Genomic DNA, 72,089 nt, shown 5'->3' with positions numbered 1-72,089 from the left:
GTAGTCCATAAAGAATGTATGTCGAGATGTTGGGTTTTGTAAATACACGCTCTAACCAGTTCTAACCAGTCAACAAACACTGAGATGGTGAAGTACTGTTTTGCCTGGAAACTGTCGTTCTTCCAAGTGCAAAGCAGAACTTGAAACTGACAATCTGAGTTTGTAACGGTTTCTGTCCGGTCCAGTCATCCGGGAAAAAATGGATGCAGTTTTTTTTCGCAAACCACAGACATTCTAACATGTCATGTGTACAAATATCACACCTGCCAGTCTGAGTAATTACATAATGTAACAGAGACAACGTGCACGAGCCATAAGTCGATGCATTCTGTTTATGTCAATGGTGTCAATGGTTTAGGTGTCAATGAAACAGACACTGAGTTTTATCAGTGACAGAGACAGCTTGTCACAATCAACATATTTTTCCATAGACTTGTATGAAAACATTTCAGTTTTCAAGCTAAGCAACCTTTAGCAATGAAATTAGTATTTCTGATGCTACACGTTCTTAAAAACTTGGTTTGCAAATCTGCATGTATGGGGCCACTGTATTTATTACTGCAGACTCAACTTCGACCGTAGCGATAATTCTTGCACGCATCATTTGCTGTGTTTGTACGAGTCGCCTTCCCGGTTCAAGCCGCGTGACTCAACTCACTGCGCATGCGCGATGGGCGCATGGCAGCACAGTTGATGAAACCACTTCTTAATAAGTGAATATTTTGAACTGCGATTCCGGGGACTTTTTCTCTTCCCGTTGATTTTCAACTTTATAAGTTGAATTTACTTTTTTGATAATTTGTTTCTGTAAGTCCATACCGAAAGGTATCAACATCTTCAAAGTTACTATACGCCAAAATGTTATGGATGTCAACTTCTTCTTTATTGTTTTCACGACTTTTCTGGTCTATTCCTTGCCCCTTCGTCAGGCGGATGCTAACTAACATTTAAACAGGATATATATACTAGTAATCTACATGAAATCAGAGTGATGATTTTAAGCATGTATATACCATTAAACATAGCAGATGAAAAGAGAAATTCAATTAAAATATACAAAAGCTGGTATGGTTTTGTTTCAATGGATTAAGCAATAGAAGCCAATGTATTTAATTGGTGTACAATAGTTGGGGGATGAAAGTCTACTAATATACACAGCTAGGATAAGATACTAAGGGTGAGATGATGCAGTAACAGTTGATTAGCAGATGACTGGTGAAGCCTTGCGTCTGAGTGATTACCCAGGCATTGGGTAGGTAAACCCCTTGAACTCTGTTCATCTGTGGGGCCAATCTCTTGATGTTGATAGCTTCTGAAATTTTGTGTCGGCGCCAATCATTGATGTTCGATGCTATGATGGTTGTTGTTTGCCAGTCAATGGAGTGTGACGGATTGTTCACAATATGTTCTGAAAGGGCTGCTGACTTTAGATCTAATTTCTCTACTGAAGATTTGTGTTCTTTCAGCTTAATGTCAATGGGGCGAGATGAGGCAGACTTTGGTTGCGTTTTCGCAAACATCTGTTACCATGGCTACTTCACAGCTCGTGTATCAGCAAAACGTTAGTTGACATATATATATACATACACACACTATTCCAAAAAAGAAACACAAAAGCGATTTATACTTTTAAAAATCTATTAATTACCTGTTGTATATATAGATATATATAGATATATAGTATTCCCAGAAATTATTGAGAATCATGTTGCGTCATGTAACTCATTACGTTTATTAACTTCTGGCGTTTTACTTACATAAACATGTTAAAACATCATCCTTTTACAGTCTCAGTCTTGTTTTAGTACTTTGTTAGACCTCCTCGCTCAGCAATGCATGCCTGAATACGCCTAGGCACACTACCCATCAAAGTTTGTAGGTAATCGTGTGACAGGGTATCCCAACATTGGACCACCTCGGCCTTCATATCTTCAATATTTCTCAGTCCCTTTTGGTTTATTCTGTCCTTCATGACTCCCCACACATTCTCAATTGGGTTTAGGTCTGGGCTGTAACTGGGCCAGTCTAAAACTTGAACATTTTCGCCCGACAACCACTGTTTTGTGTAGCGCGCAGTGTGTTTTGGGTCATTATCATGCTGGAAAATCCAATCATCTTCATACAATGTTTGTGCTGTCGGAAGAAGGTGACCATTTAGAATGTCAACGTATCTTTCTTTTGTCAAGTGTCCCCTGAAAACACACAATGGCGTCACTCCGCGAGCCGATATGCCACCCCACATGTGAAACTTCGGGCTAAGTTTTGGTCGCTGGTAGATAGGTTTGACAGCATCTTTGGTCCAAATTTTCACACAACTAGGGAAAAGCCAAACAGAACTTTCATCCGAAAAGAAAACATTATCCCAATCTTGATTTTCATGAGCCCGACACCAGTTTAAACGTTTTTCCTTTTGTGCATCTTTCATCAACGGCGAGGGAATTCCACTTTTTTTCACCCAATTAAGTTACTGTAATTCCTGCCTAACTGTTTCATTGCATACCTGAGGACTTCCTCTGCTAATCATTTCATTTCTGATGTTCTCAACACTTTTCAATTTGCCCCTACTCACAATCTGCCCAAGTCTTCGGCGATCCACAACACTGAATTTCCTAGGCCGACCTGCCCCTGCTTTGTGCTCTATCCCGGTTCCTGTTTGAATATTCTTCAAAGTTCTGTATACTGTAGACAGAGGAATACCATGTCTACAAGCTAACACTTTAGCATCAGCCTCACCCCTTTCAAAAACATCTAGAATGAGCTTTCTTTTCTCTTTTGCTGTAAATTCTGCCATGTCAACACAGGAAGCTGTCTGCTCAGACAAGGGAGATAACTCTTGACGTAATGAGCTGCCTTCTAAGCCTTCAAGAGTTGTCTCCCTTATTTAGTATGCTTAGTGCATATTGAAAGCCCTTTTTCCAATCTTAGCATCATTAGAAAAAAAACAAAGATTTTCTCAATAATTTCTGGGAACACTGTATATATATAGATATATAGATATAGATATAGATATAGATATAGATATAGATATAGATAGATAGATAGATAGATAGATAGATAGATAGATAGATAGGTAGATACACACATACACACACTATCCCAAAAAGAAACACAAAGGCGATTTATAGTTTTAAAAATCTATTAATTACCTATTGTGTTGAAACAATCTTCAAGATATTTAACAAACCTGTGGATAACATGATTTTACACAACAGCACAAGTTGAACATTCTACATGAAAACGTTGATTTTAATGAGATTTCTTACCAGGATTCGAAAGGCATCGCAACAACGCAACAGAAATCACCTTCCGGTTGAAATTGTGCAGCAAAGAGCATTCCCTGTCTGGCAATAAAAATCCACATTACTTTCAGAAATTGGCATTCGTTTTGAAGGACTGTCAAGGTCAGATCACTACGTCACGCCTTTGATCTTTTGAACATAATCTTTAGTTGCCAAGCGTCTGAATGTTAGTTTGAGCAAGATCTCCTGGCTTGCAGCTCGCAACAGGTATAACAGGTATATCAAATGACCGTCCCCGTAAAGGCTGACCTCGAGTTGCTAGTGCAGATATGTACCAAATCAACGATACATCCGGGTACTACAGTTGCGTGATCGTACTGTGAGAGCACAGCAGCCAGGATGCCTGGACTTCATAAGATACCCGATCAAACTGAACGGAACAGGTTGAAAGAGATTGGTCTGAGGGCCAGGAAAACCGACGTCGGCTACGTCGTCACCATCGGGCAAAGCGCCTCCGTTATCTAAAAGAGTGTCACGACGTAAAAGACAGCGACGGACGCCAGTCTATCTGATGAACGAGACGTCATGGTATGGGATGGCGTTTGTCCAGAGAACAACCAGACTGGTTGTCGTCCGAATAAAACCTAATGCGATAAAGGGATGAAGTGTACAGCCATTTGTAGTGCCCTTTATTCAACAACAGCCAAGAGGAGTAATTTTGCAACACGACAACGCAAGGACTCACATCGCCAGAAATGTTCGAGATTACCTGCGCAACGTTAACGAATTTCCTTGGACAAGACATGAACCCTATGGAATATCTCCAGGGTCATCTTGACCGTCAACGGAGACATCTTCCTCCAGCAAGCCGACAGGAACTCGAACAATTTCTCTTGGACTTATGGAACAGGACTCCTTCTGACGTCGTCAATGAGGAGACGTGTGTTTGCGTGTGTGGATGCCCATATGAGCCACACTCGCTAATGATGACGTGTCCCTTGATTCCCGTCTCATTATGTGACACTTTTTGTGTTTTTTTATTTCATTTTAACCCGTTACAATTTTTTTCTTTTTTTTTTTTTTGATAAATTGCAGTAAAGCCATCCTTACAATGAATTTTCAATGACCCTATTGGAACATTCTTTCTCAATGCAAAATAATTTATAAATCTCACATATGTGTTTGTGTCTATTCTTGGTCAAGTGTAGTCGATGATGACTTTTTTTGTGCCCGTTTTGCCCGGTAGTTTATCATATGGCTGTGAAATATGAGGTTTTGATAACTGTAGGAGTAAGAGAATTATTTATTATATGTTCACTCAGATTGGATAAGAGATATTATCACACGAAGACCTTAAAAGATTAAGCAAAGTTAACTGTACGATGGGGTGTGACATCCCTTTGGGCTAAACTCTTTTCCGCCAGTGAACAGAAGCTGTAGCATTATAAAGTGGATAAATATGAAGGAGGAATTTCACTGGCTAATGTCTTTGCTGTCTCTCCCAGCATACCTATACATATTCTTTCCTTACGATTACATGATATAACAACCCAAACATGGCGTCCAGAGATTTCAAGATCTTCTGAAGGTACCAATGACCTATACTAGTATTCAAAACTGAACTTGTCATTTTAACATATTTTCACTTTGGCTGCTAAATTCATAGACTGTGATAGGTGGCACAAATTCCATAAAGCGCAAAAAATGTTAACTCTGCGACATGTGAGATGTTGGTGATGAATGTCATCACATGCTATGTATTTTATCTGTGTCAGATTAACATGATTAACTGTCTTGAGTTAAAGGGTCTCGAGATCACTAAGGCATATTAATGAGTTACTCTTGTCCAAACTGACGGAAACGATGGCATCTTAAAGATGCTCATTGGGATCTGAACACAGTGTATTAATCCCCAGAGACCTGCAATTAAACTGTTTGTGGTGATTTGGATTTCCCCAAATGTCAACGTGATCGACGTGATTCTTTTTGATTTGTGCTATCTGCAGAATATCAGTAATGAGATGGCTTATTAGCTGATGTCTACATTAACCTTTGTTTGTATAACCCCTGCAAATGTGGATTGTGATTGCTAGTAATCTCCTACCAAGCCTGTGCTTGATGATTGTGTTTAAACTTGTCTAAAAATGTAAAAGTAAAATCTCAATTTTTAATATTTATTTGGTTTTTTTAATGAGCTGTTGTGTAATAACTTTCCTCCCATGAAGTGCAATACCTGAACACCTGTGTATTACCTCCCACCAGGCGAAATCACCGAAAACATCGTTCGCTTTATGCGGCCTTATGCTTTGAGCTTCCAGAACTTAGTCCCACAACGAAACACATGTAAAACCTATGCTCTCACCTCATCCTACAGTGAATGTGTACTATGTGGGATAGGATGGTCGTATGACTGTTAACTGACTTGTGCCTCACAGACAGCTCGGGTTAACAGGGGTGATGTTATGTCTGTGCTTTCAGCATTATTTGTCCATAGCGTCACGGGGCATCCTTGAGGCGGATATTAGACGCCACACAAATGGATTATATCTCATTATGTTATGTGATGCAGTATGGGAACATTTGTGATTTTCCTCTCATGTGATGCAATGCCAAAATTTTCTTGAATTTCCTCAAAAGGTTTTCAATATCGGAACATTTGTTATTTTCCTCTCATGTGATGTAATGCCAAAATTTTCTTGAATTTCCTCTAAAGGTTTTCAATATCGGAACATTTGTGATTTTACTCTCATGTGATGCAATGCCAAAATTTTCTTGAATTTCCTCAAAAGGTTTTCAATATCGGAACATTTGTGATTTTCCTCTCATGTGATGTAATGCCAAAACTTTCTTGAATTTCCTCAAAAGGTTTTCAATATCGGAACATTTGTGATTTTCCTTTCATGTGATGTATTCCAACGTTGTCGTGAATTTACGCAAAGGGTTTACAATACCTGCAAGACTTTCCTCACATGTCCAATTGTCTGTTGCACTGTATGAATCCTCTTCTCAGAAATCACCCGGTGAAGATCCGGGTTAGACGTGATCTTCAGCAGTGGTCAGTCTCAATAATCACTTTGAACTGGTGAAGGATAGATGGTCTGTAATATTTACAATTTCCAGTTACACATATACATAAATATGACAACATTATAAACAGAAACCGTTCGTGTCCATCCAAACCCTTCGTCCAAAAATGCAACAAATGTATTAATTTTTATAATGTCCAAACACATAATGAGTGCAATTATTAAATATTGTTCTCCGTGACCGAAAGCTGGATAATCGTCCAAATTAATTGGCTGATTGTTGTGGAATATGTTGCAAACGTTTGATCTGAACATAAATGTATAATCTGTATATGCTGTGATAGATGGCATACACCATAGGTATGCGTTGCGTGGCAAAGATTTGATTCTTATATTTGAATACGGAAATGTAATATTCCTCATTATAGTAATATTGGTAAAGTTCAAAATACTTAGTCATGTCCTGAACAAGACAACTACTTCGTTGAGAAAGGTTATGAAATCATTTTTTTTATTGTGTATTATTGTCATAATGTTCTGTTCCATTCAAACTTACCAGAGCGAGACATTCTCGACATTTTCCCAATGAAATCATTATGAATGACTAGGTGCTATAGTTGGGATATAACAACTTGTAGTTCCAGAATATACGGGAGATAATTTTGACTTTGATGTATTACTCCCGAAAATACTGACCTCCTGACTTTGTTGGATGTCGCGAACAAAATGTGTGAATCAAAACACCTCGCCATTAGTATTCTCAGTTCTCTGATCACAAATACAGTCACATATTGATACCATGCTCGAAAACAGCACATTGTCACAGTGTAGCCAGGACCACTGATTACAGCAGGACAAATAATCATTATAACTGTTAATTCATCACACACATAAAGTGTTTAACGACTTAGGTAAAATGCAGAACTGACCATGGACTATATTTCTTCTTGAAATGAAAACACCCTAATATTCCGATTATCAAATATGAAACATATCAAGCCAATATGATTATCAATCATCATTAAATGTCTCTAATAGTGAAATCCTTGAGGGGAGTGACTGAACGATGGACCAGTGTAACAAGTGATGGATTAATTTAAAGTAGATCCTGTAACCAAAGTGTGCGTGAACAGATCAGACAACTGGAACAATATTTTTTGGCACCAATCTCACATCTGTCTTAGGATTGCATGTGTGCTGCTCATATACATCGTGTTCACTGGTTGACGTTTGTTGGTGACAGCCTGACTTTGTTTCAGTGTAAATCTACCATGATGCTGAATTCTGGTATAATACCTATACTGCACACACTATGTACACGTGCGTATGAATGCAGTATGTGAGATATTGTTTGGATTCGAATATTAAACACATTCTGAACGTGTGCATCAAACATGGTTGGGATTGTTAATGCTCAAGATTTGCTTTTGCGAATCATTTCAAGAATACATATCGGGAACGTCAGAATCCGCTGGCATCTTTCATCAGCCTCATGGTTTGTACAAACCTTTTAATCTCATACTCACCTTGTACGCAATCCCATATATGGATGCTTATTATAACAGTAAATATGCATAATCAATAAACGGAATTATCACGGTCTTCATACAGCCACATATGATACTTCATGATAATTATCCCCACCTGTCAACCCTTGGGTGGACTTTAAATATATCCTACTATTGACAGATCCCAAGTTCAATGTAGACGCCTGTGATTTACCACGAATACCCATGGGCACAATATCTCAAGCGTATTAGGTGAGCTACAGTTTTTATAACAGTAATAATAGGAAAGACAATTTAAAAACTGGGCTCTTCACAGAGCCCTTCTCCAAAATCATCACTGTCTATACTACAATAGATGTGCATGCAAAATTTGGTTAAAATCGACCGAATAGCTTTCGAGATATGGACTTCGAGATGAGCATGGGAAAGGCTAAAATGTCCAACGTTTTGTCCGAAAGATTTTCCGCAGGTGTTCGTTGGAACAATCCGCATCTTCGGCCAAATGGCCACCTATGTGTTCTGTTACTTCTACGGATTCGAAATTGGAAACTACCTTGTTGTAGATTTTGTCCACATGGTATATCAATTCCAGGTTTCAACCCAAGTACAGACGTGGTTGCCTACACTCCTCATATTGTCCAGGATTGGTATGGGTCCCTCTCATTCCATGGCGCGTGCAAGATCTCTATGGTTTCGAAAGTCGAAAGTGGCTGTTTTGGAGGTATTGCACGAGACCCTTTTCAACTCGAGTGCCGGAGAAAGTCCTCGTGTAGTCGATGGAATACAGTCCCTAGCCACGTGCAAACGACAGACATTGTTTGAATTATTGGCTTGTATTTGCTCCATATGTATTTCCGAGACATCCAGAGGATGATTCACTTTTGCTGCTAATATTCCTAATATCGGGTCGTCCACGTGTAGAGATTTCCATTGTGTCTTTGTCGCAGAATTTTTTTTTCTCGATTCTTCGCACAGTGCTCCGCATTGGAGATCTACGGTGTATTGTAACGTACGCACGATTTTGGTTTGCACGTGGCCCTGTTCTTAGAGACAGCAGAATACCTAGATATCGTCCACGAATAATTGTGGAGACTTTGGTAGACTTTCCAGGGGTTGGAGATTCGATTTGCCGAGACTGCCGTCGAGATAGTCTACACAGGTTATATCCAGTAGAAGATTGCTTCCCACGGTATTTTCCAGTAGGAGGTGGTGAGCCAGCTCAGCTCAGTTTTCGCAAGCCAATGTGTTCATACGTTGCTGCACTGCCATTTTTTCCTGAATTACAGATAGGTTGCCGTATACATACTTGGACATCAATTGTCTAATTGGAAAGTCTTGAAACGTTGGGCTTTTGGGTTCCATGACATTGGGCTTTGCCGAACCTCATGGCGCCCGCCAGCCTTTAGCCTTTCCCAACCGACCCCATGCTTACTTCGAAGTCCGTATCTCAAACACTATTGGGCCGATTTTAACCAAATTTTGCGTGCATATCTGTGGTAGCATAGACAGTTATGGTTTCGGAGAGGGGCCGTTCTCAAGCGCGCAGCTTTTGAATTGGAGCCTTGAGAAGGACGTGATCCGAACCATCACTGTCTATCACTGTCTCTAATAATAGGAGAATTTTGGAAAAGAATGGCAGACAAAGCACTGGTTTTCGTGAAACACAAAACATGGATTAAGAATACCATCAGCTTCGTAGTAAAACAGATATTTACAACATATCTTTCATGTTGCGCAAAACAACGTATAGACATAGATACGCGTGGCTTAAATATATTCAGGGTTGTTTCAAGGAAAGAACGTACGGATACTGTGACACGATTCCCGATTTCATGATTTAGCATTATGTAATCATGCATCTGTAAACATTGCATTGCGTCTAACAGTCATAATACGTTCAACCTAAGAGTAATGAGGCACAGTAATTTCACGTGCTGCCACAGAAAGGTAAGGGGAAAAACAATGAATATCAATATGAGCACACAGTTACCGCTTGTTCTTGTCAATATTTTCAGATACTGCCTGAAGGATAAGATGATACCTACACTGATCAAACGAGCATTTGGGGGATGTGTCATCTTCGTGGTTTTATCCTCAGGTTTGCTGTTTTCACACACATACACGTCAAGGAAATACGTAAACACGACGGTCACTTCTTCCCCTATTTCGTTAAGACCAGTTTCCGGAAAGAACATTAAATGTCCAAATGTTTCCCTCTCCCAGAAGCCTTTACCCCTAACTGTCCTTGTCAGTTTCCCGGGGTCAGGTAACACGTGGACAAGACACCTGCTGGAACAGATGACAGGTATGACTAATACTTTCTGTATTTCCTCTGTCGTCATGTTATATTTAAATGATATTGTCTCTCGCAGATTCTGTGGTATATTCAACTTTTCAACATTTCCATCAATTCATCAGTCTAATATGGCAATATCTGACTTATTGGAAAAGCTGGTCTACTGGGCCTAGATTTTCGAAGCTCTCTTAGCGCTAAGATAGTCGTATGTTAATGTATGGCACTTACGACTATCTTAGCACTAAGAGAGCTTCGAAAATCTTATGGCGTAACATGTTAAGAAGCACATTTATGTTTAGTTTAAACAAAATTTATTCTTATACTTCTGGCATGTACAGAGGGATCAACAAACAGGGTTTTTCCTATTTTAATGTCTCTTACATAACACATTTTCAACAGGGTATTTACATCAGAAATTATTAGACGTTCATGTAGAAAAAACAACAAAACATTTTGGCATACTTTATTAGGTAAAACGTTTGCTTAGTGATATATCTATAAACTTATGAACGGATTGAATTATGTTATTGTATTGACAGCATTTGATACATTCTCATTGCCAAATAGCACAGTGTTCAAGTTGTGACCATTAACATAGAAGTAACTTACATGGCGAATATCTGCATAATTTGGGCACACAATTTTGCATTTGATTGTTTCTCAGTCCATAATTCTTCACAATTTCGTGTTCATCACTATTGTCACTATACTACGTGTTGAAAACGATTCGGAATCCTTTATAGATTCATCGTGATTTTTCCATTCGACAATTGCGGAAGGCAAGCAAGATAATTCCGAAAAAGATAATTAATATAATTCCGTAAGGAAATTGCACGGATATGGATTCATGAAATATCATCAAAGTTTCTTGTTTCGTAGGGTGATAAGCGATGGCTCGTACGAGGTATGAGCTCCGGTAAATATTTGGGTGACTGTCAATTTGAATTCTTTTTATCAAACAAGTTCATTTTATGGCTAATATGATTTACAAGATTTTTAGACTTTAACGTGTTAATCAATATTTAAGATTGCATACCTTAGACAGTTGATCATTGGACTAACTTTAATGTGTAACAGGTATAGCAACTGGTTCAGATTTCTTCGATAAGAAACTAGAAGCAGGGGGCTTCATCGGGGAGAAAAAAATGGATACCTCAACAATAGCAGTGAAAACCCATGATTTGTACAAGCCCCTGTCGGGAAAACCACTACGTGGAATCAAGCGAGCGATCCTCATCATCAGGAATCCCTACAAGGCAATGGTGGCTGACTTCAATCGAGAGCAATCAAGAAATCACGTTGGAACCGTGTCTCTTCCATATTTTATTAAGGGTACGCAAACATTCATTTGAGCCACATTTGTAGAAATAACTAATCAGTTGATTTGGAGATTTCATATCGGTTACATATGGAACATGGTATATCAATGGATCTCTGTCATCCTACGGCCATATATTTTGGGCAGACAGTAATGCCGTTTCTTCTCTTTCTTAAGGGTGGAAGAGATATCTGGCTGGCTGGACTAACAGATGGCTGCAGTTGAACCATAACTGGATCACACTGATGGACAATCGTCATGTAATATTTTACGAAAATTTGGTCAGTCATCTTGAACGAGAACTTACCAGGCTATATTCATTTCTTGATGATGGCAGTATCCATGGCAACGTACAATGTGCTTTGCGCAATACAGAAGGAAACTTTCATCGTAATAGAAGTAAAGAATTGCCAATATCGTTTTTCTACAACGAAGATGATGTGCGCCTCGTGAACTCACATATTGATAAAGTTAGCATTTTGCTGAAGAAATACAATCACAGTTTCTTTGACATTTCTTCCTACAAACTTTGAAATATTTGAGACATAAGTTTGATCTTCCCTGGCGTTAAAGATAACAGGCATAGTTAAGCGCTAAAGTATTTCAGTTAAACCGTGAGGACACTTCATTGCTCATTATTTCAAATAATCTAGAAAAGCCCGCAGGCATTTGTATTGAAGTTCAAAGATTAAGAAAGGTATGCTGTTTTTGAACTGCCAAGAAAGTCAAGTGATTCATGTTTTGTGAACACGAATGTTATGTATAGAGGACCATATGACGTGGGACATAGTTATATATGAACAACAATTTATATAGGCATGAGAAGATTTTCCAGGAAAGAAACTATTTTCACGACTAGAAATGGATGTGGAAGATCTGAACGATAGCGATCAGTGTGGGTCGATCACGCAGTCGACACCGCTTTTGGAAGTGTATGTTGAGTTCTAAATTTACAACTTTTGTTAACACAAAAACGTGTTACATATTTGGGGTATTTCTTTTTGGCTTGTTTGTTGTTTAACATTTGAAATAATAATTACCACAGGCAGTGGTCGGAAAGGTTCACTGGTCCAGTGCTGGGACTGTCTTTGGTTTGCTTTGGTAGCTGCCTATGATAGTTTCAGGTGTTCATGTGTCCATTGCTATTGTTCGTGTCCCTTCGTCCATAGATTAATATTTGAGCTCCGGCTTCCAACTGTCCGTAGCCATCAGCTAATTAACTGATTTTAATGGTTAAGTGTTGGTTTCATTTGTCCTTTGTCGGTCACCTATAAACGCAAGTTAAATTTTGCCACTTTTTTAAGACTCAACCTTTGTTGTTGTTGTGAAGGAGTAATGATATACTCCGAAAGATTATGTTCCTCATAATAAAAAAGTTGACTCCATAAAAACATCTTCTCTAGTTGTTTCACTTCTTATTGCCATATAAAGATTTGAGAAGATGAGTGAGTTACCATTTTGACAGACATTAACAATAATTCAATGGTATTGTTGTCATATTGACAAAGGTTAGCAACAATTCAATGGTGTTGCTGCCACATTGACAGACGTTAACAATAATTAAATTGATTTGTTACCATGTTGAAAGGCATTAACAATAAGTCAATGCTTGTGTTACCCTACTGACAGACATTAACACTAAGTCAATGCTTGTGTTACCCTACTGACAGACATTAACACGAAGTCAGTACTTTGGTAATATAACTGCTTCATGTTACCATGAATGACTTGATAGCATGCATATGCAGCGTTACCGTCTGTGACGAAAATAGAGTACAATGTAATTTGTGATATGGTGTTGAGATACACATTTACCATATACGTTTCACGTTTTCGGCGTTGGGGGACTATCAACAAACAATGACGCCATGGCAAGACACAGGTTTACCTACACTTGAAAGAGAGTGTGACCAGATTTAGATTTGTCATAATATCGAGCAACTAGTAAACGAGACTGTCCTCCACATCCACTAGTCGTGTTGTCTTTGGGTGTTTTAATGAAAGATCTTGCTGGTGAGTTTCAGCACCTTTGTTTTTTGCTGTTTTTGACAACAGTTCATTTTACTCAAACTCAATGAATATTGAATCAGTTGTTTCACTAAATATGTTCTAACATATACCTGTTGCATATACCTTAGAGTATAAATGTTTTGTACTGTATATTCTCGATGTCCAGTGTTTGAAAAGCTTCCTGTCTATTTTGAAGAATTATAAGCAAAGCCATCTCACATATGTGGATAATGTGGTTAACGAAATATTACTCATCACAACACATTGGCCGGGATGTAATATTTCTTTATGAAATTGCAGAAAATGAAAAATGATCTGTCATTTGCTACCTCTTAGACAGTTATGCCCTCAGATAATATCGCATAAAATAGTTCAGTGTAGAATTGGATGACTACCGTCCTTATCAACATTCAAAGATTTGGATTGCTTGATTTGAAACTTTGCTGTTATAAGCTGTATGGCTATGGGCTGTAAGAACTTTGAGATGTTACCTTTCGTGCCATCAGCATGACGACCGAAAACCACTGCAACGGCGGGGCCACACAAACATGCCACGCAAACGTGCCAAGAGATCACGTTGAGCATCTATCCATCTTGGTTTTGAAACATCACCGAACTTTGCATAATGATACTATAGATAATGCAAATACAGCTATACCTTCTCTTTCAACTATTCTTGCTTGACAATGTTTTGTGCAATCTAAACCACCGGACAATAGAAAGTTAACGCTTTTAAAGTTTTACTTAAAAAACAAAACGACAAAAAGCATTCGCGAAAACTCAACCTGATGCCGACTGTCTGCAAACTTCGTACGAATCCTGCATTTTTCAAAATGAGACGAGGCAGGGCACCCAGTATGCCACGCCGCCATCAGAAAATTGATAGACGGATCAAACCTAAGACGGCACAAGATGATCCACCTCTGGAACAGATTCGTGCCGGTGACGAAGGGGACAGCACTTGGGCATCCCATTTGGAAACGAACGGTCCTGCGGTCATTTCACCCCAAACACGTTTACCCTAGCACAGTTTCACCCCATACAGTTAAACCCCATTTAGAGGTTGTCACACCCCAGAACAATATGACCATATTCAACAATAAGATTGTTTCAATATTTAACTCATCATGTAGGGTGAGAAAACAGCACATTCCGATTCTTTGAATAATTATATCGGTTCATATTGTCTGTGTACTGTGTCCAGAGTTGAAGAATCGTCTAGTGGATCTTCTTGAATTTCTGTCTATTATCCCGCAATAGAAGACCGTTCTGTACCAGGCGCAAGTAGTTTTCCATTGGTTAGCCTCTCTTCACAAGAGTCACACAAGAACATTGATGAGATATAAGCTTAAGTACGGAAGCGCTGAAGGGACATGAGTATGAGAATTTTTGTTAATATATATCGTGCGCACGAGATACTATAGCGTGCGCATGATATAATATAGCGTGCACACGATTTACGAAAGCGTTCGCACGTTATACGAAAACGTGCGCACGATATAATATAGCGTGCGCACGATATACCAAAGCGTGCGCACGATATGATAAAGCGTGCGCACGATATAATAAAGCGTGCGCACTATATAACATAGCGTGCGCACAAAATGAAAGGAGACACGTATTTTTAAATGTTAAATCGTGCGCACGAGATACTATAGCGTCCGCACGGTATAGTACAGTGTGCGCACGATTTAACAAAACGTGCGCACGATTCAACAAAGCGTGCGCACGATTTTACATAGCGTGCGCACGATATGATATAGTGTGCGCACGGTTTAACAAAGCGTGCGCACGATTTAACAAAGCGTGCGCACACTATATCATATCGTGCGCACGCTACGTAAAATCGTGCGCACGCTTTGTTAAATCGTGCGCACGCTTTGTTAAATCGTGTGCACACTATATCATATCGTGCGCACGCTATGTAAAATCGTGCGCACGCTTTGTTAAATCGTGCGCACGCTTTGTTAAATCGTGTGCACACTATATCATATCGTGCGCACGCTATGTAAAATCGTGCGCACGCTTTGTTAAATCGTGCGCACACTATACTATACCGTGCGCACGCTATAGTATCTCGTGCGCACGATTTAACATTTAAAAATACGTGTCTCCTTTCATTTTGTGCGCACGCTATGTTATATAGTGCGCACGCTTTATTATATCGTGCGCACGCTTTATCATATCGTGCGCACGCTTTGGTATATCGTGCGCACGCTATATTATATCGTGCGCACGTTTTCGTATATCGTGCGCACGCTATATTATATCGTGCGCACGCTTTCGTATATCGTGCACACGCTATATTATATCGTGCGCACATTTTAGTATCTCGTGCGCACGAAATATATATTAAAAAAATTCTCATACTCATGTCCCTTCAGCGCTTCCGTACTTAAGTCTGATTTGCCATCTCAACTTAACTGAACTATATTTGCACTACAGCCGCGTTCTGCGGTGTTACGGGATACAAGTTTACACCATTATGTACAACTGAAACACATATTTGAAACACATAGTAGTCATATATACATATCGCTTGGTTTGCAAGAATACATTTGAACAGTTAAATGAACAATGTTACACTCATGCGTTATTAGTTGTGTTTTGTAGGGGCGTTGCCTACAATGAGACATTATAATTTGCAAAATCTTGCTAATTTCCTAATTGTTCCTAGTTTGTTAGAGTGGAAGAGCTGGTTCATGTTTGCATTTTCGCGTTTCTACAGAAATACTTCTTGATATGTGTTTTTTTTTCCTTTCTTGGGCCAAGGTATGGCAAATAAAAAAGTGAAAATCATTTCCAGTATCGTTTGCATAACAGACACTACATAATTTTTCATTTGAGGGAATTCTAATCCACGGTCCTGTTTCAACTGGTAGATAATGGTTGAAGTTCTGAAATTAGGTAACGCCGACCGATAATTATAATGTAATAAATTTGGGCAGGTTTCATATTTCAATCCAAGAATTTTTAAAAGCACAGTATTGTAAGTAGATACTCTTGAGGATTTTGTTTATTTCCAGGTTTGATTCCCAGGTTTGTAGATTGATTTCTTTCAGTCTGTTGACAACAAGGGCTATTCTTATGACTGTTGAGCCCAAACATAACTCATTCCTATTTTGTCCAAAGTGTCCTTAATACAGGCAATCCATCTATAGCCAGATGTATCTCAAGTTTCATTATAGAGAAATAGGACAAATAAACTGTAGGACAGAAAATTTAGAAGTCTTTCCTGAAATGAGATTTTCCCAAAATTGCTCTCGTTATTGGTGAAATGTCAAACACCTATAATGCTGTTCACTTCATTAAACCATGGTCAAAATGTGTAATATTTGTAATGTAAGCTGACTGACAAGAATTTGTGATGTTTAATAACTGTGATAACATTGAATGTGGAAAGTCTAGATGGACGATAATGCGTTACCATAACATATGTGTGAGCATACGCGTGTCTGCACCTTACATTGTGCTTTTTTGTAAATGAATGATTGTATGTTTATAAGTATCATTACACAATATTCCAACTCATTCTGTTGTGTTGTTGAAACATCTCACCCATGGGCGAAGAATAAAATTAATGAAGGTATGTTCTTAATATTTAAAGGTCACATGTAATCCCCCAAACCCCCAAATATAATTAAGACACAATTGTCACTTATTCGTGACGGGTAATATACATTGCTGACTGTGAAAAACAAATAAACAAAAATATATGCCTGCAATCGCGAATCAAAAGTGCAATAGTTTGTACTTGGGTTTACTTCCCTCTAAACGAAGCACTCGGGAGAGCAGGTGGGTATGCACTCAGGTGTAACGAAGAATTTTCATTGGCTGGTTCATATGCCAATAAGCAGGAGACTCATTGTGTGTATTCAGAGATGATCTGTTTGACTGGCATTTCAGAAGTATGGTGTGTAATAAGAAAATAAGATTGTTTTCTGGATAACAATAAGTAAGAGTGATAACTGTATAAGAATCCCCACCGGAACGTGGCATCATATGCAACAGAAGAAGTTGTAGTCCATAAAGAATGTATGTCGAGATGTTGGGTTTTGTAAATACACGCTCTAACCAGTTCTAACCAGTCAACAAACACTGAGATGGTGAAGTACTGTTTTGCCTGGAAACTGTCGTTCTTCCAAGTGCAAAGCAGAACTTGAAACTGACAATCTGAGTTTGCAACGGTTTCTGTCCGGTCCAGTCATCCGGGAAAAAATGGATGCAGTTTTTTTTCGCAAACCACAGACATTCTAACATGTCATGTGTACAAATATCACACCTGCCAGTCTGAGTAATTACATAATGTAACAGAGACAACGTGCACGAGCCATAAGTCGATGCATTCTGTTTATGTCAATGGTGTCAATGGTTTAGGTGTCAATGAAACAGACACTGAGTTTTATCAGTGACTGAGACAGCTTGTCACAATCAACATATTTTTCCATAGACTTGTATGAAAACATTTCAGTTTTCAAGCTGAGCAACCTTTAGCAATGAAATTAGTATTTCTGATGCTACACGTTCTTAAAAACTTGGTTTGCAAATCTGCATGTATGGGGCCAGTGTATTTATTACTGCAGACTCAACTTCGACCGTAGCGATAATTCTTGCACGCATCATTTGCTGTGTTTGTACGAGTCGCCTTCCCGGTTCAAGCCGCGTGACTCAACTCACTGCGCATGCGCGATGGGCGCATGGCAGCACAGTTGATGAAACCACTTCTTAATAAGTGAATAGTTTGAACTGCGATTCCGGGGGCTTTTTCTCTTCCCGTTGATTTTCAACTTTATAAGTTGAATTTACTTTTTTGATAATTTGTTTCTGTAAGTCCATACCGAAAGGTATCAACATCTTCAAAGTTACTATACGCCAAAATGTTATGGATGTCAACTTCTTCTTTATTGTTTTCACGACTTTTCTGGTCTATTCCTTGCCCCTTCGTCAGGCGGATGCTAACTAACATTTAAACAGGATATATATATACTAGTAATCTACATGAAATCAGAGTGATGATTTTAAGCATGTATATACCATTAAACATAGCAGATGAAAAGAGAAATTCAATTAAAATATACAAAAGCTGGTATGGTTTTGTTTCAATGGATTAAGCAATAGAAGCCAATGTATTTAATTGGTGTACAATAGTTGGGGGATGAAAGTCTACTAATATACACAGCTAGGATAAGATACTAAGGGTGAGATGATGCAGTAACAGTTGATTAGCAGATGATTGGTGAAGCCTTGCGTCTGAGTGATTACCCAGGCATTGGGTAGGTAAACCCCTTGAACTCTGTTCATCTGTGGGGCCAATCTCTTGATGTTGATAGCTTCTGAAATTTTGTGTCGGCACCAATCATTGATGTTCGATGCTATGATGGTTGTTGTTTGCCAGTCAATGGAGTGTGACGGATTGTTCACAATATGCTCTGAAAGGGCTGCTGACTTTAGATCTAATTTCTCTACTGAAGATTTGTGTTCTTTCAGCTTAATGTCAATGGGGCGAGATGAGGCAGACTTTGGTTGCGTTTTCGCAAACATCTGTTACCATGGCTACTTCACAGCTCGTGTATCAGCAAAACGTTAGTTGACATATATATATATATACATACACACACTATTCCAAAAAAGAAACACAAAAGCGATTTATACTTTTAAAAATCTATTAATTACCTGTTGTATATATAGATATATATAGATATATAGTATTCCCAGAAATTATTGAGAATCATGTTGCGTCATGTAACTCATTACGTTTATTAACTTCTGGCGTTTTACTTACATAAACATGTTAAAACATCATCCTTTTACAGTCTCAGTCTTGTTTTAGTACTTTGTTAGACCTCCTCGCTCAGCAATGCATGCCTGAATACGCCTAGGCACACTACCCATCAAAGTTTGTAGGTAATCGTGTGACAGGGTATCCCAATATTGGACCACCTCGGCCTTCATATCTTCAATATTTCTCAGTCCCTTTTGGTTTATTCTGTCCTTCATGACTCCCCACACATTCTCAATTGGGTTTAGGTCTGGGCTGTAACTGGGCCAGTCTAAAACTTGAACATTTTCGCCCGACAACCACTGTTTTGTGTAGCGCGCAGTGTGTTTTGGTTCATTATCATGCTGGAAAATCCAATCATCTTCATACAATGTTTGTGCTGTCGGAAGAAGGTGACCATTTAGAATGTCAACGTATCTTTCTTTTGTCAAGTGTCCCCTGAAAACACACAATGGCGTCACTCCGCGAGCCGATATGCCACCCCTCATGTGAAACTTCGGGCTATGTTTTGGTCGCTGGTAGATAGGTTTGACAGCATCTTTGGTCCAAATTTTCACACAACTAGGGAAAAACCAAACAGAACTTTCATCCGAAAAGAAAACATTATCCCAATCTTGATTTTCATGAGCCCGACACCAGTTTAAACGTTTTTCCTTTTGTGCATCTTTCATCAACGGCGAGGGAATTCCACTTTTTTTCACCCAATTAAGTTACTGTAATTCCTGCCTAACTGTTTCATTGCATACCTGAGGACTTCCTCTGCTAATCATTTCATTTCTGATGTTCTCAACACTTTTCAATTTGCCCCTACTCACAATCTGCCCAAGTCTTCGGCGATCCACAACACTGAATTTCCTAGGCCGACCTGCCCCTGCTTTGTGCTCTATCCCGGTTCCTGTTTGAATATTCTTCAAAGTTCTGTATACTGTAGACAGAGAATACCATGTCTACAAGCTAACACTTTAGCATCAGCCTCACCCCTTTCAAAATCATCTAGAATGAGCTTTCTTTTCTCTTTTGCTGTAAATTCTGCCATGTCAACACAGGAAGCCGTCTGCTCAGACAAGGGAGATAACTCTTGACGTAATGAGCTGCCTTCTAAGCCTTCAAGAGTTGTCTCCCTTATTTAGTATGCTTAGTGCATATTGAAAGCCCTTTTTCCAATCTTAGCATCATTAGAAAAAAAACAAAGATTTTCTCAATAATTTCTGGGAACACTGTATATATATAGACATATAGATATAGATATAGATATATATATATATATATAGATAGATAGATAGATAGATAGATAGATAGATAGATAGATAGATAGATAGATAGATAGATAGATAGATAGATACACACATACACACACTATCCCAAAAAGAAACACAAAGGCGATTTATAGTTTTAAAAATCTATTAATTACCTATTGTGTTGAAACAATCTTCAAGATATTTAACAAACCTGTGGATAACATGATTTTACACAACAGCACAAGTTGAACATTCTACATGAAAACGTTGATTTTAATGAGATTTCTTACCAGGATTCGAAAGGCATCGCAACAACGCAACAGAAATCACCTTCCGGTTGAAATTGTGCAGCAAAGAGCATTCCCTGTCTGGCAATAAAAATCCACATTACTTTCAGAAATTGGCATTCGTTTTGAAGGACTGTCAAGGTCAGATCACTACGTCACGCCTTTGATCTTTTGAACATAATCTTTAGTTGCCAAGCGTCTGAATGTTAGTTTGAGCAAGATCTCCTGGCTTGCAGCTCGCAACAGGTATAACAGGTATATCAAATGACCGTCCCCGTAAAGGCTGACCTCGAGTTGCTAGTGCAGATATGTACCAAATCAACGATACATCCGGGTACTACAGTTGCGTGATCGTACTGTGAGAGCACAGCAGCCAGGATGCCTGGACTTCATAAGATACCCGATCAAACTGAACGGAACAGGTTGAAAGAGATTGGTCTGAGGGCCAGGAAAACCGACGTCGGCTACGTCGTCACCATCGGGCAAAGCGCCTCCGTTATCTAAAAGAGTGTCACGACGTAAAAGACAGCGACGGACGCCAGTCTATCTGATGAACGAGACGTCATGGTATGGGATGGCGTTTGTCCAGAGAACAACCAGACTGGTTGTCGTCCGAATAAAACCTAATGCAATAAAGGGATGAAGTGTACAGCCATTTGTAGTGCCCTTTATTCAACAACAGCCAAGAGGAGTAATTTTGCAACACGACAACGCAAGGACTCACATCGCCAGAAATGTTCGAGATTACCTGCGCAACGTTAACGAATTTCCTTGGACAAGACATGAACCCTATGGAATATCTCCAGGGTCATCTTGACCGTCAACGGAGACATCTTCCTCCAGCAAGCCGACAGGAACTCGAACAATTTCTCTTGGACTTATGGAACAGGACTCCTTCTGACGTCGTCAATGAGGAGACGTGTGTTTGCGTGTGTGGATGCCCATATGAGCCACACTCGCTAATGATGACGTGTCCCTTGATTCCCGTCTCATTATGTGACACTTTTTTATTTCATTTTAACCCGTTACAATTTTTTTTTTGTTGTTGATAAATTGCAGTAAAGCCATCCTTACAATGAATTTTCAAAGACCCTATTGGAACATTCTTTCTCAATGCAAAATAATTTATAAATCTCACATATGTGTTTGTGTCTATTCTTGCTCAAGTGTAGTCGATGATGACTTTTTTTGTGCCCGTTTTGCCCAGTAGTTTATCATATGGCTGTGAAATATGAGGTTTTGATAACTGTAGGAGTAAGAGAATTATTTATTATATGTTCACTCAGATTGGATAAGAGATATTATCACATGAAGACCTTAAAAGATTAAGCAAAGTTAACTGTACGATGGGGTGTGACATCCCTTTGGGCTAAACTCTTTTCCGCCAGTGAACAGAAGCTGTAGCATTATAAAGTGGATAAATATGAAGGAGGAATTTCACTGGCTAATGTCTTTGCTGTCTCTCCCAGCATACCTATACATATTCTTTCCTTACGATTACATGATATAACAACCCAAACATGTCGTCCAGAGATTTCAAGATCTTCTGAAGGTACCAATGACCTATACTAGTATTCAAAACTGAACTTGTCATTTTAACATATTTTCACTTTGGCTGCTAAATTCATAGACTGTGATAGGTGGCACAAATTCCATAAAGCGCAAAAAATGTTAACTCTGCGACATGTGAGATGTTGGTGATGAATGTCATCACATGCTCTTTGTCCGTTCACAAATATCATCGAAAAACACGTACCCCAAATCCCCACGTTAAAACCCTCAATGTGTTCACTTTAGATTTAGTCTGACCTTTTACTAAATTTCACTTATATGTCAAAAGATTTAATCATACTGCAGTTACTATCACGTCATTATCGGTGTCAAACGATAAGGAAATTGTCCTTTTCTTTCGAAACAACTTCATGTTATCAAAACACAATATTCACGATGAGGATACGTGACAGACTAACATTTACATTATCTACATGTTCGACAACAAAAGATGTGCATTGTCATGAATATTTTTATAAAAGCCCTCTTGAAAGCTTTGTTCATGAAGGCGTAGATTATAAAGTTCACGCCGGCGTTCAGTAATCCAAGGGATAGTGTTATGGTTGTAGTTGTAGTGTCCACTCCGTACGTATGGCCGAGAATGTTGACTACTGCGGCTGGTAACCAACACACAACAAACGTTCCGTATACCATGATGAAATGTCTGACCGAGCGTAAAGTTACTTTGCAGCGTAATGTTGTGTTAATGGGTGAATTCCATGCTTGAATTCTTTGACGATGTTGAATAGCTTCCTTTGTTATGAGGCTGTACATCACTGCGTTCAATACAAAGATGGCGGCTGCATACGGCATGATGAAGTACAATTGAAATGATTTAGACACCACGTGGAAGAAACTGCAATAGCCAGGCCAGGTCGACGTCAGCAAGGTACAAGCACCAACCATTAGGGAGACACACCACGTAGACACTATGATGAGGCCAGTTTTCTTAGGACTGAGGTAGATGTGGTAACGTAGAGGGCGTTTTATGTAGATGTACCTGTCCACAGATATAGCACAGATGCAGAGGAAAGACTCCGAAAGAATAAGATACAGAACGCCATATCGGAATGCACAGAGGAACAAGGACCCGTTTAACATATCCTCCATGTTTGGGACACTGGAGGACATAAAGAAGGGCAGCGTGAGCCCTAGAAGAAAGTCACTACATGCTAAAGACACGATGTACATGTTAGGCGTGGTCCGGAGCTCCTCAGTCCGATACACAGCGACCACGGTGAGAAGATTCCCAATGCAGACGAAGCATCCTAACAGTGTAGATAAGATAGTCAGGAGGAACATGGCAGTGCAACTCATGCCCTTGTATGATGCTATGGTCATTGTCATCATTTTACTTGAGTTCACCGTGGACAGGTTGTCACCCCACGGGATATATTCCATCGAGTCAGATTGCAACGTGTACAACTTTGCAGCACGTTGGTACGAGTATGCTCATCCAAGGCAGACTAACATCTGTTCTATACAAATCCTTCTCTGACCCTTCGTGTTGACGAATTCTTCCGCAAGTTGGATCCTCTCAGACAATTTTGTCTTCAACAATACTTCGGTCGACTGAAAAAGCAAGACCCTTCTGGACTGGCAGTTAGTTCTATAACCTTTCTATTCTCACAGGCATGGTCACCGAATGTGTTTTATCAGATAATTGTCTCTATTTCACCTGCGTCTCCTCTTGCCGTAATGGTTCATGATCAAATACCCTGATCAATCACTTCAATAATTTAATCATCTACTGATTAGAAACACAATAGTTGTCACCTGGAAGCTTTCATCACTGTTATCTACTTACGTCAGTCGTATTAGTATTGACCACATTAGCCTTTCGAAGACATAACTCGATTCATAGAATTTACACGATAACCAGCAAAATCTAACACCACAGCATTGTAGTGTAATGTGAAAATTGATTAACATTCAAGATGATTTCTCATTTCTCAGTGTTCGTGCGCGTGTGCTTGGTTTCTTCTCTCTGTGATGTTTGGCTGCTTCTCTGTGTGGTGTGTGGTTGATTCTGTGTGTGGTGTTTGAGTGTTGCCGTGTGTGATATTTAGCATGCTTCTCTGTTTGTTGTTGGGTTGTTTCGTGTTTGGCTGTTTCTCTGTGTGGTGTTTGGTTGCTGTTGTGTGTGTTGTTTGTTGTTGTATGTGTTGGTTGGTTGCTTCTCTTTGTGTTATGGTTAGACCTAAGTATGCGTGTAGCCTTTTTCTTTTCTTATTTCTCCTTTGTCTACGCACTGATACCTGGAATTCTGAGCTGTATATCATTTAAAGGAGACGAACAATACTGATTACTCTTAGACCTTCGACTGCAGACCTTATCACTGCAACTTGAGGTCTCCTGTGAACTATTATACCAGTATCACATATATCACTTTCGCATGTAGTTTTCGTGTTTGTTTCACTTATGGACACCTAGTGCAGCGAACTAGCAGCACGGTCATGCTGAAACAACAAAATAACTATTAGCATGTCATGAATGTTGACACAAAGTCAGAAACAACTAAAACTATAATATGTAATGCCATATATTACACAGTGTAAGAATGCATATTTAAGTAAACACTGTTTTCAGCCACCATGCTCTTTACACATTCACTGACGTGCTAAAGGAATTAAATATCTGCCGCTTTATTTTAGAAAACACCCAGCGTAAAACTTTTTTAAGACAAATTTCAAAATATGTATAATCTTTTATAGAAAATATTTTCAAGGCAATGTGTGTAAATTCTTTTGTACGCCACTCTATGATCAAGGAGTTGAATGATCATCAGCGGTGTAAATGTTCATACATCAGCTGCCATGCCATGATATGGTCGTTTCTGTTTAACTACATGTCATTACAAATGGTATGTGCTGTTGTCTCAGCTGTTTACCTGAGAGATAAAAAGGAAAACCACAAACAGAACAGGAATAATTGCCTCAGTTTTCAGTGATGACAATGCGATTGTGAAAGAAGGGTTCGGTAAGATAATATAGCTGTAGCGACATTTATTGTGGAAAGAAGGCATAGACAATTTTGGATGTAAAATACATTCACGAATATCTATATTGAACACAACAGTTAGTATTGATGACGGACGTGGAGTTTGACGGTCTCCCATTTTGGAGCCTTTCTGTTATAAGGCGAAACTTAGTAATGGACCAATACCTTAGTAATGGACTAATACCTTAGTAATGGACCAATACCTTAGTAATGGACCAATACCTTAGTAATGGACCAATACCTTAGAAATGGACTAATACCTTAGTAATGGACTAATAACGTTCATTCGTCTCATTCTGTATACATACGTCAAATCTCTTTGATGTTTCCACAAGTATCCATGAATAATATAATGAATATTTATATCAATCTATAAACATACGTTAGATCATTTTGTAGTTTCCATAAATAGACACAGAAAATAGTCCGAGATGTTAATAAAATGAAGCAACGTAATCCTCACAAAACTGCTTAGGACACTGAGCCCGAGACAGGTAGTAGACGTCCTGTTATAACGTTATCCTTTTAGTGTTTTGTTTTTGTTTTGTACGTACAAGGTGTATTATGATATCCGAAGATGTATTATGATATCACCACAGATATGTTAGATGGTGAAAAGGATCACGTGCTGCTCTGATCACATCAAATTAATCGTTGAAGATAGATAGATAGATAGATAGATAGATAGATAGAAGATAGATATTCTTTATTTCCTCCATAGAATGAAGATTACATTTATATGACAAACAGAAGTACATCCGTGATTCTAACTACATGTATCTGTAGTTATGTAAGACAGTTGTCCTGAATAATAAAAGAACAACGGTTATTTATGAACATTGGCGGAGTATTCTCTCCCAACTGCGAACTGAGGAACTAAGGAGCACAATCAGTTCTGACCAGGTGTTATAATCTAGTACATCTTTACAGTGGTCAGGTATACCTCCAAGTAGGAATGACAGGAATACATCATCTTCTTCCGTCCACATTTTAACAAAGATGTCTACGTCAAGAATGTCAAAGATTCTTTCAAACAGAGAATTCTTTTCTATAAAGTTATGCTGGCATGACATAAAAACATGTTCCGTAATGTCGTGAGCAACAGTTCCACATACACACTCCTTTGCTTCTATTCTAATTCTCGCAATGTCAGTGAATTGCTTAGGTCGCTCTAAAGCGAGTACCCAGAGTCTATGTTCTCGTCCTGATCTTACTGCAAGGTATCTGGTGAGAGATAACCTGGTTTGCAGTACATTTACCAACTGTATTTGATCATATGTACTTACCTTTTCTTTGACGATTTGCGACCAGGTATTTTTCTTCATAAACTTAGACTCACAGGTGTAGTGACGGATTTCACTGAGCAGATTGTATTTGGAAACAAGCCGTAACATATTAAAAACGAGTGATTTCATATCAAACTTATTCTTGCTTATCAGTGACTCTTTGCAGTGGTATTGGCCAAGGCGGGCTAGGAACATTTGTTTAAAGCTGTATCTTGTGTTAGCATTACAGAGTTTAAGAGGAGTTTAAGAGGTTTTGTTCATCTATATATCTTTGAAGGGGTGTTATTCCGGTTGTATCTCTTACAATTTCATTTGGCATGTACTTGTTAAAGCCTTGGACGTTTTTACAGAAGTAACGCTGTACGATTTCTAGCATTTCATATTCTTTAGCGGACAATTTGCCCCAGACTGAATATCCATACAGACCACAAGGTAGAATCAGTCGATTCCAAATACGTACAGCCGCTAGGGGATTTAAACCGCCAAAATTGAGGCCACAGTCATAGTTCATATATATCAAGTTCCGTAGCTTTTCACAAACAAGTTTTGTTCTCTCCGTTGAGCACTTAGCAGTGCTGATATGGACGCCAGCATACACCACAGACCATTTAGTAGGGAGATTTGTTTCTCCTAGATACAGGTTAGGACAGGGCAGGACAAATGCTATCAATACATGTCAATTAACACTCCCCTACGTCGGCGAATCTTACGTATGTACATGTGCATGGGCCAGTGACCTTGCACAATGTGGCGTAATGGCCCTGTGTATAAAAACCTGACTGATATGGTCAGTCGAGAGACCATCCAGCGAGACCAACCAGCAAGACCAACCATGGAGACTAGATCATAGACAGAAGTAGACGGAAAGTTCCGTAGCTTTTCACAAACAAGTTTTGTTCTCTCCGTTGAGCACTTAGCAGTGCTGATATGGACGCCAGCATACACCACAGACCATTTAGTAGGGAGATTTGTTTCTCCTAGATACAGGTTAGCGGGTAGGGATGTATTGCTACGTCCAAAGGTAACAGCAGCGCTTTTACCAACATTGTATCTTAGCTGCCACCTATTTGCATATAATTCAGTCATCTTCAACAGTCTTTGGAGATCTGTTAGATTATTAGTGAGCAACGTTGTGTCATCAGCTAGTAGTATTCCTGGGCATTTCCCGCAAGGAAGGCACACGCCGCAGCCAGGATCACTTAGTTCATTCAGTAGATCATTTATATAGAGGGAAAGTAGCCAGGCAGATAGAACACGACCTTGGCTCACGCCTTGTCTAATGTGAAATAGATTGGACTTAAAGCCAGTAAAACTTGCACATGACTGCATTGAGCCATAGGACAGGCGCAGTATCCGCCAGAGTTTTCCAGTAATTCCAAGATTGTAGAGTTTGTAGAACAGACCGTCAAGCCAAACACGGTCAAATGCTTTCTCGTTATTGTCATAGACTAAATCATTTCAATAAGTTTCCTTAAAACTTCATTTATTCAAACAATCTATTTGTTTCAATATAAGTCCAAAGTGCACCGAAATTCTATCCCCTTTGTCTATGTAATGTATTCGGCAAACATTCGGTGTATCCCCTCTTATCATAAAACCCCCTCCGGGCAGGACAAATGCTATCAATACATGTCAATTAATACTCCCCTACGTCGGCGAATCTTACGTATGTACATGTGCATGGGCCAGTGACCTTGCACAATGTGGCGTAATGGCCCTGTGTATAAAAACCTGACTGATATGGTCAGTCGAGAGACCATCCAGCGAGACCAACCAGCAAGACCAACCATGGAGACTAGATCATAGACAGAAGTAGACGGATTGTGGGTCTAGTCGGGGTGTCGGCCAAGGCCGTCGCCCCACCTACGACTACGTCGACGATGAAGAATCGCCGTCGGACTTCTGAATGTGTGTGAGTGACAGAGCGGGTCTCCACATCGGGATCATTGGTCATTCAGTCCCGATGTGCGTTCTGTCACATGTTTTACCACTGTGTATACCATTTCGACCATCGTTCAACCAAACAATAATAAAATATGGCTGCTGCTGCCTTCATCTCTACCGCTGACTTTTGTCTACCGTTACTCTTGTCCACCATCCTAAACTATCGCCCGAGAGCGACCACGACGACCGCTCTTGGACATTATCAAGGAAAGCGCAGTAGACGGGGGAATCGTTTCGTTATCATATGCAGTACTTTCTACAAGTGTGAGAGCTGTCTCAGCACTGAAGTCTTTTCTGAAGCCAAACTGGAAGTTGTGGGGAAACGTTTTATTTTCAGCTGTCCATTTTTCAATTCTGATAAGGAGCAGTCTTTCATACAGTTTACTAAGAATCGACGTTAATGTTATTCCTCTGTAGTTGGAGGGGTCCGCTTTACTTTTGCCGTGACCGTTATGCAGGGGCAAAATGTGGCCATCATTAAATGCTTTTGGAATGTACTCGTATGTGATGATACTATTGAACAATGTCTTATTTGGGATCTACCTGCATACTTGACATGTTCGTTAGCGAGCCCATCGGACCCTGGGGCTTTGTTACTTTTTAGCCTTAGGACGACGGCTGTAATCTCACTGAGAGTGAATGGTTCATTCAATGGTGAATATATGTCTCCTTTACATATATTTTTACTTTTCTCACAACGCTCAATATCGCATATTGAGTGTGCAATTTCTTTAGCAAAGTCATTATCAAAGCTACTTTTCATGTTTGGCACAGATAGATCCTTGATCTTTTACTATTGGCCAAAAATGTTACAGATATTTTCTGCATTATTGCCCATATGTTTTTTGTATATTATACTCGTTACTTGATCTGTAGCTCGTTTATACTTTTTTTTGTCAGTTTGAATTATTCATGTACGTCTAATTCAGCTGCCTGTTGGATTTCTTTCAGTCTATCATCTAAGAGAATTTGCTTACATTTATGATGTCTTTCTCTAAAGATACGTTTAGCGTCTTTCCTGTTATAGCGTAATCCATTTAGTGTTTTGTTTTGTGTACAAGGTGTATTATGATATCCGAAGATGTATTATGATATCACCGTAGATATGTTAGCTGGTGAAAAGGATCACGTGCTGCGCTGATCACATCAAATCAATCGTTGAAGATATGACGAGAATACATTCCCCAACAACAAACAGAAGCTCATGTCTCGATCTCTGCAGACAAGTGTCAAGGAAAGGTAGATGTTATATATTTCACTGTCGGAAAACAAACTTGGAAATGCCAGTTCGTAGTAAAGATCCAAAGAAATCAACAAGACACTGAAAGCTACCAACCAAGCTAAATATATTACTGAGATAGACACTTCACTTTCATACCAAGAAACAACTGAGGTCTCATTATTACTCATTATGTATTTTCTCCGGAGAAAATTGATCTGTACACATAAGTTTTTCTTATTTTACCATCGTGGAAAATATTTTAATTTCAAAGATCAATGACGGACCAACATGGTTCCGACTCAACACTCTCAGGGGGGTAACAACTGGAAGAAATATTACCCGCTGCCACAGTAACCGCCAAACTCTCCAGCTAGAAACTGCGTCGCTAACAATTGTATGACGTCATATTATGCAGTGTTCGAAACCCGTCGATTAGCTGGGGGTTTTTTTCAGTTCACTATGTACACATTTACTTTACCAACTTCCACTGATTTATTTAAACTACTACGTAGGTTAAATCCTTTGCCCACTCAATTTAGACGTGATTAGTGTAATCATGTGACCAGTCATGTGATCCACTAGCGACATACGTCGCTGGCGTCAGTCTCGCTCTGTGTATGTTACCATTTACCTAGCTTATAAACATAACAATGTTGTACCCAGTGATGTTATCTTTGGCGGGCTGGTATGATTTCATAGATTAAGTCCCTATGGTATTTCACATGTTGCTTTCTGTGAACTTCAGACAACATTTGCTTTCATGTTTAATAAATTCGCCAACCTCTGAAAGTAGACAGGAAAGCAAGACTAGGTAGTTCGTGTCTGTTAAACTGTGAAACAAGATCATGAGTTTCGGCGTGTCTTCTGACATCCGATGGAGGGCGATTATACGTTTGCTTCATACCATAGGCCGTAAACACGAGTAAGCAAGTGAACAGGAATATCTCAGTTTACCATTCTTGGAGAAGTATTCAAGAAACTGAGATACTGTAGTAACTGAGATACTGTAGTAACTGAAATACTGTAGTAACTGAGATACTGTAGTAACTGAGATACTGTAGTAACTGTCTGCTTGCTACTAGATTATCCTTGAAATCAGTTTTGATGTAGAAAGTAAGTTATCCACTTTTTAAAAACTACTGCATTTCATTTAGATTGCACATGTGCTTTATATGGACGCTAAAGATGTATTTTATTATTTTCCAATTTTAATGCTTACAGAAATTTCTCTATGAATATAGTGTTATAGGGGAGATGTACGTTATCCACTTCTCTTCAAAACCAACTTTATAGTGGGACTGTGAAGATGTGCACCTCATATTTCGATGTTGTATTTTATTTATTCATTTTTCCAATTTTAATGCCGTTTGAACTTTTAATAAATTTTGTTGAATTTCTCACTGAATATAGCGTTATAGGGGATATTTAAACTCTATCCACTTCTGCACAAAAGCTGCTCAACAGAATTCACTGAGCTGCTACGTGTGTTTCATTTAGTTTAGTTTGAATTTGGTTCTATTCATCCTCCATGTCCCATACAACAGTGGGTGTACTTTATCCACTTCTCCTCAAAAACCACTGCACAAAACTCATTTAGCTTACATATGTCTGTTACAGACACCCTAAAAGTGTGCATCTCATATTTTTTTTTTTAATTTTACAGTTATATGTATGTTTAGATACATTTGAACGTAAATACAATTTGTAGAATTTCTCTCTGATGATAGTGAAATAGGGAACAGAATCGATTAAGTTTATACGCGTGTTTCACTGGGACTCGAAAGGTGTGCATCTCAAAGTAGCATAGGTGTATATTGAACTTGTCTAGTAGAAGTTAATCAGCAAAGAACAGTCAATGCAGGGACGCTTCCTACAGCAGCGGGTGCATCCGTGTCCGTGTCCTGTTTTTTGTCTTGTTTCATATATGCATATCGCCTTTCACGGGGAAAGAGTGAGTGAGTTTAATTACAAGTCGCACTCGATAATATTCAAGCTATAAGGCGCCTGTCTGTAATAATCGAGTCGGGGTCAGACAATCCAGTGATCGACATCATGAGCACCGTTGTAATCAACTGATATACGATGAGTTGTCAGCGAGTCTGACAACTCGATCCCGTTAGTCGCCTCTTACAACAATATGGGTTACGTAAGACCAATACTAATCCAGATCTTCACGGGTCTCGCGGAAAGAAGACGGCATGCATTAATACTACACGAAACGTTTGCTTGTGTTGGAACATCTTGATTTGTGGACTGAGTGAAGATGGCCGTGCTTCACTTTAAAGTGAATCTAAATTATCAAAAAATACTTTTCAATTTCTTCTCGTTACACAGACTGAAATGCTTGAGAACTGTCTTGGTCGGTATTCTGCTGCGGAGAAAATAGAAGTGTTCGATTCTTCCGTACCAGACGTCAGTAAAAATAAATAATCATCCCCACCATTACTTTTGAGGGAAATATGTTCGACAAACATTTTTGCATTGAAGGTTTGGTGAGTTAGATTAAAACTTTGTCATTGTAACCATTGTAACTTGGTTAAGTCGGGTCTGTGAGTACCTTTCATTTCATAGACCAATGATGGCTAAAGTTTTAGCTATCAACAATCCCACCTTACTGAGCAAGAACTTTACATTAGATATATCATCCATCAATGGAAGGTAATCGATACGTTGAAGATCGATCAAACGATCCCAGTCAATACGACTACAAATAGATGTTTTATTCATGAAGCAATGATGGCTACATATTATGTACTTCTATACCGGGTAGTAATGATATGACTACATAAACCAAGCAGCAAATATAAAATGCATAATCAGAGCGAAATAGAAGCCCTCCTATAACTACGCTAAGAGTACCAACGCTAAGATATTGAAAGTGCAACTCATCAAAGGGATAAGGATCCCGCAATGGCACATCTGCTTTACTGTATTTACAATAGCGTGAATCAATTGCTTTACTTTGGTCTTCTTTAAAATCATTGGAAGAGCCATCGAAATACACCGACATGTACACAAATATTTCTGTACCTAAGTTCTTGAAAGTAACATCGATGGGTAAATTTCGTTTTCCACATTTGCAAACAGTTTAGAGGTGAGTCTGTAAACCAATAAATATAAGCGCAGTTGCACTGAACACTTTAGACACAGTATTTATATGTTGTACATAAATCGGATAATCATTTTAAAACATTAACGAAATATGATACTAGAACAAGTTGATGGACGTAGTAATTATTGATATGCTACCGGGGGCTAGTTTCAACAGTAGTATTTTCACAAACATATAACCACGATATCATGCTATTATAAGCCTAACCTGAACCCAGGTCATTAATGTCGTAGCCTTAACAATATTCTCAACAGACACGTTTTAAAAATAACCAGAGTTCATCTACATATATATGTAACTAGGCATGTGTGAACTCTGGATGGTTACACAGTGATGTAAGGTGTTTGTGTCTAGGTAATAGAAAAACTGACAGGAGATGTGCGTGATATATCTGCCACAAGTGTCATGAAACTATACGAAATGGCAATAAACAACAGGTTGCATATAGGAATATGATGACATTCTGAAGATGGTTGTAAAACCTAAAGTAATACTCGTCCCTGTCCATTCAGCATCCAGATCTATACATTTTAAGTAGCGTTTTCACGTGTTTCATCTTATTTTCTGTCGCATTCACATTTCGATTCCGTGATTCAAGTTTCAGAAAAACCAGCAGTCGTCAGATTTGAGTTTTGAAATAAACTTTGCCATGTGCGGATGCAGGATGGGGAATCGTTGAGCATCTTCATTGTCAATACATAATTATACATCATCATTAGACAGGTAGACATAGCCGTGCGGGCTTTGTGGGGAGCTATTCTGCGTTCCAGTGAACTCCAGCGCCATATCCCCGTCATCAACATCACGAAGACTTGCATAGTGTCCGTCATCATCTCCAGAGCTGATCACCCGAGTACGTGATTCAGCCGATGCTGTGTGGAAGCTGCTGTGTGTTTCGGCAACAGTTACATCCCCGCCGTGTTGAGGTGAAGAGGAACTTATAACACGGGAACTATGAGCTGCTGAAGTGCTGTGCATGCTCTTTTCAGTTTCACTGATGACATGTCCGGGTGGCACGACTGCCTCTTCGCCAGGAATATCTACTCCATAGCTTCTGTCACCGCTACTAGGAACCAAAGCACCGGAGCGATCAGACTCTGTTGAGATGATTGGGAAAGCACCTTGGACATCGGCATCATATATTGGTGCACTGGTAGCAGGAAGAATATCTTCATAAGTGCCGGGATCCTGAATTTCAACCTCGTAGCCTCCATCTTCAACCGTGCTCGGGGGATAACTTTCACGAAAAGCTGCAGTAGAATTAGGTTGGAACACAACTTCGTAATCATGTCCAGTGGCTGCTTGATCAGTATGGTAGTCAGCGCCATGAATTTCAACCTCGTAGTCCACACGACCGTTGGTTCCCCTTTGATCAGCTGTGGACTGATCATCTTCAACCTCTATCTCGTACGCTGGCCCACTCTGTGAAGGAGTGACATCTAAAGGACTCTTTGGTCGTCCGCCATGAATTTCAATCTCGTAGTTGACACCACCTCCAGATCCACGTTGATTAACTGTGGATTGGTCATCCTCAATCTCTACCTCGTAGGTTGGCCCACTCTGTGAAGGAGTGACATCTAAAGGACTCTTTGGTCGTCCGCCATGAATTTCAATCTCGTAGTTGACACCACCTCCAGATCCACGTTGATTAACTGTGGATTGGTCATCCTCAATCTCTACCTCGTAGGTTGGCCCACTCTGTGAAGGAGTGACATCTAAAGGACTCTTTGGTCGTCCGCCATGAATTTCAATCTCGTAGTTGACACCACCTCCTGAACCACTTCGGTCAATTGTGGATTGGTCATCCTCAACCTCTACCTCGTAGGTTGGGCCAGTTTGTGAAGGAGCGACATTTATATGGCTCTTTGGTTGTCCGCCATGAATTTCAATCTCGTAGTTGACACCACCTCCTGAACCACTTCGGTCAATTGTGGATTGGTCATCCTCAACCTCTACCTCGTAGGTTGGGCCAGTTTGTGAAGGAGTGATATCTACAGTACTCTTTGGTCGACCGCCATGAATTTCAATCTCGTAGTTCACTCCACCCTTTGAACCCCGTGGATCAACTGTGGGTTGGTCATCTTCAACCTCAACCTCGTACGTCGGAGCACCAGTTGAAGGAGAGGCGTCAACAACACTGTTTACATCTTCACCATGACTGTCAATCTCATAGGTGCCACCAGCCCGGACACCTGATGAACCAGAGCTTGCAAAGGAACCTCTTTGTCCAGATCCTTCCGGGTACCCACCCTGAACTTCTACCTCGTGGATCTCTTCACGCTCATAAGTAACCGCTCCTTCAACATGGGTAAAGGCGTCACCATGTATCGTGACATCCTGACCACCATCCCGTGCATCATTTATCTCGACATTAATGTGGTCACTTCCCTCATCTTGGGATTCTTCCTCTTGTTCTGAGTGTTCAGCTAAAGGTTCAAGGGTTGGCTGAACAGAGGGATAAGGGTATTTAGACCCAGACTCTGTATCTGCCTCAGGCTGAGAGGTGAAAAAGTATGTATCAATTTCTCCTCCGTGTACAACCTGGGATGAAGAAATGTGAGATTCAGATGCCATGGCTGCTGAAAATTCAACACTGTCTGATTTGTCGTTGATCACACCCTCAATGACGGGTAATGGCCCATCGTTGACGTCCGGGCCTACCTGGATGGTCACCTCGGAGGATCCAATAGCACGCCCACGAACGACTTCTGTTTCGATGACCGGATTGTCGTCATCAACAAATGGATATGGCTCTTGACTGTCATGGGCACGTCGTGTCTTTCTTGTCTTGTCAACAACTGCATACAGATCCTCTGTTTCAATAACCGTCTTAGCATCAGTCGTTTCAACTACCGAGTTGCCGTTATCATACACAGGATTAATCTTCTTTTCATCCTGAAACAAATAAATAGGAATATAATCCCTTAAAATGTACAGTATTAGGCATTCCACATATTCATATATACAACAATGCTGCAAAAATATCTCTCTAGTGTATTGATGGCTTTACGAGTACAAGTAGTAACATATGTATCGCAAATGGTCATCAGGTTAGAGTAACAAAGTATTCAATACCAACTGAGGTAAAACGGTGATAATCTTACATGTGTATCAATCGTCATTACATGTTGTTGTTGTTTTTTTCTTGGAAAAACAATTTACATCAAATGTTTAGCAATCTCAATACAAGCCATAAAACTGATAAAATATCAAGTCGGTTCATGATAACATTTCTTGTTTTAATATACGACAAAATGTTATCGATGTCAACTTCTTCTTTATTGTTTTCACAACGTTTCTGGGCTATTCCTTGCTCTAACTCCATAACATTTTGTCGTATATTTGAATAGCGACTTCTAAATGCCTCTCAAGAACCTCATTTCTTGTTTTACCTTCTCGGGGATCAGATATGCCACTGAAAAAAAGATGGTAGTATTAAGTGGTATTAACTGTATGATAGGGTTTGCATTTGAAAATAGAATCAAAACAACTTTGCGTGAAAGTGAAAGGTTAAGTTTGAATGAAGATGGGTATGTCTCGCTGTCAGCAATATTAAATCCACAATACTGCTCCCAGTGAATGCCAGGCTGAAAGGGGATACTCTGAGACATATTCCCCTAGTTGATATGTAGAACATGCTCTCCAACAAAAGGGGGATACATTAAAAAACACTGAATGATTACAGAAATACTTCGAGGCAAAGCATTTACGTGTGGATACTGGGGATGGTAGTGTCCAGAAGACAGAGTATGGATGAACTGCATTGTCTCAGGCAGCCATCATCCATGTCCTCGTCATTTTCTCATCGCCAACCACAACAGTTGTAATTCAACATCCTCAACAATTTCTAGAGACTATATGTCTTTAGAAAAGCAGGGAACACAATGACTTACTCTGTAGTGGAACCACCATGGTATGAGCGAGTGAAACTTATGGTAGAAGCAATATTCAACCACCACGCCAGCTAAGCGTACCATTTTTATATTATTTACATGAAGCAATTGCGAGAGCTGTCATCAGTGTAACGCTTTCTTGCAAGAATAATTCTGCGGCAAATAAACATTCTTCTGTACTTGGCACACAACAGCTGGTCATTACCAAATTTGGGCAAATTAACATGGTTAGAAATCATTTACACTGATTGTAATCTCCTCAGTGGAATTAACCTTTTAATTCATTTAAAGAGAGTGTTTAAAAAACTTTTAAAAGTTCGTTTTTCTAGGGATATTTCAAACCATACGTCTACTTTTGTATTATTGTTAAAAAGAAGAAATAAAAGAATAAGAGAAATACCTGGTTTCAGCGGCTTCTTTTCGCTGCAAAATGAAATACAATCAAATGTACATCTTGTATGAATGCACAGGAGTATATTCACCACGTGGCTTTTGTTACCTGCCTTTTAATAACGATGTCATTTTACATTACTGTGTAAATTCTATGTCCTGAGGCATTATACTGGTTTTTCCGTGAATATTTTAAACTTTTCGATATGTCTGTGGAAAGAAGAGAAATTGTCCCTCACGAGTCTTTGATGCAACAGCAGCAGAACAACAGCAACAGGATGGCCATGAGAAGCAAAAGGATGACGATGATGGCAACTGCCAAGACTGGGTACCAGTTCAGCCAGGTCAGCGCGGCACCGGCAGGCTACAACAGAACCAGTTTAACAAGTGTTAGCATACATCGGACTGGCTCAGTAATATTTCAGTTTTTTTACTGCGGTCTGTAATATTCGAATCTGGACCAGACAGTCCAGTGATCAACTGGTGTGAGCATCGATGTACGCAATTAGGATACGATGACATATGCCAATCAGGGCCCCGTTTCACAAAACTCTCGTAAGCCTAAGGTCTCGTAACTTTTCTCGTAGCATTTCCACCTCCTATGTTACAGTATACCAGGTACAAATGCTACGAGAAAAGTTACGATACCTTAGGCTTACGAGAGTTTTGTGAAACGGGGCCCTGGTCAGTGAGTCTGACCACACGATCTCAGTAGATGTCGCTTTAGGACAAGGGTGGGTTTCTGAAGACCAGTTCCAATACGGTTATTCATGCGTCGCATACACTCAGAATTTTATCATATAGATTACACATATAGATTTTATGTACACTTTCGTAAATAAAACTAGGACACTGTGAAACTAACTGAGATAATAGAAAAAGACGGAAATACAATTACCCCAATTGACTCAACGTAGATGGAGTCAAAAAGCGCCACTGACGCACTCCTCTGCTCTTGGAGTATGAGTAATAGTTGTGATGTTGTTAACAAAGTATACCCGCCCGCCGGAACGGCAGCCGCCGCCACCACGGTGACGTCAGATCTACAACAACGAGCACGTCGCTGTACGACACCATCACATCCTTTGTGGAAATGGTGATATCATTAATTGCTACTCGTTATCAAATAAAATATGAAATATTTGATAGCAGTGTCCATCTACCTTCATGGAGCTGTGAAGTACAAAACAGATATATACATGCAGCATATGTTGGATAGAGGATTATATTTTCTCAGTTAAATACAGATTCTCGTACTTTTGTTGGGTTGAATCCTATCCGGATTCGAACCAACCCACCTAGAGGCAGGCACCTTATCGCTAGCAAAACAAAGTGACCCGCCTAAGCAGCTCAGCCACCACGGCTTCCACAAAAATGTTTGCGGGACAACTGGTAGTCCAGACCATGGACTTTACTTATCCCTCTGATGTGCATAAACTGGCATGGCTGACACGACCGAAAGCTATGATTACTCAATGTAATTTATGAAGTGGTCAAATGACACATATGTTATATTTGGGATTACACTTTCTCAGTAAAGTACAAAATTTAGTGTTTATGCTCTTTACGCACGCACGCACGCACGCACGCATGCATGCATGCCTGCGCAAACACACTCACCTCCTGGTATCCACAACTTGTCCGCCCATGTGATTTGTGATACTGACAATACCAGCATGACTTATACCAGGGAGAGACATGAGAAGACTGCAACAGACAGAAAGGACTAACATTTAATGTCATCTTTCAACAGGGGATACGTTAGCATCAGTTAGATGGTGATTTGGGATCGTCAGGGGAAAAGCTCTCTTACAAGGTACAACCCAGCCCACGTAATCTGAGGGACTCCAGTTCAAGGAGTGAGGTCTTTTCTCTCCAAGGTTTAATTTAAAGAAATGACATATATAGCGCTCCTTCTTTAAGAGTTGCGAAGAATTTCTAAACTTGTATTACGCAGAACTCATATACATATTGTTGGCCATCTGTGAGGGTAACGGTTAGAGTTGGTCTTCAGCAAGCTGCGTACGCTTGTCGTAAGAGGCGACCAACGCAATCGCGTAAGAGGTTCGATCTATGCTTATCACGTTGATCACTGGAAAGTTTGGGCCAGAATCGATTATTTACAAATCGCTGTCATATAGCAATACTGGGCCATAAGCAGGTCATGGCACTTCCCAAGACTTCAGTACTTCCGGTGACAAACAACATTTATACCTTTCCGAATGGTGTCACGGTTGTACACTTGGTCTTGTCTAATAATGTCAAATCTGGCGGTCACGCAATTAGGAACCAGAGCTGGTTCTTGCATATATAGGCTTGTCAACTGAAATCTGGTACCCGAAGTACGCTGGGTCCCTGTTGCTGAGTGTGGCGTTAAACAACAAATATATTGTTAGCAGTAATACCTTATGATTTGTGACCTGAAGATTTCCACCTCTGACGTTTGCAGGTTGATGACCAGTTTAACGTGGTTCCCAGCATTTGTGACGAACACCTTAAAACATACATTACAAATGGCAGGTAACTGACAACACTTCTACGAAATAGTTTGCAATTGACATGACATGCATCTGTCATTAATTTTCTAAAGTGTGTGAATGAGTTTGATTTTACGTTGTGTTTTAGAAACATTCCAGTAATACCAAAGGGTGGGGGTGGGGGGGTGGGGGGGGACAACAGAATTCACTTCACGCATTGTAACCATGTGAGGCACTGAACCATCGTCGGCGAGATCGACGCCTTAAACATTAGGGTAACGTACCGTCACCTTTTCCTCAAGTATTATATGTGAATGGTTATTCGTGCTGCAAGTTATTGGGAATTTCTGTTTATCGGATATGAGTGAATGAGTTCCAATTGTTCATTATTGGAAAACTAATTTTGCTTGTCACAGGAGTCAAAGGTGTGATTTTACGCCGCTTTTAGCAATATTCCAGTAATATCACGATTACACCAGAAATTTGCTTGATATGTGAGGAATCGAACTCGGGTCGTGGAACGATTAAACCACTAGGCTACTAATGCGACACTTAGTGAAGATATCAACGGGGTCAGTTCAAATTCTCAACATCACATGAACGATGGATGCAACACCTTCTCTTTGTGGGTCGCTTTGCAATAGGATTACAATGTGGAGCAATTGTCATTCATTTTCTAATCAGCACACAAAAAAGTAATTGTAGTGATCAGTGAGAGTTATGGAATATATTTACACCGTTATCCTTGCTCCTGTTGGTGTTAAGACAACATGTATTACCAGAATGACAGTGGCGTATGGTATACTAACAAATGCAGGTGCCGTGGAGGCAAGCTGGCCGTCAAAAGCTTGTATTGTGAGCGAGTAAATCCGTGTGATCACGTTGGTTAAGAGACGCCTGTTGGCCACTCTCCCGATGACGTCAACAGCGAAGAAGCCGTCGTCATTGCCACCGATGATGCTGTACGTGATGGCAGCGGATCCTGCAGAGTCAACGTCGGTCGCCGTCACTTGGAAAATACGCTGGTCATATGGCGCGTACATTGAGATAACTGGAAGGTAGATGTTGAGGGACAACGTATTATACATTTTATAATAATAATAACAATAATAAATGGAAACCTACAACGCGCCTTTTCCATGCACAGGGCACATGTTCAAAGCGCTTACTCAGTCTGGCTAGTATTACCCCGGAGCTGCCTGTGAAGAGTTAGAATGTTAATAATCACATGCCATATCCCACCAGGTACCCAGTTCCTGTTGGGTAAGCAGAGTTTTTGAAGAAACTCACTTGCCTTGGGTGAGGCCATATCTATCACATGCACTAATGAAGTTTCATGGAGGCAAATTCATCGTCCACCAAGGTCTACTGTTTCTTATATAAAAAAACACTCATAAATTTTAAAGAAATCTATAATCTGTGTCTATAAGATCAACAATGTATTTCCTCTATAATTTGAGGTGCTTCTAAAATGTGCATTCCAAGCTGTTTTGTTGTTGTTGTTTTGTTTTGTTTTTTTTGTTTTGTTTTTTGGGGGTTTTTGCTTTTGTTTTGGGAAGAGGGGGGAGGTTTGGGGTTTTTTTGTGTTTTGTGTTTTTAATTTGTTTGTTTGTTTGTTTTTGCTTAAAGTTTATATTGCAATGAAATAGACTAAAATATGCTTCTATAAACATCAGATTCCGTGAAAACCGTGAACAACGTACAAAGTGTTACATGTTCGGTCAAAAATAAATAATATGCACTGGAAAGTGTGACAAGCTGAACCCAAGGTTGCCGTAGATTATTGCGGTACTTACATCCGAAGTAGTGTTTGTTAGTCTCATCAAGGCTGTTGAATCCTACAAACACTGGCGCGTTGTCATTCACGTCACGCAACATCACCGTGACCGTGATGATACTGGTGTCGCGGGCGATACGGTTTGTTAAGAGAAGGTAGTCGTTGTTGTCATTGGTAGCCCTGATGTCGAAAGAGTAAATGCTTTTTATCTCCCGATCCACTGCCTGGCTGAGCCGTATGACACCTGTATCTCGGTCCACAACGAACTTCCCATCTCCTCCAGCTGATGAGAAAAATGCGGCAAACTCTGAGTGTCATGCAACTGACAAAGACAGAACTTAACTCTTAACTCAAGTTAAGTTCACTTAACTCTCTCACACTCTCTCTCCCTGCCTCTCACTCTCCCTCCGCCCCCCTCCCTCTCTGTCTCCCTCCCTCTCTCTCCCTCCCTCTCTCTCTCTCTCTTCCTCCCTCTCTCCCTCTCTGTCTCTCTCCCTGTCTTTGTGTCTCTGTCTGTCCCTATATCTCTCTCTATCTCTCTCCCTGACTCTCTCTCTCCCTCTCTGTCTCTCTCTGTCGGTCTATCTCTGTCGGTCTCTCTGTCTATCTCTCTGTCGGTCTCTCTCTCTGTTTCGCTCTCTGTTTCTCTCTCTGTCTCTCTCTGTCTCTATCTCTCTGTCTCTCTCTCCGTGTCTCTTTCTGTCGCTCTCTCTCTATGTCTCTCTCTGTCTCTCCCCTTCGGTCTCTCTGTCTCTCTCTGTTTCCCTCTCTGTCTCTCTCTGTCTCTGTCTCTTTCTCTCTCTCTCCCTCCCTCCCTCTCTCCTCCTCTCTGTCTCTCTCCCTGTCTTTGTGTCTCTGTCTGTCTCTCTCTCTGTCGGTCTCTGTTTCTCTCTGTGTGTCTCTCTGTCTCTCTGTCTGTCTCTCTCTGTCTCTCTCTCTCTCTCTCTCTCTCTCTCATATAGCACCTTCAAGGAAACAGTGCCTTACCAACAATGTAGTAGTAGATGGTGGTGTACAACTCCATGTCGCGGTCAGTTGCATTCACACTCCCAATGGCAGAACCGACAGTAGCGTTCTCCCACAAGAAGATATTCAGGGGGATTGTTTTGCCATTCTGCAAACATAGACATAGATTTCATCCTATGCACTTTAGCTTTATTAGAAAAGAATATCCCTTCCCACAGCTTCCATGAATTGCCGAATGGTCCTGAAACATTGCTGTACCGGCTAGTGTTCACAGTGTGAACACCTGCAGAGACTGCAACTGAGTTACCGTAAATGCTCTTTACTGTTTACATTATTAATACCGGCCTTCATTTGCCACGATACTACTTTGTTTACAGCTCTTTAAAGACAAGTGTTCACTGCCAGAAAAATCACTGCATCTACTGTTGCCTACCCTGCTCTTAAATTCGGGGACGTTGTCATTGACATCAGCGATTTGAACATAAAGATGACGCTCTGACCTCAGTGACAAGACTCCCATGTCCTTGGCGATCAGATGGAGCTATGGGAACATAGAGAACAATCTCTGTAAACAAGGATATCAACTGAAAATACATATTACAAATATAACAACACTTATTTACTTCACTTTACTTTAGTGTAAATTTCTGACCATCCATCCTTCTGTTAACGCTGATCATACCGTGTATCGGTCCACTGTCTCGCGGTCATACACAATCTCTGCTCTGATGACCCCGGTCACCCGATTGATGCTGAACTCCCCCGTGTTGGAGACAGTGGCGTTGCCATCTTGAAAGTAGTATTCCACGATGCCGTTGCGGCCGCTGTTGTTGTCTTCTGCGTGAGCGTCAAATACCAGCAAACCCAGGTATTGGCTCTGAGATGATAACATGAACAGTAATACATACTGAAAGAGCCTTTCAACCTTGAATATTAGCAAGCCCTGAACATGCATTCTCCGTACAAGAGTACTATGTGTATTAAACATATGTGTAAGAGTTGCTTATAAAGGTGTCAATGTGTCACCACACAGTAATTTCGACGGTCAAAGACATAGCAATCTTTATTTTCGTGTGATATATGTGCTGATGCACTTCCTAATATATTGTCATGTAACATACATAGCTCTCACCTCGAGTCGTTTTATTGTGATGCTATAGAGGGTCAACATTGGCACCAGTAAATATATTGTCATGTAATATAGAAAGCTCACACCTCCAGGTCTTCTATGGGCATGCTATACATGGTCAACATTGGCACCAGTAAATATATAGTCATGTAATATAGATAGCCCTCACCTCCAGTACTTCAATGGTCATGTTGTCATTAGCTGGGATGATCCACACAGGTGGAGAGTTGAGGGACTCCACTACAGTGATGACGATGCGGGAATACGACCTCAAGCCATCTGGGCCTCCGTTCCGGTCAGTAGCGGACACGTTGAAAGTGTATACTCCAATGCGTCCTCGTAGGCTCCTTTCAACCAGGATTTGTCCCGACTGAGGACTCACACCGAATAGGCCTGCAATGACAAGTTCGCCTATGCTGTATTATAGAAGGGAAGAGATCTTGCCCACGCAAGGTCTGATTACGATACATTAAAGTGAGAAAGTTGTCACAAATCTAATACCCGTTTCCTAAGCTTTTTAAGGAAGGCGTATAAATGACATTTAAGTCCGTTCTCAAGCCACATCCCCGCAGAGAATACAAGAACGGAGATCATACATTGTCACTGTATGTTGGAAATCGAATCTTGTCTTTCCCCAGGCACAGGTAAACTGTAGCGCAATGGGAGTGTACCTTTGATGGTAGCGATATTTTATTTTGAGATGAAAAATATTTTTTGAACCGAAGCGAGGGAAGTGTGTTGCCAACCTTTGCTCGCTTCGCTCGCATATAGGAGGACTGGTCATATTCTCTACGCTGCGCATCCTAATTTGCGCTACAGTTTGCCTGTGCCCCAGGCTGCTCATCTCTTGGACACCACAGATGGTCACATCAGTATGTTCTCAGAATGTCTTCATCTAAACTATTAATAAATTTTTGCAACCGTCAATACTCCGAGCTGCCATGATAGAAACATTTGGTTTCATGGTTGTTTGACGCCGGCCTCAGCAATATTCCTGCTATATGGCGTGGGTCAGTATATAATCGAGTCTGGATCTGACGATCCAGTGACCAACTGTATGAGTATCGGTCAGGACACGACGCGTCATAGAATGAGTTCTGTGAATATGAAGAATAGTATGAGCGAGGTTACTCTGAACTAAGCACTGAGTTGCTGATAGAATAACTATCCTGTTGTTCCAGAACCTACCATCAGGGTCCCCAGAGCCGGCAACCTTCCGAAAAACTATCTGTGCGTTGATTCCGTAGTCCCTATCTGTAGCGAAGACCTGTAGGATCGGGGCACCAATGTCTATGGACTCGATGATCTCAGCGGACAGGTATTCGTTACTGCTGAACACCGGATAGTTGTCGTTGATGTCCAACACTGACACGTAGACCTTCAACATGCGACATAGTCTGACACAGCGGGTAACAGTAACTGCGTAAGCAATGAGTGAGTGAGTGAGTTTTAGACCGCTTTAAGAAATATTCCAGCAATATCACTAAGGGGGACATGTGGGGAATCGAAACCCAGGCCTTCGGCGTGACTAACCAACGCTTTTACCACTAGGCTACCCCCACCCTCATGTTAGGAATCAAATACGCTTTAGGTCACTGAAACAGACAATGGTTAGATATTCATATCTGATGAAGTCTCCAGATGGTGCAGGTGAGACTCTCTCGCTCCGGCATTGGAACATTTCACTCGTTTCGTATAAGTGGTATGTCACCCCTGCTCGTGTACTAATCTCTATATAGTCATGGACGTTCTTGTCATACATGTATCCAGCTTGATGTGCATATAGTATGGACGTTCGTGTATATGTAGGAGTATCCTTAATGTGTGTAGTATTGACGTACCGGTACACTGTACCGCCTCCGAACACTTTCATCATTGGGGCTGTCATACAGATTAACGCGGGTAGCAATGATAGCTTCCACCTCACGATCCAGCTGAGCTCCTGGAGCCATGGACATCACACCCTGTAACATAAAACACAGTAACACCTGTAGCTGGTATCACATGATCCACTTCACGATCCAGCTGAGCTCCTGGAGCCATGGACATCACACCCTGTAACATAAAACACAGTAACACCTGTAGCTGGTATCACATGATCCTCTTCACGACCCACCAGCTCCAGCCTGAACTGAGTAATTTGATTTTAGTAAAAGTGGGGCAAATTCAGGGGACGATCAGGGATCAGGGACGTAATTCTGAAGAGGAGTTATGCCCCCTATGTTTACTGATCCATGTCAAGATTAAGGGAGTTATTATACAGAGCATGTTCACATACACATGCTCTCTAATTTTACATTTGCAACCCACCAAACATCAACATCGGGGGAAAATGGTAGATATTGCCAACTCCGCATTGATTCTGGTTTGTAACTCATATCCGTATTGGTACTGCGTTAGACATAGTGCTTGTCACTTACCAATTTGATTGGCTGCAACACTAGGCCTAACGTACCAATGAGGATACGAGTTACAAACGCCGGGAGTGAGATACAAAGGATAATCTACTTGTTGATATACGTGTACTCACCGAGATGGGATCAATCGTGAACCTCGTGACGTCTTTCGGCAGCTCGAACCTGACATTACCGTAGTCCCCCTTGTCTATGTCCCTGGCGAACACCTGAAGGAGGCTGGTTCCCCCGGTGGCGTTTTCTGCGATGTTGACTTGATAGGTGTTCTGTATGCAAGCATATGTCAAACTACATCATGACAAATTGGCGTGTTAGGGAGACTTTTCTCAAAGACGTTTCTTCCGTGTGAAATTACATTTTAATGATTCTTCAGTAACTGTCTTAAAATACAAATTGATATGTTTATGTAGCTACATTTATTGAGATGACAGTGGTTTTAGGCATCCTTCTAAAACAGCTGTACTTAATGTTCGACTAAAGTACACGTATACCAAAGAGCAAACATTTCCTTCCACAAAGCACAAAGCAACTGCACATGCTGGATCGATTACATCTGTTTTACTTCTCCATGAGTGGGTGAGTGATGGAAGGAGGGAGGGACTGAGTGAGTGACAAGGACTGACTGACCTGACTTGGTATGGGACTGTTGTCGTTTATGTTGACGATTCTGACAAACACCTGCGCCGTGCCAGTACGTGGAGGTACACCACTGTCAATGGCTCGGACCGTGAACTGTGTCTGTTCGATTCTTTCGTAGTCAATTCTACTCCGCACAGTTAGTACACCTGATAGATCAGTCGTCAATATATTTAAAAAGAAACTTTTGTTTTAAAACAAAAAAAGAGGTTTTTGTACGAAACTATAAACCTGCAGACGTTTCAACATTATACCACTTTAAACATTCACAATAACTTCACTAATTTGTCTTTTAAGAATATCTAGCAATTGTGCTCAGACAGCGAACGTGCTCTAACACACTCTCCCTGTGTTTTTTTTATCAGCTTAGATTACACGGAAGAAGGAGTCAGGAGCTTGCTACTCGCGGAACCATGCAAAAAGCATCATGTTGCGGCCAAGCGAACCAAAATATTATCTTAGCGTTTTTGGAATATGCAATAATATATACTGAAAACCAAAGGAAGCGGGCATAGAATACTATTCAGTCTGTCAGTCAATACGTAAAATGTAGGTGGTTTATGTAACCAAGAAATATTAATGCTTGAAAATTTTCTAACGGATTTTCTAAGTTGTTATCCATAAATCGTGTCATGTGTTTATGTTAGCCAAATGCCTTTCATGAACTTCAAAACGTGTTACTTTGTCGGTACATCCAATACATGGGTACAATGTGTGAGGCCAATTTTCTTGAGTCCCCCGCCGTGATATCGCTGGAATATTGCTAAAAGCGGCGTAAAACCAAACTCACTCACTCACTACAAGAGAAACCAGACTTAGTAAACCACATGTTGTGTGAGCATTTGATCTAGCAATAACATACAAGCCCGTCTTCCAAACAGAAGTACAACGGTGACTATTACCAGGTGAAGGAGGCAAATCGCATCAATTACCTGTTTCCGAAACGATGCTAAACAGGTTCTGGTCCCTCTCGATGATGTCGTAACTTGCAATGGCGTCGTCGGCGTCCTGTGCTACAAGAGCTGTGATGAAGGTTCCGATAGCCTGCTCTTCTTCAACAACAAGGTCATATCTGGACTGTAGAAACGCGGGGGACTGGTCATTATATTCCCTGATTCGGATGATCAGTATACCAGCTGTAACAGACAATTATAATAAGAACCACAATAATATACTACCGACAAGAAATAAGGGAACTAATGAAATAATAGCGAATTTGAAACTGCTTTAAATATCCACTAAATCAATTTTAGGCGTCAAGTTCAATATCTGGTGTGTCCACCATGTTGGGCAACACATTCACGGCACCTTGATGGCATGCTGTTAATCAATTTCCGGATGGTTGCCCGTGGTATTGCCCGCCATTCCTCTTGGAGAGCGGCACCAAGCTGGGCCAGGTTGGCGGGTCCTGGGTCCCTGGCGTACACCCTTCGACCAAGAACGTCCCAGAGATGTTCAGTTGGGGACAGGTCTGGGGACTTAGAGGGCCAGTCCAATGTCTGGATACCTTCTTGTCGGAGATAAGCGGAGACAATTCGGGCCCGATGTGGTCTGGCATTATCATCTTGGAATACAAAATTTCGACCGATAACTCTAGCCAATGGAGCCACAACAGGACGCAATATTTGGTCAACGTATCGCTGACCAGTCATGGCTCCGTTAATGATGACCAAATCTGATCGTCAGTCATGTCACACCATGACACTACCACCTCCACATCGATCATGGTCAAGAATTTGCTGCTTTGGCATATCGCTCCCCGCTCCGACGCCAACAACGTTTTCTGCCATCTGTGAATCGTAGGCAAAACCTTGACTCATCAGAGAACATGGTGTAACGCCAGTGGCGCATAGCCCGTCCCTGATGCTGCCTAGCCCATGCCAATCTTTGGTGCTTATGGTGAGCTGAAAGGGTGACACCCTTAAAAGGCCGTCTTTCTTTCAGACGTGCTTGATAGAGTCGGTTTTTAACGGTTGAGGTTGAAATGCGTCTTCCAGTGAGTGTGCGGAATTCTCTATTGATGGCAGGGGCCGATTTAAACCTATCGCTTAGAGCAATTAACGTAATGAGACGATCCAGTCGTGGTGTCGTTGATTTTGGTCTACCACGCCCAGGTCTCGTTGCAACCCCACCCGTTTGACGGTACTTATCCCACAGGCGTGAAAAAATTACACTTTTTGATTTACCCATCTGCCGGGCAACTTCACATAATGATGTCCCCCTCCCCCTCTCCATTTTGTTGCTTCACCGAGATACTGCCTCGGAGGTATTTCTGTCAGTAAGTGTCAATCTCTATTGCATTAGTGATTGCGACTTCTCCAGTACATTTACAGGAGTTAACTTCTGTATGGGCATGCATTATGCAAAATTCCATTGTCATTGGATGTTGCGTTTGGGAGATACGCCAGGATAACGGACCCTGTCACAGTCAAAGTCATCTACATTCAATTTCTTGGTTCCCTTATTTTCTGTCGGTAGTATATAATAGTGATGTACTTTTGCACTCAAGACTGGAACCAGACAGACAGACAGATTTTTTCATTTACATCTCACATCTTACTATGAAATAATATGATAGAATTTATATAGTGCAGTGAGCCACACAAAATGGGTTATGAGAGACGATCAAAACGAAATGACATGAGACATTCATGTAAAAGTACAATATATCGCTTGCCACAAAGTGCATGAAATGTACATAAGATATAATTATATAAAGATTCATTGTAAAAGTATTTGTTAAAAATGAATTGTATACACGAATTATAAAACCCACTTTAATATGTAAAGTATGCAAGGGAAATGTGAGATAAAGATGCATAAGGCTAAATAAAAAAAAGGAAAATATTTCTCGAGCATTGGCGTATCACTTTTATTTGTACGCGCAACATTTTTTTATTGCCATTTAAAATAAATAATTGTTACTACTTTGCCCCGTCCCGGTTTGTCCACTATAAGAATGAGTGTCTGTAAGACTGAGTGTACCTGAATCTACAACCCATCAACACAAGCTTAACTTTCTGAGAGACGAAAAAGTGGAAATGTGTTCCTCCCTCGTGACTTTTTCCTATCAATTGTGGGGTTTTTTTTAAAGAATTACCGCTCTCTTTACTTTTGAAACATATGTGCCCGAGTAACATTTATTTTTTTCATGCAACCTAAGATGTTTCAAACGATAAAATGATTAGCAATAATATTAGAAGTCGGTGTGGGTAGTTAAAATAGTTTTGCAGATCTTGCCACAGCACACCAAAACACACACTGAACCGTTTCGGGATTTGAACCCGAAGTTGATCATGATAATACTTTACTCACAAATGGTCACCATCCCCACAGTTACACACAACATTTCGGAGGTTTTGGTGTGTTGGACGTTTCTGAAAACAAATCTTACGTGTTCCAGTCTGTGGCCTTCCGATCTGAGACACGTCAGTCACGGTCATGTTGTAGGTGATCACGGAGGTGCGGTCACGATCGAGGCGCGTTGCATTAACGCGCACTACACCGGAAGTGGAGTCTAGTTGAAACGAATCCTGTAGGTTAAACAGTTTGGTCAAATGGTCATCAAAAATAAACGTTTAATCTACATCTAAATTAATCACTCCTAAACATGCACACATGCCCAGACACTCGGCAAAATGTTGGTGTCAGAGAAAACATTGTATGTTTTGAATCACTCATATAAAACACATGCACGCGCACATGCACGTAAGTACACCACATATCAGAAAAACATAGTTCCGTCATACAGGTGATTTCGCTTCATAAATACCCACTATAACTATATAAATGGGTTTATACCGAAAACGGTATTTCTTTAATTGGACGATTGATATGAAAGCTGTTCTTGTAGGAGAAAAAGGCAAATGACTAGAAAAGGATAGTAGTACAGTATGCAATTCGCACTGAAAGGATAGTAGTGGAGTATACAATGTATTTTAATTAGTATACAACCAAACTGGAAAAGATAGTAGTAGATTATAAAGTCGCTTTGAAAGGATAGCAGTGGAGTATACAACTCATATTAAAATATCATGGTGATGTATACAGCTCATATTGAAAGGATAGTAGTGGAGTATACAACTCACCTTGAAACGATAGTTTGGAGTATACAACTCATATTAAAAGATAATAGTGATGTATACAACTCACCTTGAAAGGATAGTAGTGGAGTATACAACTCACATTAAAGATAATAGTGGTGTATACAACTCACCTTGAAAGGATAGTAGTGGAGTATACAACTCACCTTGAAAGGATAGACACTGGGATCAACGTTCACTCCATCCGGTGATATCGCTTTTATTTCCTCAACCAGCTCATAACTTAGCTTTGCATCTTTATCTGGATCTCTCGCCAGGATTGTTGTAACATACTCCCCCTTCTGAGCATCTACATATGTAAGAGTGAAGTGGCACTTATACCCTTATCGATGAAAATTATGCGCGAAAGAATTCAGGAAAACTTTTTTATTCACATGCGCCTATCTCTAAAATATGTATCTAAGATTCAGTTAATGCTTTCTCATGACACTTTGTATCAGTTATGTGAGTTGTGTCATAACATTACGCGTGACATAAACGGGAATCATTAGTGAACATTCTTTAAGCTATGCTAATTTGCGCTTAGACGGAACCCTGTAAGGCTACCTCCCCTGCAGGAAGTAGACACCACAAGTTGGGATGCATCGAACACATTTCCAACGTTGAATTGCATAGATTTCAAACAAGCGTCTCTTCTTAATCGTAACCCTTAGAAATGTAGTGCTTAGCACATGCTGCAACTACTCACTCTCGCTGATTTCTGCGAATTGCACCAGTGATATAAAGAAGGGTAGTTTGTTGTTCTGGTCGATGATGCTGATCGTCACTGATGTCGTTCCAGTCTTCTGGGGATTTCCACCGTCGCGTGCTAGTACCTTTACAGCAGAAACGTTGCCTTATTGAGCAAAATCTGATTGTGTTTTAAACACACTTTATTTCCATCAATGGACAAACGAATGTGACCCTATTGCACGAGTTGATGTCAATGCCAAATGCAGTTCCTAACGCTGTACAAGGGAGTTTGTATTCGACGGGCGGGTGACAGAACTTCGAATTCATTAAAGACAAATACGAGTTTAAATTGCCTTTTAATCATATCGTGATCTGATCACGATAAAACATATTAGGAAATATTTTGTACCGTTTAGATTAACGTTTCTTCTAATTTTGTAAGAGAAATGAGAACGAAAATCGGGGTTAGGACTGGCCTTAAGTAACTCATGCTTGTCGCAAGAGGCGACTGTCGGGATCGTGTGGTCAAGCTCGCTGACTTGCTTGACACATGTACTCATCGATCCCAACTGCGTAGATGGATGGTCACGACGCCTGTCACTGGATTGTTTGGTCCAGACTCGATTATTTTCATAGAGCTTGAATATTGCTGAGTGCGGCGTAAAACAAGAAAGAATGACTTGTGACCTGTCTTACTCTGAGCAAGTACTGGTTCTGTATGTCAAAGTCAAATGCGGCGTTTGTGGCTGTGTAGATACTTCCGTTGTCCATGACGAACCTGCCCTGTGCACCCTCCTCAATGTTGTACTCAACCCGGCCGTTTTCGGACCGACTCGAGTCCTGATCCGTAGCCTCCACTCTCACAACGAAGACATCTGTCAATACAAAGTAGAAAAGTAAATGTATGAGTTAAAAAGTAACTCCTTTTAACAGTATTTCCAAAGGTGACAGGTCTGTGGAGTAGCCCAATAGTTAAAGCGTCCGCTAGTCAGACAAGGGTTCGATTCCCTGCATGGGTACATTGTGTGAAGCCCATTTCTGGTGTCCCCCAACTTGGTATTGCTGGAATAGTGCTAAAACCGGCTTAGAACATACTCGCTCGCTCCTGGGGTGACAGCTTTGAGTTGGATGGAGGTGAGTCGAATCAGGCGACGCCTACCATTACACAGGCACCGGCACTGCCGCGGGTGCGAACAAACCATAAGCGGGTTAGAACCCTTGACAAGAGGATAGTGGGGCGTCAGGAGACACAACATTGCAAAGTTAACGCTAATTGACCCTATCAGTGTCGGTGTAGAATAGCTGTAGAAAGAGCTACACCATGACGGATTCCGTACATACTTTAGTCTCTGCACATTGCGCGAACTATAGCATGTAGATATCGTAACTGTTGCTTACCTCCCCCTGTTTCTTCTCGAATAGCTGTGAAGTACATAGGCAGGATGAATCTCGGGGCGTAGTTATTCTGATCCTGAAATACATGGAGAGTACAATTAAATAAACGTTGGTCGTTACATTAAATGTGGCAAAAACAACGGACCTTCTGGTCCGAAGTCGAACAACGAAACATTTTGGCCATTTGTCGCTATGTCGAGTTGTCACGCTATGGTTAATTTGGTCACTTTTTCTTGTTTTTTTTTTTTTGTAAGTGCGACAACACGACAATGCTTATTCAAGCATTTCATACAAATGAGTGTATATTTCTCAGTCATCGGTCATTCTTAACTCATGCTGGTGTATTTCGTTCATAGGGTAATATATGCTTGTTCTGTCTCCCTGGATACAGACCCAGGGGTGTACTTAAACTGGAGAGCGGTGGGGTAGCGTAGTGGTTGAAGCGTTTGCTCGTCATGTCGAAAACGCGGGTTCGATCCTCACATGGGTATAACGTGTGAAGCCCATTTCTGGTGTTATCGCTGGAATATTGCTGAAAGCGGCGTAAAATTAAACTCACTCACTTCAATCGGATCAAATTTCTCACTGGCTTTGTGACCAGTAGTCTCATATATTTGAACTAATGTACATTTACATGGCCTAAGTCAGATCCAGAGTCGATATAATATGAACATATTTCGCTTAAAATCTCAAATCACTTTTCCCTGAAGTCATTTAGATAAAACAACATTATATAAACTATAATCGATAAAAGGCTCCGTTTGTTTGTTTGCTCATTTCCAGTGCTAAAAATAGAAAAGTTGTAAAGTTTTCTTTCATAGGTCGAGGAATAGGAAACACAGTTGAATTCTTTTGTACTGTATCTAACTTCGACGACATGATGAGAACGTGTTTATGAATCACTATTGAAAAGTGACTCGAATATTGAGTCTTACCTTCTCTACAGCTACCACCCATTAAGGCTAGTCAGTTGTGTACCTCAAAACCACTGCAACTTTTGATACAAGTCAAATAGGGAAATACATTGGAGTGAGTCTAGTTTTACGCCGCTTGTAGCAACATTCTAGCAATATCGTGACGAGACACAAGAAATGGGTTCACGCATTGCGCCAACGCGAGGAATCGACCCCGGTGTGACGAGCGAACGCCTTACCCCCCAGACTACCTCATCGCCAGATATGCATCAGACATACTTTTTTTATTACTGATACGTCTTATCTGGTAGTGTTTTTGACATATCAAATAACAAGTAAAGGAGATGATTTTCAAAACTGTTGTGCCGGCACATATAGTCATGCATAACATGATATGTTGCAGCAAGTCCATCTAAGATGTGTTACTCACAATGACGTTGATTCTAACGTCAGTTTGCACTGTGTTGAGGGTGTCGTTTGCAAGCACAATCAGCTGGAACCTACAAGGCAAACACGGTTCTCAGAAACAAAATAAATGATCAAATATAAAGCAGTATTCACAGTATAAACCTTTTCTAAATCAAACATTACAAGCAAGGTATATTTTTGTTATTGTATGTGATGTGTTCCGAATGACTTAAGATATATTATGGATATTTCTTAAAATTACGCTTCAAATGATTTGTTTCTGGAAGTTTCTATCTATGACTGTATACGGCAGTGATCGCAATAGGTTGCGTACGAGTGCGAGTTTTGTACGAAATATGTAGTCCAAATGTTTTCGCGTGAAATTTCCATGACAGCCTTGAATCGTTTCGAAAGGTTTTTTACCAATATGTTTATGTTTCAGGGTATTTTTTTTAATTTAAGAAGGTCAGAATTAGTACATCCAAAACACATATTAAAAATATTTTTGTGTGTTTATATTATTTTTTTGCTTGAAAAACGCATGTTTCGCGTTACAGCGAACTCTGTATACGATATCTGTATCCTTATAAAGCATACAACAGTGAGCCTAGCGTACTTTAGATAGCACACGTCATGGGCAAAAAGCAGTGGCAGTTGAACTATTTACCTAAAACACAGAGCCAACGTATGATATATCAATATCAGTTACCTTCCACAGTTTGAAAGCACACTATCAATCCACGCTTCTCAAAAAATCAATATTGCATTTCCTACATTAATACCAACTATCAGCCACCAACGAAGCTACTATGTCGTCTGTTCCGAATAAAAGTACGTACTGAGATTACAATATGAAATTATCAGGTTCAAGTGAATCAATGCAACGTTGCATTAAATCAACTTACGCGCCCTCTATCGACTGAACCATATTTCAAGCGAACCCCATAGTGTTATATATCCCTTGAAACGCTCTTTACGAATATCGTACAACGCAACTGAGGCCATTTCGGCAAACACCACATGCGACAGTTTTCGATGTATGGAGCAGTCGTTTATATTCCATTCATGGCAAATGTTATCCATTTGGCAGTTGTCCGCCTCAAAGTTTTGATCACCTATTTCAGGCAAGTCGTAAGGTACAATATATCTTTCATTGTATCAATACGAAAGTCAAGAGTGTGGATATGTCCCAGTATGTATATCATAGACAATAATATAGTCAGAAAAAGCGTCGCATTATGCCGTTAAGAAATCCATCAAAGAATCAAAGTTCACCATCCTTGATCCCCCGGGGTGAAACGTCTGAAAATCGCCTCTGTTGCAGTAATTAACCCAGTGACCGGGTGTATGTTCCAGTACTGTGACCCTGGGGATGTTGCTAGTGTGTAGGTTATTGTCCCCACAGAGTCTGTATCTTCAGCCTGAAAGGTGAATCAGTTTTACAGGACCTAATAACCAAGATGCACAAAGTGTAACGTAGGAAACTGGAACGCCTGGTGGCAGTGTAACTGTATCTCTTATCAAAACTCGTTGTTTGAGTTATTCATATATGCTTTTTTTAAATGTCGAGTTATTTTCTTCTTACTCCGGTTAAATTTTCTCAATTGGGGTTATTTTCACATTAGTTCGAGTTGGTTTATTCTAGAACATATATTTAGATTACAGATGAAACCGGTAATTTGGAGAAAAATGGAAATTTGATAAATTAAATGAAACAAAGGGTATATATTCGAAATTCTATAGTATGTTTTAACTAAATATATTTATGGTAGCAGTTTCGAATTTTTGAAATAGCTAAAACTTGTGATGGTAAACCAGTTACACACATAAGTAGGTGCAGGTAAACGGTAAAATAAGGCACATACCTTTACACGAACTTCGTTCACCAATAGGAGCTCGCCTTCTTTTATATCGCCCACGTAGGAATTCAGAGTAAACACTGGTGGAACGTCATTCACGTCAATGACATGGATGACAAGCTGTGCCGTTCCTCGCCGCCCCAAGGGTGAGTCGTTCTCATCGGTGGCAACAATGGTGAAGTCGTAACGACGTCGACGCTCGTAGTTGATGCAGTCCCCTTCACCTGGCGTATCGCAGCGACTAACTATGACCTGGGCTGACCCTCCTAGCGGCTCTATCTTGAACCTTGGACAGGTGAGAATAGTAACGATTAAGACATTTTCTGTTTTGAAACCAAAAACAAATAAAAATGTTATGTCAGTTTGCAATATGAGATCTGAATGAATCATATCTGGTTTCGTTTTTTTCTTTACAAATAGGACAAATTGTATGGATAACAACTTCTTTATTGCGTGATTGCGACGTTTCGGTACAGATTCTTGTACCGTTGTCAAGCAGGAAATCTGTACCGAAACGTCGCAATCACGCAATAAAGAAGTTGTTATCCATACAATTTGTCCTATCTGTACACCTCAACTTCTAAAATGCCACTCAAACACGTTTTTTTTTCTTTGTCATCACATATATGCACGGTACTTCAGTTAATTGGCACAGTCGCAATACACTATGGAGCATAGTAACGATTAATCACACTCATCTAGTGACAGTTAAATAATGTTGTTAATGCCCATGAAGATCCGGGTTAGAATTGATCTTCAGTAACCCATGGTTGTCGGCAGAGGCGACTAACTGGATTGGGTGGTTGGACTTTGCTGATACATGTCGTCATATACCAGTTGCGTAGATCGATGCGCAAGCTGTTGATCACTGGATTGTTTGGTCCAGACTCGATTACTGACATTCAGTGATGAAGTCAGCTCGTTGTGGTTCATATACCTTTCTGACTCACTACCCAGGAGTCTGTAGACAATTCCCGTTGTGCCCATGGATCCCGAGTCTGGATCCGACGCCTACAAAGAAAATAGTTACAAATGCAGCATGTATAAAAGAATAAAACGAAAGGGGTTCAAAATTACTATACTTTTGTATGAATATGCGTGCATAGACCCGTGAAGGTCCCGGGGTAGAATAGGCCTTCAGCAACCCATGCTTGTCGTAAGAGGCGACTAATGGGATCGAGTGGTTCAGACTCGATAATTTACAGACCGCCGCTATATATCTGGACTATTGCTGAGTACGGCGTAAAACATGTTGGTGTTTTTGTGTTTCTCCTAGTCTGGACTTTACTAGGTGCGAACCCGCTGAAACTCCATTCTGCAGTCTAACATCGGCTTATTGTCTGCCAACCGACCATCACCTTTCAATCCCCCCGGCCCATCGACGGGCAGGGAAGAAAGCCATAGTTCTAACTTGTGTGTTTATATGTTTGTAGTCCCGTGAAGATCCGGCTTAGAATTGATCTTCAGAAACCCATGGTTGTCGTAAGAGGTGACTAACGGGATCGGGTGGTCAGACTCGCTAACTTGGTTGACTGCGTATATCGATGCTCATGATGTCAGTCACTGGATTGTCTGGTCACGCTACGATTATTTACATACCGCTGCCATATAGCTGGAATATTGCTGAGTGCGGCGTAAAACTAAATTCACTCTTATATATTAAATGTGCGTGATTGATATCTAATTATCTGTGTCATGTTAAACGTTGAATGTATTTAGCGTTAAAATTTATTTTCTTGCTGTATTTTAAAAGCAATATTTCTATACCATGGTTAAGTAAATTTGACCGTGGATAGTATGTATGGAATACAGTATCCTTATTCCCCCTACTGAGTAGAAGTAGCCTACAATACTCCATGTGTATCATTGATGGGTATCTGTTTCAGGCTCACGTGAGGAATCTAACGCTGAAGAACCGGGTTCAATTCACCAGATAGGGACAATATGTGAGGTCAACTTCTGGTGTCCGCTGTGATATTGCTGGAATATTGCTAAAAGCTGCATAAAACTAAATTCACTCACTCACCTGGATGTAACTGATGATAGGATAGGTGCCAATGTCGTTCTCCATCACAGAAGTATTGTAAACATTCTGGGAGAATCTCGGAGAGTTGTCGTTGACATCTAGGACATAGATGGAGACTTTGGTCGATCCGGTGTTTGGTTGGAAGCCACCTTCTGCAAACCTGTTCTCGTAAGCAATTATCTGTGTAGGAAAAGGGTAAAGAGGTCGTAACTTCATCAATATGGAAAAAGAAGACCACCTGGTGTTTGTTTCTTGGGCTAAGAGTGAATTAAGATTTACAGTCACATCGGCACTCTCTCAGCAATAACGCAGTTTCCTTGGCGTTAAGAGAGAGTTACCATTTGCAGTGACACCAGCAATATGCATATGTTAGCATTCACTTTGTTACCCTGGGTTAGGAGAAAAATACGACTTACAGTGACATCGGCAATATTTCAGCCATACCGCTGTTCCCTTGGGTAAAGAGTTAATTAAGATTTGCAGTCACGTCGGCGATATTTCAGCCATATCGATGTTTCCTTCTGATTTCAATTCTGAGGACACTAGACCTATCACACCGGGTGCTATTTGTGATGCGCTGACACTTTGGTCTCAAACAAAACCATGATGTACATACTCTGAGCTCGAATAGACGGTTGCCACTCTCGTAGTCGATCTTTGATGTGTCGATGACTTTAATACCCCCGATATTTCGACCAGTGCCATTGACTGGGAAGACCGCGAACACATCTTGAAAGTTGACCAGTCGAACATCGTAACTGTTGGCTGGATACTGGTACCATACAACAAAAAAGATGCACACGTGAAATACCTGGGATTCTCGGTGGCAACTAGTTTTGAGTGAGTGAGAGAGTTTAGTTTTAGGCGGTATTCAGCAACATTCCAGTTAATTGGTGGCGGTTTGTAAATAATCGAATTGACAACTGGCAACTGATGACGTGTCAGCCAAGTCAGCGAGCCATCCCTTCTAGTCTACATGTTGGTTGTACTAACATTACCGTAATGGCATATTTTGAGAGCAAGCCCAAATGAGATGAAATAGTCTTCCGTGGGACATAATTTAAAGAGACTTCGGCTCACAATTTTAGCACAGTAGTAGATACTAGTATGTAAGACATTAAGTGACACTACATGGATTTCAGAGCAGTGGAGATTAGGGAAAGGTCACCGAAAATATGAAGGTCTATGTGTCAAAACAACTAATGCACATTATTTTCTGGTGGTCATGTGAAAAGTGACATGTTACAATGGAATGGAAAGTGTTTTTCCTTTTTGTTATATATACTTAGAATATACAGCTAAGCGCCAACCAAAATATTATACCAGTATAGGTTATCTGATAGGAAATCCTTTAAAAAAACAACGATCATAATTTGGTTTAGTAGTTTTAGCTTAAAAACAAAACCTTTATTCAATTATTACGTTGTCTACCAAAACCTCGGAGGCGTGTTTCCTCCCATACCTAATAGCTAAGCAGGTTGAATCCACACAGTGTAAAATATATTTACATACCCATGAAATATACTATTCACAAATCATTATGATGCATTTGCCCTTTTGGTTCGTAGTGAAAGGTAACCTGCACTGTGTCATGACAATCGAGACAAATTAAACAACTTTAAGTAAAGACTAATGTCCGCTATGTGACATTCATCGCAATATATTAGATTCGTGAAGATCCGGGTTAGAACTGGTCTTCAGTAAACCATGCTTGACGTAAGAGGCCCGCTGACTAGGGTGACAGAAGTCATCATATCCCAGTGTGTGAGCACTGAATCGTCTGGTCCAAAGTCGATTATTTACAGACCTCCGCCATATAGATAGACTATTTCTGAGGAAGGAGTTCAACCACAAACAAAGTTTTATAGACTTGTCAACGCGAAAAAGCACTTGTCTTGCTCTGCTTTAAGTTCACACAATATTTCCAGTTGGTCCAATAATTAACATAACATCACAGCGTTGTCTAACTTACGCCATCCAGATCCGTTATCGTGAGGGCGATGCCTGGCACGGCTGTACCGTCGGGGATGTCTTCGTAGATGGAGGTGTTGTAGTTAGCGTTGCTGAAGGAGGGGGTCTGGTCGTTCAGGTCTTTCACATCGATCTGTATCAGTGCCACAGCGGTGGTCTCGTTGTTGTCTCCCAGCTCAATTGGCGTGGTAGTGCTGTCGATAACTTCGTGAGCCTTATCATTTAAACAGAAATATTGTTTATGCTTTGTGGGCCATATAATCGCAAAGCTGTAAACACTGTTTGGGCTTCATATTTATCTAAACCTGAATGACTTATAAAATATGATACTCCGTCGTCAGACACATTAGATCATCAAAACCATAACCTGAATATGATAAATAACATTATTCACAAGTTTAATCTACCTTACTCCTGTTTAGGGAATATCTATCAGACCATTAACTGTTTGGAGGTATCAGTTCGCTTTTGTAGCCCTGGGTTATCTTGTAGTATCTGCATATTCGTTCTCTGAAAACCATTTCATCACTCCAGTTATGCCAAGTGCAGCCATACCTTGATACAAAGTTTCAGACCTCTTATGACGCTAGGACTCTCCCGGTCAATGTTTGTCTTCGTGTATATAGATCCATTGACGAAGTCCACGGTGAACATGTCCTCAGCGTCTGCAATAAGAACAAACTTTACACTGTCAAAATAAATAAATAAATAAATAAATAAATAAATAAATAAATAAATAAATTAATAAATAATCCCAAATCTGTATATCTTTGGAGGGCAGACCTACACACATTTTAATGTATGTGTTTCATATATTCACCTTTTCTGCTCGAGCTGTCTGAGGGACAACGAGTGACGTTATAGCGAACAGGGCGAGGGTTTGTGCTATCTCCATCGATCGCTATAACGCTTCCGATAACAGTACCCTGCAACATAAACGTCAGTCAAAATAGTTCCGAAAGACGCATTTGAGATTAATCCATTAACTTTTACAATCATTTTAGCTCTGCACTGTTGCACTGGTGTAACACTTCTATTCAACTGATGCCCACTAGAGTACACAGTCGTGGCCTTTGTGAGTTGTCTCCCTTAGACGTAACGATGTTTGAATATTGCACCAGATAGGTGGGAAATGGTAGATGAAGAAGCAATGATATGACTGAGTGATAACAACAATTACTCTAAAAAATTTCTCTCAGAATAAAACTATTAAACACCCTCACCCAACCCTCATCGTCCGGAATCTGGGTTGTCCGTAGACACGAGGTTTTACTCTCTACTGTGTGTTTCAATATAATAAAGGCGGACACTCACTATAGGGATGTTCTCTTGAATAGGGACATTCTCTGGCACGTAGGTGAACCTCGGCGGTGTATCGTTCACATCAGAGAGCATAATCTCAAAGCTCTGCAAGCGTGACATACGGCCGTCCTGTAAATAAACCTGGATTAAGTCAGGTACTGATGTTTCCACATTTGGTAGCATACGATCTAACCATTACCTGCTATATGTACAATGGGATTCTGTGCGTTGAGAAGGACTGGTTGGGGGCTTCATGAGCTCCGCTGGAATTAATGTTGAAAAGGGTCTCTGTACCGTATTTAATGCATTTCAAGCACGGGGGCCGAAGCGTGTATTATCGAAGGTGTTCTTATTTATGTTTGTGTTTTCACGTTTCGTTCGTGCATTCGCTCCTCTACAACTACGGGCCAAAGGTCATTCATGTATGAATGGTGTGCTACTGACCGATGTGACAAGTGGCAACTGGTAGGTAGGCCGTGTCTCATAGTCCAGGCCTTTAAGAAGTTTGATTCGGCCCAGCCACTTCTTGTTGCTAGCGTCCATCACAAATGGCTGGAACGTGTTGCAGGCTTCCACGTACTGCAAAATAAACACAATAAACCAGCTTTGCATGTTCCAACTGAAAGTTTGTTTAAAACAATAATCTGACATTTTTGCTCTTTTTTATTGTTGAAAACATCTGCACTGACGTATGTCAGTAGCATGTTTAGGCGGTGGGTGGCACAGTGGTGAAAGCGTCAGTTCGCCTTGTGGAAGACCCGGGTTCAATTCCCCCCATGGAACTCAATCACTCACTCAGTATCATGTAAGTATATGGTGACACCTGCAGTCGTCTTGCACCGTTGGATACTTAAAAATTGGTATTGCGTTTACGCATGACATAGCCATGGCATACAACCTTGTATCATTTAATTAAAGAAACTGCCCATGAAATAATCACATGACCTAAAACACACGTAAGCCACACCCAAGTGACATAAGTATGCAAACTGGATGGCCGAAAGTGTGACGCTGCTCTGAGACAGTGCGGTTTGATGAAATCTAAATGACAGTAACACTATACCAGAGATATAATCAAATGGCACAGAATAGTTTCAATTATATATTTTGCAAAAGTCTGTTCAACTGGGATTTCCAAATAATCCAAGAAGCTTTTTTTGTCAGCGAGCCAGTAAGCCAGAAAGGAGGTTGCAGATTATATTTGGGTCAATATAACACTACGGAGGACACTAAAAGTAAGATCTGGGCAATTTCTGCTGTTCATTTGTATGAACTTATTTCTCAAAGGGAACAAGAAATAAATAATAGAATTCTTCACTCGTGTTTATTTTTAATACGGAAAATATCAACATTGTCACCTTGATCGTTATTGCCTCGCTAAAGATTCGACGAATACAGATTATCTATGACTCGGTTAAAATTTCCTATATTAAAAAACACCCATGACAAACCTCTAATAGTCTTACCTCAGCGTATGTTATTTCAGTGCTGTTTGGATGGGCCAAGGTGGCGTTTGGTTCACACGTAACCACAATGAGACCGCCTTTGAAGTCTTTGTCCTCGGCTCTAAGATTGCTGATGACGTCGGTACCGATGGAAAAATCCTATAAATAACAACAGCAGGTAAACGCCATGTACAACCGGTAGTCACAGATATCATGTATCCTGATGTGTTGTTTGTTGAATGTTTACACCCAGAAACATTCAAAATATATGAATGGAACTCAGTAAACGATGGACTGGTCCAGACAAACCAGTGATTGAGATTAACGCCAGTCTGTTAAAATAAAGTCCGAACCAAACATTCGCCTTCAAGAGTATGATCTACCCTGTGGTAATATGCTATGCGAGTATGAGCTGTCAAAGCTGAACGGGAGTGAGCATGGTCCCGCTATAACTGAAAAAAATCTGTAAGGTTTTAAAACCTCGTGAATATATGAAACATATCTCTTGTTTCCAACTACTCTTTCTACGAGCACAGATTCTGTTAACATATTCCGGTTGAGTCCCATCCAGGATTCTCACCCATTCACCTAATAACAGCACACAAGAGAAATGATCTAATCCATTCAGCCACTGCGTTTTTCACAAAATTGGAGTTTCACAACTGGTGGTCTGATCACACACTGTGTGTATCCCTCTGGCAAATGTACACTGAATACACCATATCGTTCAGAAAGTTGTCAAATGTAACACATGTTATGTGAGGGATTACACTTTTTCAATACAGTGCAGATCCTAGCATTTGGGGGCTTGGCTCCCGTGTAAGGTGAGAGTAGCTAATGTTGTACAGCAACGTCGAAAGGGTTTATTAAAAGTCATTTAACGCCTGACTTGGCAATATAGCAATTATAGAGCGGGAAGCTGTGGATAATTCAGTTTGGAACATGCAAACCTGTGATCAACATCATCTATGCATACGTGATACCGTGACAAGCGTTCAGCAGTTCAGCGAGCCTGGCCACTAGACCCCGTTAGTCGCCTCTCCTCTGACAAGCATGGGTTGCTGAAGACCTAATGGGTGTTCTATTAGAGTGAGTTTAGTTTTACTCTGCAACATTCTTGCCATATGGCGGCGGTCTGTAAATAATCTTGTCTTGACCAGACAATTCAGTGATCATTAGGATGAGCATCGATCTATTTAATTGCGAACCGATGACATGTGTCAACCGAGCCAGCGATCCCATTAGTCGCCTCTTACGACGAGCATAATCGCTTTTGTTGCAAGCGTGGGTTGCTGATGGCCTATTCTTAGTCGGATCTTGACGGGTCGTGTATTCTATTAAATACATGCACGGGGTTTATGAAAGAGACAAAAGAAGCACTACCTCTGGGATAGTCTGGCGATATGTTTCTCGGAGAAAATGAGGTGCGTTGTCGTTCGCGTCCAGTATCTCTATAGTGGGCCAGACTGATTCCTGCAAGAAGATTCATCCAGTACACACATCCAGGAAACAGATTTCAGTGAAGAGTAACGTACACAACATCGTTTGTTACATACTGCGAAAGTGTAAAATTATAGGAAACAATGGTCACGTATTAATAATGTAAAATCGTATGAACATTATTCATTACCACAATTGTTTTCAATTACATACGGGGCGTGATCCGTATGCGAGTGACACCTCCACAGTGTGTAAGATGGTTTAGTCATGGGCAAGCAATATATTCGAAATATATTCAGATAGAATAAGATTTATAAATTTGTGAATATTACCACAAGACCGTTGCCGTCAATGGCACTAACTCGAACAGAGAACTTTTTTTCCTGAAAAGAATAGAAGAAGATGTAAGAATGAAATTATTCGCTTGTCCAAACACAGCTATGCATATATTCAACATTTTGAGTGATGGTATCACCCAGCCTTTAGCAATATTTCAGCAATATAACGGTGAGGGTGGGGGTGTAATGTAAAGCAGCGATTGTTAATGACGTATGATCGCTGTGATTATTATAATATTTTACAAATTGAATGTTGTTTTTTTGCTGCTGAAAAGAAAACAGTTTTTACCTTATATACTACCTGATGAGTTTGGTGTGTCACAGTACACACGATGCACATAAAATGTTACAAGACGATACTGGGCTTTCTCTATATCCTGTTACATCTGTTATTGGCAAGCAAATTTCATTCATCCACCAATGCTCAAATGCAAGAAGTCAGTCACTTAATGATGTATTATGAAGTGAGAATCACGATTTACTGCGCTTACCATTGGCTCCGGGTTTTCGTAATTGGGTGAGAATCACTACTTGCCTCACTTACCCTATGCCCTAGGCCTTTCGCAACTGAGTGAGCATCACGATTTACCACACCGACCCCCGTCCTTGGGCCGTTCGCAGTTGATTGTGTGAGAATCACGGTTTATAACACTTACCCTTGCTCTGGGCCTTTCGCAACTGAGTGCGTGAGAATAAACATTTACCACATTTATACAAGGCCCTGAGCCTTTTGCAGAACATTGAGTGAGAATCACGATTTACCACACTTTTATCACACTTATGCTTTGGGCCATATTTAAAAGACTGAGAAGCACTATTTACAACGCTTACCTTAGTCCTTCGGTCAAACTCAAGAGCTTGAACATGACACGCCCTATCCTCTGATTATAACTCATCACCACATATACACCTGTGAACACAGGTCAAGCGTTTCCTTGCGTGCATATAACACATACTGACTAGACGGCGTCATATATTCAACACTTACCCCTAACTCGTAGTCAACAGTCCGAGATAGCGTCACTACTCCTGTCTTTGGGTCGACTCTTAACATGTCTGCCTTAATGTCATATTCGATAGGTTCCACGCCAGTTGCAGACAACGTATAAACCTCTGTTCCTGTAGATATAGGAGCAAAGAAATCTGTCCATCTTTAGAATCAGTTGGTTATTACAGAAACAACATGGAGTTTAATACTATTGAAATCATTTTGCACTTAAATCATTATTGTTCCAAACAGATTACGGGTACAGCTAAATACGTGGTGTTGTAGACTGTTCCTCCAGGACAACGTGACACCAAAACATTTTAACCGATAACAACTTTTTGCTACCCTGCCTGGTGCTCGGCGTAATAGTGCTGGGTGTGAGGGAGAGAGGTGTTTATTTAAGTTTCACTTCCTGTACCAAATCATACAGAACAAATAGTTTGGTGAAGATTAAAAGTACAGAAACAACCCGTGAGGTTATGAGAGACTATGATAAAACTAATAAAACATTATGAACATACAGTATGTACAAGCATATGAACGTATACATCTTAAGATAACTGAACAAGCTCTGATCAGCACGTAAATACATCAAAATGTCCCCATAAACATGCATGCTAGCATATAAACACACATGCAATACACACGCGCACATCCACACATACGTACATACCTTGCACACACACATACACAAACACATGCGCGCACATACACACATATACATGCATACATTTATGAATCTCTAGTTATATGAGGAATAGAGTGTGTACAGTACTGAGTTAACAAATGAACGTTGATGTTACCTTGCCTGGCGTTGGGCATTACAGTACTAAGTATGTATCTCCAGCCACATGAGGAATAGAGTGTGTACAGTACTGAGTTAATATATGACGCTTGCTGTTACCTTGCCTGGCGTTGGGCATTATAGTACTAAGTATGTATCTCCAGCCACATGAGGAATAGAGTGTGTACAGTACTGAGTTAATATATGACGCTTGCTGTTACCTTGCCTGGCGTTGTTGGGCATTACAGTACTAAGTATGTATCTCCAGCCACATGAGGAATAGAGTGTGTACAGTACTGAGTTAATATATGACGCTTGCTGTTACCTTGCCTGGCGTTGGGCATTACAGTACTAAGTATGTATCTCCAGCCACATGAGGAATAGAGTGTGTACAGTACTGAGTTAATATATGACGCTTGCTGTTACCTTGCCTGGCGTTGGGCATTATAGTACTAAGTATGTATCTCCAGCCACATGAGGAATAGAGTGTGTACAGTACTGAGTTAATATATGACGCTTGCTGTTACCTTGCCTGGCGTTGGGCATTATAGTACTAAGTATGTATCTCCAGCCACATGAGGAATAGAGTGTGTACAGTACTGAGTTAACAAATAAAACTTCTTGACGATCTGCATTATAGGGGAACCGGAAACTGGTTGGTTTGGAGTCAGTGTAATAGGTCTAAGTGTTTAAGTGTCAAACTCCATTATGATAGCTCAGTAGAAAAACACTATGATAAGAAAAAACATAAATAAACACACACACAAACACACGCGAGCACAAACACACACACGTACACAAACGTCCCAGTGTACGTTAAATCACCTTAACCTTAACTTTGAACCTCTGTTGGCCACGCCAGGTCTCAAATGAGTTCGTAAAAATTGAACTACATAATCAATTTAACATTTCCGATCACTGTTTATATTTATAGATTAGAAATCTCCTATACGCCATCAAACAGGTTTTGCAAGCCTCTGGAATACACCATGCACAAGATCAAATGCAATCTCCGGTTCATTACTTTATTTTCTTAATATTTTTTTTCTTTGTGTGTGTGTAAACAGAGTTTCTCACTTTCAAATATATAAATGTATGTTTACTGTAAGAGCAAGTTTAAACATAGCTTTGAAACGTGCTTTAATGAGAGGTTGGATCATTTGGTCATCTTATTATACATAACGGTACATAAACTATATAAAGTATGTCCACCTACCGACTTCTGTGGATTCTGATATCTGCAGGCCGTTCATATTCTTCGTAAAGACAGGGGGTCTTTTCTGACCCAAACAGGTGCCTGTAAAAAGAAATGTTATGAGACACTGATATAGTACTGTGTATGTAGATCAAGCCCTATTAGGAACTGAATGTTTATGCTATAATGAGTATCATTTCAAGTCTGTTCGGAAACGGAATACTGTACACTACTATGCATCTATAGTAATGAATGTTGGGAATTGTGAGAGGGCCATCGTGAGTGTATATATCAAGAAGTAGAAGGAAGAAATGTCATATTATAATATACATGTCACCAGCAGTATGAGTACTGTTATGAGCATCTATTTAATAAAAGCGTACCCCTTATAGAGAGTATACAGTACTGAGTCTATATATCCAGGCAATAACGAAATAACGAGTCTTCAGTACTGAATATATATCGTGATGAACACTATATGGTATCTGTATGGAAACGTTGGTAGTGAGCGTTTGTGTAAGGTTTTGAGTACCTGTCTTTAGGAATGGTACATTTAGGCTACATTACACAGCCTCCTTATCAAGGACTACTGGGTATGGATACTGACCACAACTAATTATCTGCGTCAAGGTATGATACAAATGGACAGCGGTCAGTATCGTGTATGTGATTGCATTTCAGATATTTGAGATATTGTACTTCTGATTGTGTATGGCACATGTTTAATGATTGTTATCGTTAATATCGTTAATATGACAGTTACAGTTTTCAACAGTGTCTCTTGACATTCACATAGTACATGGTTGTACTTACCAATCACACCCAAGAGAAGCACCAGTGCAAGTCTTTTAGGCGCCATAGCGAAATTCTGGGTATGCTCTGTAAATGAAAAGTATTTACTAAGCTTCATACGTTTGAAGCTCTCTGTTTTAACAGATGAATGTGTGAGCAGTCGTTTCAGGTTTTGACCGTTTACTTTTGATATATAGATTTATACAAATATATGGTTGAACAGTGACTTAATTGGAAAACGATATCTAAAATATCGTATGAACAATGACATGACACGGTGTCGTAATTTACATCGATTGTGGCAAAACCATTTCCGTACACGTACCAGACAACTCAATATCAAACAATCCGTATGAGTAATATGGAAGCAACAGAGTAATATCCGCCTTTTCATTCTAGCTCCGCATGACACACATTCAATAAAAAGTGAACGTTCGGTATCTGAAATATATCTTACCGTAATAAACAGCGAATTAGCGTTATGTCACTGAAATGTTACTTCGAGAGGTGTCATCCATATTGGATCTCGTCAACGCCCAAGGAGAAACACGTTCTGAATCGAGATTTGTGCTTGTGTTTATGACATGACACCAGAATCCTGTCATTTGTATAGCCGACACAAGCACTTTCAACTGAGGTCCCAACCCAGTGCCTGCACAATAGCACGCTTTCGATTTATAGCAGTCCGTCAATAGAGTGCTACCCCTAATACACGACTTGCGGAGAACACAATATTGCTACGGTTTCGCTGTGAGTGTTTTGTGCATAGTGTGTGGGTCTGTGCGAATTCCTTACAATTGCAGTGTCATATCGTCTGTGTTTACAAACCGTCTGAAAAGAGCATAAACATATTGGGTGAACCTGAATGGAATCAACGAATGGCTGTTCAGTTACTTCAACAGTCTAATGATTCATGGAAAGAATATGGACTAACAGAAACTGCTACATGGCGCTCGTGAATCATCTTGTGTGATAGTGGGGCAAATTTACAATGAAACCTTACAAACGAAGATTGAGTTTAATAACCAACACCAAAAGTTGTGTTATAGCCCAGTCATCTACAAATTTAACATTTTTTGTGGAAAGTAATAATGGGGAGGAACAAAACCCTGTCATACCCCATCTTTGAATACATCTCACAGAGGAACAAAATGGGCGAACTCTGCTGGTTGTAAAACGGGAAAATGTAACATCTATCTTTATATGGAAGTAACAAATCTCGCGATATAATACAAACGAATAGTTACACTTCAATTACGCCAAACATAATGAAACCTTGAAATCAGCGGTCGATTGTTGTCTTCTTAGTTCTTAGTTCTTGACCAGAAATCAGTCGTTATCTGAAGGAATCATAAAATTTTGATAATTGATAACAACTTAGCAGCGAGAAGATGCTTCTGGCGACAAATCAAAACCATACTTATTGTTTTCCACACTTTTGGATCAATATTATCTATCAAATGTTAAAACCACGTTCCCTTTTTGGTTTTCTTTTCACGCATTATATACGTGGAAGTACAAATCTAATTAATCGGCTGCTGAAGAGATACTAAAATGGAAGTTCTTTCCTGGATGCACCAGTACAAAACTCACACAGATGAGTACTACCTTCTCATAGCCTCGATAATACTGATGGAGCCAGTGTGATGACGATGACGACTGAGAGCCGTGGGGAGTACAAGTGGGGTTACACCGTGCTCCGGTCACTCAGTTCCAAAGGTGGGTGTCAGAGTAGGCAGCCAATCTCCTCGATTCTATCACGTGGTTTACTTAAATGGAGACTCTTATCTGATGGATGTCCACCTGCCCAGTCTGTTTCAAGTGTTGTCAGCACTGTGAGTGACTTTGTCTCTGTGTGAGTGGGCTAACCATAAACTGCTCATCCACGCAATGGCATTTGGGTTAGTAGAGGATGGAAGAGAACTTTGAATGATTTAAATCTCAGACTTTTCACTGACTCAAATCATATCATTCTTGGAAGATAATGCTTGACAAATCCATGCTTTATATTCGAACATACAAATTTCATATGCATTATATTTCCATTTTTTCTTAGATTATCATAAAGTCTCTGAAACGAGCGTAATCTACTTGAAAAACAAAAGTTCCAAGCTATCTTTAAAAACTGCATTAAAAACACTTCAAAACGGCATTTTTTCTTTTGGCTATTAAACAACAAGATATGTATCATATTACAACACTGATCATGTCAAGATTCAACTGTCAACTTTAGTAACTTATAAACGGTAAATTGAAGTGTTTTTGGATATGTCTGGTCCTCACGTGTCAACACAAAGGGACACAAGTGATACACCATGGGTCTACAGATTCATAAATATTTAATGCAGCATAAGGTATGACTTGACAAAGCCGATCTGTCACATGGGAGCGCACAGTTCAACCATGAAACCCGTTCTGCAAGACTGTGCGACACAAACGCCCGACCAGTAGTGGGTGCCTACTGGGTAGTGCTTGCTTCACTGTGTAACATTGGCTGGGCTTCAAATATACAAACCTCCTCCGGTGGCTTTAAAAAGCAATAATTTAGAGTGGTCCATACATGTTCTCACAATACACTATCTGTGCTGAGCGCTGCATGCTGTGTGCTGTGTGTTAAAGGCTTGATAAGTTTTTGGAGCATGTAATTTTCAAACATAATCCTTTTCATGACGGCAGGATATCTCTTCTCCTCTTGCAATAAATGTATTCATCTCGCCTCACTTGCTGAACACTAGCTGAGAAATATAACTGTGCTTCAAATAAAGTGGTGTAAATGTTCTTATCAAACACAACACCATTAAATTAATCATTGGTCTGGTCAATTTCGTCTGTGGTATTTAGAAGCTAGTATATTGAGGAAGAACACATTTATTCAAAGACTTCTTTATTGCAGTGAACGACGACGTTTTGGTGTTGATCCTAACACCGTTATCAAGCAAATGTTACACAACATATGTACAAGGAAACATATATACATCAAGGGTATTTGAGTTGATGCAGCTGAAGAGGTTGATGTACAGCGTGTTGGCATAATGATGTTCGTTGTGATACAGCAATGACTGAAGCCAGACAGACAAAGGGTGGGTTATTCTTGATAAGGATTCCTCGTCCTCTTTGCCTGGTCAGCGTTTTATCTTCATCGTTGTTTAACAAAACCCCTGGTAACAGGAAACAGAGGTCCCAAACGAGGTGATAAAATAAAGTCCATATCGGTTGATACCACCATTTGTGGTCAGAAGGGCATGGCACCGGCAGAGGCTAGGCGATGGTTATCTCCCGAAAATTCTACATGTCAAAACTTCTACAAAAAGTCAAGGCAGAATTATGCATTTGCCTATAGGAATAATAGAACAGCCCAGGGGTGGGATGATAGAGGGAGTAGTTGAGAGTAGAGGAATACAGGCGGTAGAGGATAAAAACAGGCTCAGTAACTACTTATTACCTTCTAGGCAAGATGAAAGAGTATCATGTGTGTACAGTAACAACATGATCCGAGCTCACCAAATTAGTGGAGACATGCCACAGTTAAAATTTGTAATGCAATATAAATAAATCACCTGATAAATAGGTCTGTACAAATGAAGTTGATAATGCCCGTGAATTTCATGCTAACTGCATGTGTATTTAGATATAACTGGTTGACAATTATTTTTGGTAGTTACACACGATCATTAATCATAGATGTCAACCAGTTATACACAAGCAGTTAACATGAAATTCACATACTGACATGCATGCTTTTCATGCTAAAGTTCTGTCATGGTACAAGCGACTGAGGGGTATAAAAAGGTGGAATGAAGTATTCTCATTGCTTTCTCTCTCATTGCACGTATTGATGCATCAATAAGTGAACTGTGCTGAAATTGACCTTTTTTGGACATGCCGATATGCCCAGGCGTTCTGAAAATACGAGATGGCATATTATTGGTATACATGAAGCTGGTTTGTCCTGTCACAGC

At 40.3% G+C, this 72,089-nt stretch overlaps 1 protein-coding gene across 1 annotated transcript; it reads right to left on the bottom strand.

Annotated features, from left to right (window-relative positions):
- Positions 1-33,363: 33,363 nt before the first annotated feature.
- Positions 33,364-68,197, bottom strand: LOC137283268 (cadherin-87A-like). Its single transcript, XM_067814701.1, has 42 exons — positions 68,152-68,197; positions 67,360-67,440; positions 65,360-65,490; positions 64,366-64,416; positions 63,977-64,066; positions 62,615-62,752; positions 61,593-61,727; positions 61,161-61,277; positions 60,667-60,772; positions 60,402-60,511; positions 59,848-60,060; positions 58,492-58,647; positions 57,876-58,055; positions 56,787-56,860; positions 55,856-56,135; positions 55,266-55,411; positions 54,013-54,082; positions 52,672-52,744; positions 51,970-52,148; positions 51,290-51,416; positions 50,748-50,890; positions 49,893-50,031; positions 47,431-47,634; positions 46,490-46,647; positions 45,979-46,128; positions 45,290-45,412; positions 44,637-44,826; positions 43,618-43,841; positions 43,002-43,196; positions 42,753-42,860; positions 42,341-42,467; positions 41,373-41,636; positions 40,386-40,627; positions 39,505-39,593; positions 38,720-38,806; positions 37,998-38,142; positions 37,339-37,463; positions 37,110-37,132; positions 36,209-36,231; positions 35,007-35,711; positions 34,214-34,904; positions 33,364-34,087 (listed from the first exon to the last, which is right to left on the bottom strand). The coding sequence occupies exons 1-42, from the start codon at positions 68,195-68,197 to the stop codon at positions 33,519-33,521; spliced, it is 7,227 nt and encodes a 2,408-aa protein (XP_067670802.1). The 3' UTR covers positions 33,364-33,518.
- Between the last annotated feature and the right edge of the window lie 3,892 nt (positions 68,198-72,089).

Source organism: Haliotis asinina, chromosome 5 (assembly GCF_037392515.1).
Source record: "Haliotis asinina isolate JCU_RB_2024 chromosome 5, JCU_Hal_asi_v2, whole genome shotgun sequence".
NCBI lineage: Eukaryota > Metazoa > Mollusca > Gastropoda > Lepetellida > Haliotidae > Haliotis > Haliotis asinina.
The sequence above is the reverse complement of the archived record's forward strand: the minus strand, read 5'-3'. Positions and strand labels throughout refer to the sequence as shown.

Excerpts from the sequence above, each read along its gene's own strand:
- LOC137283268 (XM_067814701.1), bottom strand. The coding sequence starts at position 68,197 with ATGGCGCCTAAAAGACTTGCACTGGTGCTTCTCTTGGGTGTGATTG. Across the intron at positions 45,413-45,978 it reads TCACGATTGATCCCATCTCG|GGTGTGATGTCCATGGCTCC; the intron begins GTGAGTACACGT and ends TTTATGTTACAG. Across the intron at positions 34,905-35,006 it reads CAAGCTCTGGTTCATCAGGT|GTTGAAGATGACCAACCCAC; the intron begins GTCCGGGCTGGT and ends TACGAGGTTGAG.